General features: G+C 39.2%; 2 protein-coding genes across 2 annotated transcripts; both read right to left on the reverse strand.

Annotated features, from left to right (window-relative positions):
* Nucleotides 1-852: 852 nt before the first annotated feature.
* ARL4A (ARF like GTPase 4A) lies at nt 853-1,455 on the reverse strand (the record flags this gene model as incomplete). Its single annotated transcript, XM_079538664.1, has 1 exon — nt 853-1,455. The coding sequence occupies one exon, from the start codon at nt 1,453-1,455 to the stop codon at nt 853-855; it is 603 nt and encodes a 200-aa protein (XP_079394790.1).
* Nucleotides 1,456-16,080: 14,625 nt separating this feature from the next.
* On the reverse strand, nt 16,081-59,628 carry SCIN (scinderin; the record flags this gene model as incomplete). The annotated part of the gene is made up of 16 exons (XM_079538186.1): nt 16,081-16,214; nt 17,140-17,200; nt 18,517-18,594; nt 20,141-20,262; nt 20,719-20,896; nt 21,367-21,537; nt 24,251-24,341; nt 24,540-24,661; nt 25,857-26,072; nt 26,310-26,398; nt 28,137-28,269; nt 29,512-29,604; nt 42,750-42,899; nt 55,050-55,211; nt 56,231-56,385; nt 59,430-59,628. The coding sequence occupies 16 exons, from the start codon at nt 59,626-59,628 to the stop codon at nt 16,081-16,083; spliced, it is 2,154 nt and encodes a 717-aa protein (XP_079394312.1).
* Between the last annotated feature and the right edge of the window lie 12,461 nt (nt 59,629-72,089).

Here is a 72,089-nt window from a genome sequence, read left to right on the forward strand (position 1 = left end):
ACTGCAATTAATTTACTTTTAATTGGATAGATCGAGGACGTAATACTTATCATTCAAAAATAAATTACTAATTTTGAGTATTAGCTTAAGTCTGATTTAATGTATAAGGATGAATAGCTACCTCTAAAAAATAAAAAACCTTATATATGAAAAACATGCTGTATATTGGGAAATCACTTTTCCATGCTCCAACGTGCTGTTTACATTTTTTAACTTGTCAAAAAAGTCTCTTCTATCAGTTGAAAAACCCACAGCACTTAAGCTTCAAGTATTTGAACTGAACATGAGTCAATTTCAAAAAGTGCCAAATTAAAAAAAAAACACCCTACACATGTAGCCAAGCTTCCATAGAAATCCCCAAACAAGATAAAAAACAGCCTCTTGAAATAATGGGTTACTAGCATCATACATGTTTTTAAAGCTGTATAATGTTCACCTAAATACTCCACTTGTGAGCATTAGAAGTTCAAAAACACAGAACACCTTCAATGCAAATTGCTTGCAGAGGCACCCTCAAACGTAGGAGTACAACACTAAGCAGAAAACCTTCGTCATATTTGGCTATTTAGATATCCATGTCACATATACCCACCCATCCATCCATTTCCTGATAGTATTACATCATCTATTCGGGCTTCTGAAATAATGCAGAGCCATAAACTCAGAAGAGACTATTTAAAAAAAATAAAAGTTCCATGAGCACACTGCCTTCCAGAAGGCAAGGTTGTGCAACTGATTGTTTAATGTAACTAAGCTTAACGGCATCCAAACAAGCAGGCCTGGGTTTGGAAGCTGTCTTATGTCAAATTTTGACCACGTAACTACCCTAAAATAGAAAGGTCAAAACAGAACTCATCTCTTCTTTTTCTGCTGCCTCAACATTTTCCTTCGCTTAATTATCATATCGTATAGCTTTTCCAGTCCTTCTTTGAGTCCATCTCCAATGATTGCACAGGTTGGTTGCAAATGCCAGGGAGTCGAAGAACTCAGCTCGCTCATCGCTAACATCTTCTCGATTTCAGAAAGAGAGAGAGAGTTTCTCAAGTCCTGCTTGTTAGCGACTATAAGGACAGGCACTCCTTGATTTTCAGATATCCGCGTGATTTTGTGAAGTTCCGTTTTGGCTTCCTCCATTCTCTCGACGTCTACAGAGTCCACCACAAACACAATACCATCGGTACACCTCGTGTACGACTTCCATAGCGGCCGCAGCTTCTCCTGGCCGCCCACATCCCAGAAGTGGAACGTGACCGTTTTCGAGTTGCCCAGCGTCACTTTGATTTTCTCCGTATTAAATCCTTTCGTGGGGACGGTGTTGACGAACTCATTGAACTGCAGCCTGTACAGCACGGTCGTCTTCCCAGCAGAATCCAGCCCCAAGATCACGATATGGAAGCACTGGAAAGAAGGCAGGCTGGACAGGATCGGCGTCTGATCCGAGAGTCCATTCCCCATCGCCGGGCGGCGAGGTGACAGCGCGCTGCCGCTGCCACTACCACGGGCGGGGTCCAACGGCCGCGCTCGGCTCCGATCCTGCGGCGACAAACGCAGCGTTACCCCCGCCTGACCCGGCCTAGAGCTGCCGCTGCCACCGCCCCAACCGCGGGCAGCGAGACCGTAACCGCTCCCCGCCCAGCCCGGCCTTACGGGCTCTGCAGCCCCGCAACGCTGCGGTGGCCGCTACCGACACTGCGGCGCGGCGGGCATCCGCATTCCCTACCGCATGCCGCCACTACCGCCGCCACCGCCCCCAGCCCAGCCCTGCCCCTCCGGCCTACCGCTCGGCCCCGTCCCTCAGCGCAGCAAGGCTAAAGCCGCCAGCGCCTCCATGCCGCGCACCTCCGTGCCGCCAACGCCGCTGCCGCCGCCACTACGACTCCCAAACCTCTGGCAGCAGAGCAGCGCCCAGCCCGCGCCTAGCCCCGCTCGCCCCGCCCCGTGCCCCTCATTGGTCTCTTAGTGCGGCGGGGGCGGGGATAAAAGCGTGCTCCGCCTCGCCTATTGGCTGGCGGCTCCGGCCACTCATCGGGGACCCCGTTCCGGCACCCTCAGCCCACGAACAGGGAGGTGAAGCGCTGCGGGCCTTGGCGGTCGCTCTGTACCCTCCACCCACAGTGCGCGGGCGGTGGCAGCGATCTCGCCGTTTCTCTTGCGCCGCATAAGCTCATGGGTTGCGGCTGCTGTCACTCAAGCCGGCGCCCCGCCCTAAGCAGCTGAGAAGCGGCTCGGTGGCGCCTCACAGTGCGCGGTCCGCTCCTCGCACCGGAGCTCACCTAGCGCCGCCCGGGGGGAAACCCGTTAGCAAGGCTCGGCCCGGCAGCCGTAAGGCGTCCTCGGGGTGTGGGTGGGCGGGCGGGCGTGCAGCTCCGCTCTGCTCGCCTGGCCTTTGCGTCACCCCGCCCTGCCGCCGGCCACTCCCGTGGCATCGCGCGCCCCCCGTCGCCTAGCAACGTGCTGCACGCGCAGCCCCGCCACCCCACTTCCCCCCAGCGGAGAGCCTCGTGGGGCTCCCCACGTGACCCATCGCCCCGCCCCCCCTGAGGGCCGCCGCCATGTTGAGGCCGGGCTTTCCTGGCGGCGCGTGTGGATGGGAGCTGCGTCAGAGCGTGGGGAGAGTGTGCCCTGCGCTTCCGGGTTCGTTGATGTAGCTGCTGAGGAGGAGGACTGTTAAGGATGTTCTGGCAATTCCGTATTTCTCTGCTGAAAACATTGCGGTTTACATTTTAAATCGCGACTGTGATGTGTAAAAGAGCGAAGTTGTACAGCGGGGCGTGGTATAGCATCAGAAATGCCACAGCGTGCTGCAGACACGTGGATCAATGTTATTAACGAGCTAAAACACCCGTTAGAATCCTGTTTAAAATAGCAACATTTTCACGTACTGTTTAAAATAGCACATGGAGCTCAGGCAGAAAAGCATCAGTAGAACCCGGCCTTGGTTATTTCATGGACAGTGCTCAGTGATTTGAAAGAGCTGGAAGCCAGGTGAAAACACCTTGTTAAGGAATATTACCACAAACAATGGATTTAGTCATAAAACCTGACCATCTGAAATAAATCGAATTGACCTTTATTTCCTCTTATAAAATTGTTTGCTTATTTTTATTTAATCAACCTGAAGATATTATAGCCTTTGAAACCTCAAACCACTTCCACGTAGCATTATAATAACCATTTGTAATGAATCCCACAAGGAAAACATGGGCTATCTACTACCTTTATTAGAGATATTCCAATTTTTAACATGAAATCCAATAATGCTGCCTTTATCTATTGTTGAAAAAGTTAATACATAAGAACATATTTCAGTGCCCTGGAAAATGGAGTGATGCAGAACCAATGATTTTCTACAGCATGGCATATCTGATATCTTAAAAGATTATATATATATATATATATTTTTTTTTTTTTTTTGGAAGAAGAATTTTATGATATCAGGGCAATAATTAAATGAGATTAGAGAGGAATGACCATCTATAGCAAACTGAGCATATCTATGTTTATAAGTATGTACATGAAAATGATCCGCCGTCTAAAAATTGATTGGAGAAGTCAATTGTTCTGTTTCTCTTCCCCTACATTTAATTTATTTTATTCACCTGTTATAACTTGCTGTAAACTGAATTATGAACTCTTTGGAGCAGGTACTATTCTTCATTGTGAGTCTTCTTAGTGTTTAGTGCCTTGATCTTAATTAATGCCTGTAGGCATTACTGCAAAACAGCTATTAAATTGCAATCCAAGTTGATCAGCTCCTCCTATACACTTCATGCTTCTTTAGAAGTCAAACGTGCAGACTGGGCAGGTGTTCCAGGTGCTATGGAGTAATGGTAGCTAAATTAATGGGAGGGTAAGAAAGCTGACACCTTTGATAATTGAAGGTGATGGTGAAGCAAGGCTTTGATTATGCTGTAGAAACTTAGACTGAAGAAAGTGTATGGCAAGAAGTACACTTACTACCTTTTCTAGTATGTAGTTGAATGGGGTCTCTTATTTAAACAAGTGACCATAATTGCAAAGTACATTTATGAGTAAAACATGAACAGGAAAAGTATTAAGCTATATGAAGCCTGTCGTACAAAAGAACAAATTACCCTGATTTTGTGTTGGGATATTTCACATACTGATCCTTAACTTTTCACTTCATATCTACTGTGTGTACTATGAGTTTTGTTCTGACTCGTTAAGAGAATGATGTTACTGCCAGGTACAGCTGGCTACTTATGGCTGGCATTTGGTAATGGGATCCCAACACCTCTGCCTTGTGACACATCAATAGTCACAAAGAATGAATTCTCAATGTGTGAAAGCCAAGCAATGTGTATAAAATAAAATCGACTGTGTTTCAGTGTAATGATATGACACACCTACATGAGAGTGCAAAATAACATTTTAAAAGTGTAGCTTAGTTATATATGTTCAAAAATTGAACCTATTTCTCTTCTGTTATGCCCTAAATCTAAGATTATCAATTAAAATGTACTGTTCTGAGGTGACTTGCTTTGTTTCTAAGAGATCTGGTTCCCGCTTAAAATATTATAGCAGTTTTATCATAGGTTTTGAAAATAAACAGTAACAATGAAATTGCTGACATTGGAAAACATGAAGTTCTGCTCTTAAGAGTCTCTTAAAGTGACATACAAAATGTTTTGCACAAAGAAGTCTTTTATCATCTTTCCTACATCTGCTGAATTATTTTATTACTTGCAAGCTGCATGAATTATTTTGCTTTGATGATTAAAAAGTAGCTGGTGGTAGAAAATCTAATTTATTTCTTCACAATAAATAACGAAGCTTAGAGCAGCAGGAGATGGAATTGCTGTGTGTTACAGTTTAAGTTACAACTCTGATTAGACCAATTAATTAAACCTATTCTCATTTCATACATACCTTCACATGAAGTCTAACATTTGCGCTTTGCAGCTTTCATATTCACAGATAAACATCATGCCATATAGCTGGCTAGCAAAGAGAATGCCTTGCTCTTTGATTCTGATTCCGAGTTGCGTCTTGAATGCTGCTTAGGTGTGTTAGATGAAAAAAAATACGCACAAAAACACAACAGTACTAACTCTTTTCTTACTCCTAGAGAGAAGGTGATATGTCTCAGAGTGACTGATGCTATAATCTCCAGCTTCTGCGTTATGTGCAATTCAGTGATTTCACCCTCACTGTACTGATTTTTCATTTACTGGGAGCAAATAACTGAAGGTTAAACGTTGATCCTGTGTTTATAAACACAAAGGTTATAATCACAGTATTTAAACCCAGGCATACAGCTAGTTAGGGGGGCAGTTGAAGGAGGAGAAAAAAACATTGTTTTTGCAGGTACCCCCAGTTTTCAGTCTCCATACCCCTACCTCACTAAAAGGCAGCCACCTCTAAAAAAGAAATTAAAAAAAAATAGTTCTTACCTTAACCCCTAGGATTGTGAGGTAAGACCACGAGAGACCAATCTACGTGTGATAGTATATACAAGCATTACGGCCTTGGCTTGCACATTTTCTTCAGTGGCCTCATATTGATAGGACTGCGCGTATATTTACCACAATAACAAACATTTCACCTGCTACTCCCCCACATCCACCATATTTGTGCCACCATTTCATGTTTCCTGGAACTACTGACTTGAGGCAGACAAGCTCTTGCTGGCAGCCAGGGCTACTGAATGCTGCCATTCAAAAATGTCATCAGTTATGGCACTGCTTCCAAGAGATTTATCTTTTCCCCAGTGTTCTCCTCCCCACAAAAACTGTGTGCTCTTTAGAGCTTTATTTTTGTATGCTAGAGTTACTCTATTTAAAATCCTATCAAGTTGAGACATCACTATATGCTACTATTTCCTCACAATGCTTTCTTTGAAGAAGGTTGCACAGTTTTTAAGCATATCATTTTTCCTTAATATAATACAAGCAGTTTGCAAGCAGATTAAAAGTACTACAGTTTCAAATGGTAATATCTGCTTTACTGTGTTCCTGCCTAACTAAACTGAATACATGAAGATAGTTTCCAAATTCCATAGTAAAGGAGATGCCTGGAGTAAATCAGATACTGCTGTTTGCTCTGTTAGTGCTAGCACAGAGCAACAACGAAGAAAACTAAACAGAAAACTGCAGTTACTTTTTTCTTCTCCAGAGAACTTTCTAAATATTTAGTATTAAACTTTTAAAAGGGTGGTGAAGTTTGCTGGATTTATAAAAGATGGGATAAACAGATTCTTAGTAGAGAATGAAAGATTCATTCTTCTATGAATTTGTGTTTCAGTTGGTTAATTGTAGTGGAGGAAGGATGGAAGTTGTGGCTGAGGCTTTTCAAGACTGATAATGGTAAAGGGTTTTGCTCCTCTGGATTCACTAGCTTAATGTATGGTGTAAGCACAGGGCACACGTAGTTGCTAACCATGAATTTTCACAAGATTTGCAGAAATTGTATTGTCTTTATGGCATCAGTGTCTCTGTTAAGACGTAGTTTAATACTTATAATAAATTATGAGGAGCTGGACATACAAATATGCACTTGCTGTGTTATGAAAGGTTGTTTCCACCGGGAGTCAAGCAAAAAAGGAATATAGCATCTCATCATTTGAGCATGTACAACTAAGTGGTAGTTTGTAGGATGAAACAATAATTTAAACCACTTATTCCATAATAATCCATTCACTTGCTATGGTCACTTTTTTAAAATACGAGTTTTGTGTTTCTGTACTGCACATATCCAAAAGGAAACTCAAAGATTGGAATCCAGTATACAGGCTCCATTGTAAAAACAAACAAGCTGTTCATCTGTAGTAACTTTGTACCAGTTAATGGAAATATTTTGTGGAAGATATGTCTAAAGTCTCAGGAGGGCTTTGAAAAATCTGCTCTGTCTGCCTCAGTGTGTAACGTTATATGTAATGTAGTGATAATGTTGCAGCTTCTTGAGCTAGATATTCAGAGGCAACAACTAATATAAATTGCTACTGAGACAATGAATAAGTGCACCAAAAATTTATTTCATGATCTCCAATTATTCATAGAATCATAGAATGGCTTGAGTTGGAAGGGACCTCAAGGATCATCAAGTTCCAACTCCTGCCGCAGGCAGGGCTGCTAAGCTCCATCTCTAATACTAGACCAGTTATTGTATGATTTACCAGTTCTCCTAATAATAGGAGCTTACTAGTGCTCCTGATAAGTACTGGTTATCTACAGAAAAAACATATAGGGAATCTAGCTACTCTCTGGCATTCTAAAAGCATCTCTTTCTTAGGTCAGTCAAAAAAATACCTACTGCCTCTGTAGGTCTGTACAAGAGGGTACAGTCCCTCTTGTTTTAATTTGTCAAAGGAGGCAACAATATATTATGAATTTCAGTCATAACTGTTTACAGGTGTAGCTGTAATTTATTTTATAACATAATTAATAGATTAAAAACGTTCCTGAAGATAAACAGCATAAGATCTGCTTTAACAGGTAGTGGTGTAAGCCATAGATGCTCAATGGACTGTATCAGTTTTCTGTGAGCAGTCTGCTAGGCTCATCTTCACCAGCACTTGCTTCATTTCCCTCCAGCACTGTCTTTGTGCAGCATTTGTACAAGAGTTTTCAGAAAATACATCACTAGGCAGACCTGTGTCTCTCTTAATCAGTAGAGAACAGAAGAAGAGCATAGAGGGAAATACTTAGTTGGGGCCAGTGAAACATCTCTATACATTTGCACACACAGTGGTATGTATTACAGTTCACTGCTTTCAGGGACTAGTGTTTCATTTGCAGATTTACTGGGGACTAAGAGTTCTGAGCCAAGGCCTCCTTTCCTTGTCCCTCTTCCAACCCAACTGCATTCCAAGGTATAATTAACACACACAGGCCATGATGTAGTAGCAGCAACTCTACAGCTTTTATAGGTATATGGCAGTTGCATCCAGTCTCTGAACAAATTTGGATTTTAACCAATATTTTGGATTGTATTTTATATCAGAACAGTGTTAAAAATCAGCTTTACAAGAGGGAAGAGAGTGCAAATACCCCCTTTGCTTTGATTGCTAGCATTAAAATCATACTTCAGTTAGCAGAACGTGAACCACAGGTAAGCATTCTAGATGGGATATTTCTCAAGCTGAAGAAAGTATTTTGGCTGCAGGTGATAAGAACTGCAACCAAAGGAGTTCTTTCCCCAGGGTCCTTGACAGTTTCACCAGCTAGCCGAAACTGTTGTACAAAGGTTTCAATCTCTTACAGCGGGACACAGTGGGTGTCTGATACTTCAGGAAGTACAGGATATTTGTTGCAGTTTCTAAGATTTCAGCGAAAAATGTAGTTACTGTTCTCAATAGCGATACTGAGAGTTCTAGTGAGAAAGCAGAGCCTATTATTGTGTGCTGTAGAAAAATAGTCCTTATCCTGGGGTGTTCACAAGCTTGTGATCACTTAGGTGAAAAAAAAAAGTAAAAGAAAACAAACAAAAAAGAAGAAGAAACAAACAAAGAAAAAGGAGGATTAAAGAGCAGGGAAGACAAACACTGTGTGGGTGGGGAGCTGTAAGTTCAGCTCATTGCTCATCTGTACTTTAGAATTTCAAGTCTTATCAGGTTAGCATTTCTTTTTACATTAACAGTAAATCTGTCAATCAAATGCAGGATTGGGCCTACTGTTTGCTGAAGTTTACAACCTAAATTAATTGAAAATTGATTTGAAAACCAATCATAGGTGTGCTGGGCAGAAAACTTTCCTTCATTCTCAAAGGTTTCAGTTTTTGGATCGAAGCAACAGTAAACTCACTTTGAAGACCTTATAAAAGCTGTCTCTACAAAGCCATTTTTGCTTTCATCTTAGAATATGATTCAAACAGACCACATTATACATTACAGCTTCATAATATTGAGAAAGACCAGATGTCTTTCAGAGAATTTGCCACCTTACAGTTGTTGCCACCAGAGTTATAAAATCTACTTATGTAGAAAACTGCCAAAATATTTTTATGCCTTATGTTGACATCATAGCTTTTTATTTGGAATCTAGGCTTCGCCTATTCTGGTTCTCATGGCCATGCCACACTGCTTAACAGGGTTTAAACAAAGTAAGGAAGGCAGGTATATCAACTCAGGGAAAAACAGACTGTTTAGCTGAAATTTTAATCCTGCCACACTAAGTGGAGATAGTGGATGAAGAGAATAGTACAAGAGCAGGTAATTCAGATTTATGAAAGGGTAAACCCCATGATTGCCATCGTGTCTTTGGAGGTTTTCCTCTGCACCTTCTGCCAAGATGGGGCACAGAAGGAAGATTAGGAAGAGGTCAGATAGAAATTATGGAAACAGAAGAAGCATCAGGATGCTGTAAAGATTTGTATAGATATGTTTTTAATTAGTTATTCCATTTGAGACCTCTCTACTCTTAAACTATATAAGGAACATAAATAAAACCTCTCTACATAAGGAAAAGAATAAGCACAAACATATCATAAGGAGAAAAGAAGGAACAGAATTTACGGAGTTCTTCATGCTTGGAATTCTTTGGCTTTCTGATAAAGCGATACATGATGCATGCAGCACGTGAATTTATACAAGCCCAATTGGAATCTTCAACAAAAGTATGAGAGGGCATTAAAGAGTAGAGTACCAATGGTTGCAACCCTTCTCCCATTTTAACAGTGGAACACCTCTGAAACTGTGGAGCTGTTTTTAAAAACTATGTTATTCTTAGAGGTCCCACCTATTAAGTCTCGCTTCAGAACCCAGCCCTTTTGCTTAGGGTTGCTGACACCTGCTTGGCATTTCATTTCAGTACAAATCCACATAAACTTTTTTTTTTTTGGAGCAGCACTGCAGTTCAGATCATTGTTTGGCTGGGGACAGATTGAAAACCCAGCACTCTAACACAGTTACACCTCCTACGTCTTTCAGACCTGTGAAAATTCATAGTTGAGATAAAACTGAGAACCATTTGTAATTACTGTGTACTCCCTAGTTCCAAGCTTTTGTTGTTACAGAATCACGGAATTCTCCCTTTTATGTGAAATAAAGCAGCTAGCAGATACTTCAATGGTGGAGATACCACTGAAATGCAAAAACAAAGCCTGAAAATGAACAAGATACTCAGCAGTCATCTTAATCCTTCCATCTATAGTCAGTAGACACTTTTTGGTGCTCTCAGTTTTCATATATGTAGCAGCAAACAGAAGCCCTCGACGCTCAGTCTATAAGTTGGAGCCATGTCACCAGACGTCTGCTCCCCAGTATAATTCAGCATTAAGAGAGGAAAGAAGTAAATTATTAACAGCCAGTCTTGGAGCAGCCCAAAAGATACCACTTGCCAGAAACAACGTTAGCTGCGCTACAGAGAGGCCTTTTGGCTTTACCAGCAGCATCAGAAAAGTTTAAGGACATGGAAGAACAGAAAAATTGACATACTAAAAGCAAATGTTCTTACTTCCCCTGTCAAAGTAAAGAGGAGCCTGAGGATTTTGCTGTTCCTTTGTAAACACAGCTGAGCCTCATCCCCTCACGCTCACCTTTCCCAAAACAGCTGCTTCTGTTCTGGGGAGGAATTCATTTGGACCTAAACAGATGCACCTGCAGTTATGACTTATAGGGTGCTCTGACAAGGCAACATGAACTGTGTTGCTGGAGTTTTTGTTTGTGTTGGTTTATATCAAAAAGTCTTTATTCCTCAACTGAACTTGTTCCAGCCTTCTCCCTGCTGCCCCAGAGTTCTCTTAACAAACCTGCCTAGCAGCATAGAGAATTCCCCAGGAAGGGGCTGACATCTTGCATTGTCTGTTTTTGCTCTGAGCAGGTCTGTGCTGCTTGACAGTAATAACCCAGCAGCTGTCTGGATTATGATCAGTACATACAGGGTGACAGCACTGAGAAGTGACTCTGTTAGGTCAGGCATTGTGCAAACACATGATAAAAGACAGCGCAGTTTAAATAAACAGTGGAAGGATGGAAGAAATCCTCCTATAATAGGTAGAGAGGGAAAGCACAGAAATTGAGTGATTTATTTCAGGTTACACAGGGATTTACAGGAAATACAGATTATGAGAGTCCTTGTCTGCTGTTTTACATGTGCAAAAATTTTCTACCACCTTTCTTCACACAGTCTTGGTAAAAGTCACTTGAAGTTTTGAGTACATTAAAAGCTCATGGTCATGCCCTTCTACTAAGCTGAACAACTGATTTAAGAAAAAGCGTTAAGAAAGTTGGTTACATGCCTTGCAGCCTATGTTAAGATCTCATTATCCCTGAGCCAGCAGTAGAGCAGCACACTGGGCAGGGCAACACTTGGAGGAAGGAGAGTAATCACAGGATGAGTAATGGACGTTGCAGTGCCCCAGCACCTCCTTAGGGATGCTCCCATCTCATCCTGGGTTGGGGCAATTCCATGGCTTCTCTATGAGCAAACATCTGCCAGGTTGAAGTTAGGAAAAATTTCTTGTCAGAAAGAATGGTTAAGCATTGGAACAGGCTGCCTGGGAAGGTGATGAATCCACTTTCCCTGAAGGTGTTCAAGAAGAGTGTAGATGTGGCTTTGAGGACCGTAGTCTAGAGTGGTCACAGGCATGGGTTTATGGTTGAACAAGATGATCCCAACTTTATCTGCTCTTATTCAGTGCATCCAGAAGCACAGTGAGATCCACAGCAGCTTAGACATGGCAACATTAGTACGTGTTGACTCATCTCTACAACATTTCTAATTGCTCTACAACTACCTGAAAGGCAGTTATGGTGTGGTGGAGGATGGCCTCTTCTCCGAGGTAACTGTGGTGGAACAAGAGGAGATGGCCTTAAATTGTGCCAGGGGAGGTTTAGTTTGGACATTTGGAAGATTTTCTTTTCAGAAACAGTGGTTAGGCATCAGAACAGACTGCCCAGGGAAGTGGTAGAGTCCTGGAGGTGTTTGAGGAAAGGACAGATGTAGTTCTTAAGAACATGGTTCAGTGGGCATGGTGGTGATGGATTGACTGTTGGAAGAAGTGATCTTAGAGTTTTTTTCCAACCTTAATGATTTTATGATCATAAGGCGTTACCTATTGTTGACTGGAAACATAGGATTTTCAGTGCCCATCTATTGTTCTTGCTGACAAGGCAGTCACTAGCACTCTTCTCTTCCCCTATCACAATGACTAATCTCTGATGAAGACCAGTAGAATAGAAGCTGGCTGATGTGGGAAGGACAGCCATCTTTGGCACCAGCAAAGATGGCCCTGTTCAGCTGGTGAAATGGAGAAGTCTGGCATTTCTGAATCTCCTCTGTGAAAATCTAAGCCTAGAGGGAAATTACAGTCCTAGCAATGATCTATTTCACTCAAGCCTGTTGCTGGTTCTGCTGTAGGAAGGAAATCAGATGAACGAAGCAGGGTCAACCACTAGGTAAATTATGGTAAAAGTCATCTGATTGCATTCAGCCTTGATGTTAAATATTTCCAACTCCGCTGAAATCCAGTAAAGAACATCAAATAAAACTGTTTGTCTAGAACTGGTCAAGAGATTGTGTTAGAATATATCAAAGCACTATTGTAGCTAAAGCAAACGTGCCTGTCTCTTGGCATTGCTATGGGATACCTTCACAGTGTCCCAGTGCCTGGCACATTCCCAGAGAAACATGGCACACTCCTTTCCTAGTCCTGCATGCCTCCACCCAGGTTCTGAAACATTTGCTTGTTTAACAAACAAATGATCTGTAGTGAAACCAAACAGTAAAAAGCAGTGTTTTCACTTGATGCTTTTGTTTCATTTACAGGCAGGCCACATGAATTATGGTGGCAAAATGTTTAAGTTTATTGATCTGAGTATCTTCACAGCACTCTGTCTTAAGGAGAGCACATACAGGGTAGAAATGTGGATGTATTTAGGATAAGATCAGTTCCCCTTAAAACAGCTCATCTGGAATGAATGAGTTTACTAGTACTGAGGAGAAAAAATAAAAGCTTATGTTTTCTATTTGGTAGGAGCAGACTTTTTTGTTGTTGTTGTTGTTTTGTTTTTTACAGGCTTGAATGTCAACAGGATGAGGGCCAGAGTAGTCATCAATTAATTTGGTGTTATAGCAGGCCTCCTAATTCCCTTTGGCCTGCTCTTCTTCCTCTTGAACATTGGACGCTTTAATTGTTGTGAGTGTGGTTTATTGATCTTAAACAGAAGTTAGTGTTAATAGTCAGAGGAGGTCAGAGTATCCTTAGAGCAGTCTAGAGAGGATGTAATGAGACATGAAGGACTTATGGATTGTAATGGATTAAAGATCTGGTTGCACTTCCATTAAATCAAAGTTCCTTTGATTTTAGCAGTAAAATTCTTAGCCAGAATAAGGGAAAGGTATATTATTTTTTTAGATAAAACTACACTCTGTAAAAAAGAAAAAGCTATTGTTTGTAAAGTCAGCGTGTTAAGAGTGTGATCTACCTCTGTTTTTTATTTGTTTTATATTATTTCTGCAATTAAACTGTATTAACATCAAAATGATGCTGTATTGTTGACCAATAGTACACGTGACTACTTGCTGTTTGGAAACATAATGAAACAGTAACTAACTCAGGGTCTAAATTTGCTATGTGAAATAGGCTGAAAATACTGATACTCTTTGATAATAATTCAAAACTCAGCTTATTCTTGAATTAACTTCACTGCATATATTGTGCATTTTTTTCTATTCTGAAATAAATATGTGTATTGGATATGTGTATCCCTAAAGGTAACGTGCTTAACTACTTTCTTGAAAATAGCTTAATCTTCACTACTTCCCAGCAGTCACAGTTCTGTCTTCAGAGAGAAAAGAAACTTATCTTTGTATGTACTGCACGCGCTGATGTATATGAAAAATAAACATTCTCACTCCCAAGTAAAACCAAAAACAACGTTAAGAGCAGCTCTCATGCTCAAAGCACAATTGCAAACATTGTTCAGTTATGAGCTCTCGATGTTCTTCTCAACATCAGCAATCAATGTGCCAGCACAATGCATGGAAGACCAAAATGCCTGGGCCAGGAGACCACAAAAGCTTCTCTGTCTTGTGCATGGAAGCTGAAAACAGGCTTTCACAGTGCTGCAGCACATGCTGACAGCCTGTGTACAGTTTAGAGCTGCCAGCAATCTGGCAGATGTTGATGTACAATGAGAGCAAATTTTGTTTAATCCTTGGTTAAGGAGCTACCATAACTGTTAATTTTCAAAAATAATTGCATGCATGTGTCAAAGACGTGAGATAATCACAGACTGCTCAGTGGCTGTATGAAGTGTGCTAGCTGAGTCACTGAAAGGTCTTTGTGCTCTTTCCAGGAGGAGAAGGACATCTCTTCTGTGCTTATAAATAAAATGCAAGACCTATCCTATTTCCTCTCACCAAAAAGTAATCATTCCTGCAGTCAATCATTTTTGCAAGCAGGGAATTGTAAAGCCTAACAATTAATAACAGTGGGTGTAGTTCTTTTTTTAAAAGATGAAACAATATGTTTCTAAGTGCCCTGTTCCCAAATTCTCACAGTTATTGGGACGAATTAGATCTTTGTTGGGTAAAACAGCTTCAGAGTAACAAACAAAACCCCTGACTCAGCCTCTCACTGGATTGTCTACTTAAAGAGGAAAGTATCTACTGTTCTTTAAGAAGGTTTTCTAGACGTCAGTGGGTGCACTGAGCAATAATGTCAGAGATAAGAAAATCAATTTTGCATATAACATACTTTTTCATAATTTTATTTTAAATGAAATGACATCCAGATACAGCCCAGTTTTTTAAGAAAGGATTTAAATGAATGTTTAAGGCTGAAAAAACTCCCTGAATTAATTGATTTAGCTTCTCTTTATTTTTTGCCAATGTTGTTATTAGCTCAGACAAAATTCACTCTTTTGCATTTCTCAGATTCAAAATCACAATCATTTTTTAAAAAAGTAAAAAATAACTAAAATGTTCACTTTCCAAACAATCTTATGAGATCAACAAAAGTGTTGAAAAGCCTTCATTAAAAAGCCACATTGACTTGATTTACTGCTCTACAAATTGTTTAAAACAAGCATTCTAGGATAAATGCTTAAAACAGCGATATAGATTTGAAGCAGGATTTTTCCTAATGCCCCTAAGGAGACTTTTCTGGCAAAACTACAACTTAAAAAAACATACTTTGAAAATGTACTCTTAAATTCACCAGAATACAAAAAAGAAATCCCAAATGATTGGCTGAGAGAAAATTATAATGTGGTGCTTCCTCATACTCCAAATTCCCAGGAACGCTGCTGAAACAAGGAGTTTCCATGCTGATATTTGACTGAGACCTGTTTAGAAAATGAGTTGGGAACACATCCTATAACTGACAACGTGAACAAACTCCATGGCACGAAAGCCAAAGGGACTGCTAAGTAAGGCAACCAAGGCAAAGTATGGCTTAAGTGCAGTCTGGTTAAGTCAGAGTAAGTATTTTTGAAGCTGTTACTTATGCTTCCACTAAAAAATAGCTCTCTAAAATGTCCATGAGAGCTTCAGTTAAAAAGATCTGGAGCTGGAGATGCTTTGCATAGAGAAACCTAAAGAAATATATTAAAATGAGTTAGAATCTAAAAAAAAAAATCCACCGCAAAACACCTTCATATTCTTACGAGTGCATATCATAAGCTCCAATTATAATATCTAAACCAAGGATAGTAAACAAACGTGTTAAGAACAGCTTTGTCAAAATACTCATCTCTTGTTTGCCCCTTGCAAGACAAAGCTGTGGATCAGGCAGCGTCTGAAATTCTACACCGGCCAAATAATGCACAACATTATGCTGACCTTACACTAAAGGAGTTTCTTTGGCATTGGTTTGAATTGTTAAGGGAAGGCATAATTTGGCCTATCTTTGCACAGTAAAAGAAACTGGTCCACTTCTGTGAAGAATTCATAGGTTATATATTTCCTACATGAAAAGTCCCTCCCACCTCACCTGACACTTATCATTTATCCTATCCAGCACTGAGAGCTGCTACGTTATTCATATAAATATATCGAAGCTCAGGAAAGGCTAACAACATTTGCATCGTGTTGTTGCATAAGCTTATGCTTGAAAATACTAGAAAATAGTTGTGCACTGATAATTCTTTGGCTTGAAGCTGAAGATCTCTTGGGTAAATCAGTTTTTCCATTTGTTGGAGTCCCAAGCCAGGAACCAGCCTGTGAAGGTTGGGGGCTCGTGCCCCTGCTTCACAATAACGATGGGGGTCCCCTTATCTCTGCCAGAAGGATCTGTTTCAATATAACGTTTGGCTAAAAACAGGGGGAAATGAAACATGTAAAATATTAGTTAATTCTTTTGGCATAAAAAATACATTGAAAGCTCAAGAGAAAGAACCCAGAGCTATTACAATAAGGTATTCCATTCATTATTTCAAAGGCAATGAAATGGTCAAGTAATTGCTGATTTCTCCCAGTTGCCAGTGAAAGAATTTTCCACAAGAGTCAAACAGTGATTATTACTCTAGTCAGTCCACTGCCATACAACCGTGTTTTGGTTTTTGATCAGGAGAATACATTTACTGGTGCTTTGCAAATTCACAAGCTTTAGTCCCATTTTTGCCATGTAAAAGCTTCAAATCTGCATTCAGTACAGATCCCCTGACGTCTCAGTGTAACATCAGTACCTAATGGAAATGCAACAAGGCAACCTTAGCTGCTTTGAGGAAATGCCTGTAAGCATTTTTAGCAGGAATTCCATCAGGAAGGCTCAGGTATAAGAAATCACACCAAAGATGACAGAGGATTTTTCAAGGAGGTGCATTCCAGGTAAATTGTCTTGATTTGTCCTGCAGTAGGAATTTCCTCCTGCAAGGGTAGCAATACAGACAGCTGGGGATTTGTTGGCATTCCTTTGACTATACATTGTATGGTTTTGGTCAGTAATACCTCATTTTATTTTCAGTGCAGTTTCTTTTCATTGACCTCTCCTATATTCACTTTAAAAAGCTCTGATTAATTTTTCTCTCCATAAATTTACGGATAAGAAAGATATATGAGTTTTAAATTACATTTAAAGGAGAAAATAATCTTACCCAGGGTTAAATTCTAATAAGCCCAGTAACTCTTTTAAACAATACTGTAAACACAGCTACATTTCTTCTTCAATATCTTTTCATTTGTTTAAGCACTACTGATGCTACTTCCCTCACAATTCTGCCAAATTGATTTGATTTACCAGATTTAACGGATTCCTGTCGTTCTGTTTCATTAGCATCTTTCCCAATCCAGACAAAAACCTGCAAACAGAGGAGAGAAAGCTTTTGTGTTTTTATTAGGATTTTATGTGCAGTAGGCAAAACACAAAACAGTTGATTCCACTAGGAGAAATAATATATTCTATGAAAGTACTGCAGAGATACACAGGTCTCATAAACCAAAATTAATGTGTGGTTTTTTTCCCTTGCTAGAGAATGTAGATCTATACTCAACAATTTCACCACTCTCTTGACGCTGGAATGCCAGACTTGATGCACTTAGATGAAAGGAACTCTAATTACATTTTCCATGATCATCTTTTCCAAGTTTGCAAGGAGATTGCTCTTTGGGTACAGGTGAAAGTGCTGAACAGGAGCAGTGTGGATCAGGCTCTGTATATGCATCAACACTGGTGCCCTGAGACAGATGCTACTCAGAGTATTGAATACTTCACTGAATAACCCCACTTCCGGAGCCCCAGTCTGCAATCTCCACTTTTTTCTTCTTTTTTTTCTTTTCTTTCTTTCTGCTGGGATCCTTTTGGAAATCAGCTTCTTTTCCCAGATCTTTTCCATTCATATCTGAGTCAGTATATCCCAACACCTTCCCACCCAGCTCTTAATACTGCCTTCCTCTCTGCTCCTTCTTGTATGGGCCTTGCACATTCCTTTGCATTTCCTAAAATTTCAGCCTTTTTCCCTTGAAAGTTAGGCTAAAGAAGACAGGTAAAGCATGATGTTCTCCCCATTTGCCTCCAAGGTGCAGAGAAAGAATAGAGAGAATGTGAGACACAGATGTGCTTTCCACACTCACAGTAAGTTTGCCTGCCATGTAAAAATCTCTCAATATTTTCAGTTTTCTGTGAATCCAGCAAAATAATGGTGATTATTTCTTCACCCTCAACTCAGATTTTCTGAAGAAATCTATATAAAGGTCTGGTGTTTGTCCCCTTCTCTAAAAAGATTTTTTTTCATAGGTGATGCTGCTACATTGATTTTGTGGCTTTTTTTTTTTTTTTTGCAATAACCTTCTTTCTTAAAATTAAGAAATCTTAGGGATGAAGTCAAGAACATTTTCAAGAGCCTCAATCCTGGAGCTTATACTCTTGCAGCCTCCATTGGTTTTAATGGGAAGTGTCTGCTGTGGTGTGACATTACGCTTAGAAATTCAATCCCGTATATTCACACTAGAACATCATAGAACTCAGAAAATACAACTCCCAGTGATACAATTCAAAGAAAATAAAACCTCTTTCATTCTCAGAAATATGATCTTTCCTCCCATCTTACATGCAAAGTTGTTAAGAATAAATTCTTGTTACCACAAAAAAACAACAGTGGTAAAACACGCAGCTTACCTGCTCCCAAGCATCTAGTAACATGACATCATCTTCAGCCAAATCATCCTGAGTGAATTCTCCTGGGACCTCCTCAATCTAAAAAGGACACTCTGGTGGGTATTTTTTGCTTTTGCCTTAATGACTTCTCCAGTTTTGGACAGACCACAGAAATTTTTTAAAGGATAATAGGAATTGTGACCATTGTGAATTAGGACTGAAGTTTGCCAGAAGGAGAAGACAGGGAGATTTCCATAGTGTGACATGTACCAAACTAACTAAACCAATTTTACAGCTGATGTATTCAAGCAGCTTACATTCATTTATAAAGAAACTATTCTGATTTGCATTGGGTAAGATCAGTGGTGAAATACACATGCAAGCATGCTTTCCAGTCACTTGAAAATGAGACATGATAGTTAACTAAGCCATTAAGGATTAGCCCCCAGAGGAAATGCAGACTGCTTGCTTCTTCCAGGGATTTACAGGCAGACAAGAAAGTAGTTTAATTTTCATCTGTGTGAGCAGGAGAGCTAATAATGTAGCTAATAGATAGCCTGTTAATTGTAGAGGTCTATCAAGCATTTGGCTATGCTTGGTCGTGCAGGAGTACTAGAGGGATTGGAATCAGAATTGCAAAAGTCAATCCTTTTTTCTCTCTACCATAATATGATGGCCAGAAGCTTTGAGTGATCTGACCCCCTTCTTGTGGTGAGCTTTATTAATGGTGAGTCAGGTACTGAGGAAATGAAATGGGAGATATGGAATTTCATAGATTTGCAGGGGATTTAAAACAGAAAACCAAGCTAGTGCATAGCTGCCAGCTGGATATTATAGTGAGACTGGTTATCCTATTGTATTTCACAAGAGTATTTTAGAAGCTTGCTAGAACAATATGCTTTACTATTGTTACAAGATTTTAAAGTCCGTATTAAAGGATCCTATTTCTAGTATCTCTCTCGGTATGAATGAGATTTCTCTTAAGGAAGTTGCAGAGATGGTAGCCAACTATTTTGCCTATCTAAAAATTAGTTTATCTTTTCTGAACAGTAACACCTTCCCAGAATATGGTAAGTAATTAAGCCTATGCCATACGCTTAATATCCAGCACACAGTTCTGGATATTTCTGCTAAGGAAATATGTCCTCCTACTTTCCTGAGCAGAGGCCAGTACCTTAGAGGTAATTACATGTCCTGAATCTCTACAGAAAATTTCAGGCTAATAAGGTTTTCTGGCAAAGGTTTAGGATGTTTCTTTTCCTCACCCCCACTGTCAGACACATAAAGGGAAAGGCACTGACCTGCACTTTCTCAGAGAAATGATAGCAGACTGGCAATGCTCTGCAAGAACGCAGTGCTTTTGACTAGGTAAACGCCTCATCTTTTTGCATCTGCAAGCCTCTAGTCCGCAGCTAGAGCAGGCTATGCAGACATCTCCAGTATCAATTCTTCTGTCTCTTCTATTCTCTGCACTTGAAATGATTCAAAGCATCAAGCCTCAACTTTCTAGCTCTTGTTAAGCACTACTAACTACACAAAGAAAAGCCAGGTCCCCAAATTAATTGAATACCCGTTGGTTCCCAAGATAAAACATGCCAGAAATTATACTATTAAAGAAAGAGGAAAGTATCCATTATACACTTACAATAAATCTGCCAGTTTTATTAGAACAACCATACAGACGAGGAGGATGATCTTCAGCCTTTGTCAAAAGCTGTGATGAAGTCTGATATTTTTTTTTACCTCCAAGTGCTTTCCAGAATTCCTCTGAAATACACAATGCATAATTTATATAGCAGTGGATTTAACATTTAATGGTTTTGCTTGGTACTATTTCAAGAATCCCTGAACAGCATTTTATTTGCTGCCTCAAAGATGAGTGCATTTTCTTACAATTCTTCCTCCAGTTTGTCAGCATAACAATAAAGGTCTCACTTGCAGATTTACACAGAGCAATGTCTTGCTCCCCTCCTGGTCACCAAGGGCTAAGAAAGGATCACACTGCTCTGCAGCACCAGCTGCTGTCCTACAGACTTCCAGGGCATTGCACTACTTGTGCATCAGCCAATTTCAGATCGATTTCCATTGTAAAATGTTGAGTTAGATTTTCAAAGGGAGAGAGCGAGCACATGGTTCTGCTTACAAAATATGTAATTGTGAAAAATATTTATGCTGTATTTCCATACAGTACTGTATATCCACAGCTGCCCATTAGAAACCAACCTGGTTCCTGGCCTTCATTAATCTTAGCAGTCTGGCACTTAAGAATACTGGCAATGTATTGAGCTCCTTGTTCCTCTTCTTTGTTTGCTCCTTTTCCCACCCAGGTGTAACCAGTATTGTTTGGAAGTTTCAGAACAAAGGCATCATTGGAATTCAGTGACATTGCATCAACATCAACCTAGAACATCAAGAAAAAAATTGTTTCACTCTTCCCATTTTCAAATAACACAGGTCACTATTTTGAATGCTTTATAAAACATGCATACAGATGTTATTCAGCTATGCTTTGTTAATTTGAACTTTTCCTGGATTTACACTGACATAAATTAGAGATGAACTTCACTTGAAACTAGGATCTGACTTGAAGGACAAATCTTAGGTACTAGGAAGGACTGTCTCATTAAGGTTGCTGATTTCTTGTCGGTTCTTTGTCAGTTGATTGCTCACTACACATTTTCATACACTTTCCTCTGCAACAAGCAGATTGGTTGTAGCCAGTTATACTTTATTCGCTTTGATTTTTGAGATAGGTTGGTCACACAGAGCAGTGTTTTTTAGAGTTGTGTTCATACCAGATGTGATTATTCAACAGAGATAGTAAGAGCAGCTCATGGCAGCTATACCATATTATTTAGCAGGTGACTTTACCTCAGCAATCCTTGTAATGGACATTAGGTTCCTGCGGATTTGGAAGAGCCGTGTGGGTGGAGCAGGTTTCTGACCTTCCTTCTTGGACGTCCCATTCTTGTAGACAATAAGTGGTTTATTTTTGAAGAGGCTCAGTAAATGGGGAGGCTCTTTGCCTTGACTGACTCGAATCTGTACATACATAACAAAATTCAATAAAAGAAAGAAGAGGACATGGGTAATTATTTTTAGCCTTTATTGAATAGCATAGAGGATGTTAGCTAATAAAACCAGGAGTGTCAGCAAGTGCAGGAACTGGCAAACAGAAGATGTAAGAATATAGGTCCAGACACATTAGAGTGTTTGTGACATTTGTTGTTAATCACGTTAACACAGAGATAGGATTTAAACCTCTAAAATATTGTCTCACTGATTAAAATGTCTACTATCTACTGTAATAAGAAAACTGCTTTTTTTCTAAAAGAACTGTCATTTCATGGAGTTTTGCATGTCACTTAATTCCACTAACACAATAACTTGAAATTTTAGGGGCTGTGTATTTAAACACAAGAAGACAGTTGTTCTTCCTGATTGGTTTTTTATGTGTGCATTTATCTGTAGTACGATAAAAAAGATGAGCATAAATCCATCTTGTGTGAATAACATGGATGACCGAAGGGAACTTCCATTACAGATACAGAAGAAATTGTTACCATCTCAAAGAACACTGAGCTATGAAGAACTGCTATTTTTACAGATTAATGTACTGTATAAGTTACTCGTATACTTTCTGTTCATTCTTCCTTTATGAGAGTATCGTCTGTCTTTTCCCACCTAAGGAAACAAAAGCTGCAACAGCTAAAGACTATATTGTATATGGATTTTTTATGCAAGTTCCCCTTGCTTTATACAAGGAAAAGTGACTTACATCTTGCATGAAATGAAGGCAAAAGGAAGAATGGCAGGATAGAAAAGCTGAGGGGGGCAGGGGGAAGAAAAGCAAATAAATGGAAAGCTGCCTGTTAGGAAGGCAGCGAAAGGCAGCTGCACACAGAGGAACCATGCCTGTCTTTTGGTCATACTGGCTCTGCTTCCTATGCAAAACACCCAGGGGACATGGCAGTACCAGGCTGAGGATACTGCTGTACTCAGCCAGAGGCAGGGGAGCTCAGTATAAGCGTGCTGCAGAGCTCTGGTACAAGGTACAAGGCCCCGAGCTATGCCTGGTCAAGCTGGAAGCAGCAGAGAGCCAAGGAAAAGCTGCTGCAGGCCAGCAGATTGTGCTGGGCTGCCAAGGAAGCACTTCCAGCTGCTGCACTGCTGGACAGACTGAGAACATTACCTGACTGGGACACCTAACATGTATGCTTGTGGATGTCAAGCTGCAAAACTGTGGCAGGATTTTACAAATGACAAACAGCAAGAACGAACAAATGAAAAAACAAAAACAACACAGAAGAAATGCACTGAGGGAAACATTCCAGCAAAACAAATGGTCTCATGGCGTTTTAATACTAATTTGTACTGTAGTGCCATCTAGTGAGCAGAAATAATACACTTCAAACCTTTCCGATAATGCTTTTACACATTAAGTACAGGTGATATATTTTAGGTAAACGAGTATATGCATACAAATCCATACATATACATATACGTATGTATTTATAAGCATATACATGCCTACCTAGAATATATTACCTGTACTTAAGATAGAATCATAGAATCATAGATGGCCTGTGTTGAAAAGGACCACAATGATCATCTGGTTTCAACCCCCCTGCTCTGTGCGGTGTCGCCGGCCACCAGACCAGGCTGCCCAGAGCCACATCCAGCCTGGCCTTGAATGCCTCCAGGGATGGGGAAACCACAACCTCCTTGGGCAACCTGTTCCAGTGCGTCACCACCCTCTGGGTGAAAAACTTCCTTCTAGTATCTAACCTAAACCTCTTAAACACACAGCTCGAATAAAACAGCCTCTTAATCATATTATTGCAGTTATTTAATTGTAATGTTATTATTCCTGCAGTACTGATCGTAGGTATGAGATAAAACTGTATGGTGCCAAGCTGTGTCCAAAAACAGAACATATGTTAGGAATACTTCAAGGAATAATTAACTGGAAGTATTTTAAACTTTCCTGAGTATACTTTCAGTAATAAATCATAACTGATTAATAGGCAGAAGTATAATCTACCTTTTCAGTTTAGTGTACATTGGTGGGTGGGGGAAACCCTAACATTGGTAACTAAAGGATGGGAAATGAATAATTACCTTCTAGTGCCTAGAAAATCCCTGCCTGTCCCTAGCCATCTTCCTGCTTGAGCACTTCTGTGAAAATAAGGGGCTTTCCACAGCTCCTCCTACCCAATGTTGGTTAATGCCCAATACAAGTAAGAAATGTATTTGAAAACAAATATGAGGATAAAACAGTATTAGTTGTATGAAGAAAATAAAAGGGAAAAGCTGGAAAAACAATTTTTAACTGAGTTCAAGTAACTGGCAGCTTGGTTTTATCAGTACAAACGGGTCAGTGACAAAAAGACTGTGTGAATACAAACTCTTGTTATTTCAACTAAGGAGATACATCTATCTTCTGCAACTAAGCTAAGTGCTATGAAAAAAGATCAGTATGGCAACATGCACAATTTCTTGCAGAGTGAACTGTGAGGTATTTACAGTGCTTCATGGCTAATCATTGTACCATTAAGCTGTGATAAAACACAAGTAATTTCAGGCAGTTTATGCACTGAATGGAAGTTAAATATCTTGATAGATGACAAATACACAGAAGGGATCACCATTAGCAGTTGATATTCCCTGTCTTCAAACACTATCTCCTCCTTTCAGTTCTTGTTTCTGCATCCATATTGTATTCTCTGTTCAAGGTCATCCCAAAGACACTAACCTGCACAGCCTGATCGTTCAATGACCTGTCTAGCTGAACAGTTAGAAATGCAGAAGCAGTCAGTTCATCTTTTGTAGCATGGGCTCCTTGCCTGAGGAAGACATTGTAAAAAAAAAAAAACAATGATTGAGCCTGATTTCAAAATGGTCTAGAGATTATACTGCATGTCCAAGATATAGTAAATAACCCTGCATTTACATGTGACTCTCTACTCTTCTCAACAGGATACAAAGTCAGCATAAAATAATATCCACATACAGGAGGTCTGTGCAAAGCTGTCAACACATACCATGTGTAGATGATCTGCCCTTTAGGATAAGTGTAAAGGATGATGTAACAGTCACCACCATAGAACTGTCCATATGTCTCAGGTTGCACAGGAACTCTGCCACTGCTTTCCACTCTCCAGATCTGGGGAAACACAGAAATCACTGCAAAATGCTAAACTTCATCTTCAGTCTCTTCAAGAGGCAATTTGTCCTATCATACCTTAAGCAGTTTTTCTTCTATTCTCAAATGTTATAGTATATGACCAAGAAAGACTGTATGAAAGATATGTTTGCACCCTACATCCAGAGAATGAATGAATAATGATCAACAAGCCATGCAGTACACTCTTCTTTGTCTTGATGCTTTAATGTCATTTCATAATGCTATATTTGAACTTACTTTCTTAACGTCTTAAGATGATAGTGTAACAAGAATGTCACAACATTATGGCTCCCAGTAGAACTATAATAGTGTTTGGGAGAGGTATTCAAGATACAGTTTTGCAGATTTCTTGTATTTGATTCACTCCAGCGCAACTCAGTTAACAGCTGCCCTTCATAAACATGTAGTTGAAATTATAAATAAAAAGTGCTCCAGGTCTAAGCTGCTGTGGCTGAAATCCATGGACCATTCCAAGTATGACGTCAGAAATGCAAAAATAAGATAATAACACTGTGGACATTTATTCCTCCTCTTACTTTCAGGATCCCAACATTCAGACCTGTATCCAACAAGGTGCGTTGGTGCAGTACCAAGCTAGCCCTGTGTAGTCCAAATATATTCCCTGGATTATACAAAAGACTAATCCAAAGAGATTTCAATGGGATATGGATAGATTTGAAAAGACTCTAAAGTCATCATATTCTTTCAAAATTCAGGCTACCCGAAACACTCACTAGGGACAAAGAAGCAGACAGGACAGGTACAACAAGACATATGTAGATAAATGGATTAAATTTCTGACTCCAAAGGCAAGTTTTCCCATTCCAGATTTCAAGATGATGTGGGATAGAAGCATTCCTTTAGTTATAAGGATCGTATTTAAAGTATTTCCTGTATAACTATTTTATAAAAGGGGAGATATTTCTGCTTTTTGATTTCTTCTGATGACTGCTACATCTTTCATGAGCATAAAAATAACATTACATGCCAGCATACTGCTGACAAAGAGATTCACTTTCCACTTCAAGTCTATTTGTAGGAATAACCATTAATGTAATTGTACTCAACATAATATCTTACATAGCAAAACATACAGTAGCAGTTTAACCTATTACAAGTAACAGAGAAACTGGGTAGGCGGAAATTGGAATAGGTGTAACCACACAAAAAGTACCTGTACTTTCCCTGAGCCATCATCTATCATGTTATGCTGTGCAGCCATTTGTGGAGACTCGTGTAACTTGGTAGCATCAAATTCAATCTGCTCAATTTTAGCCACTCTCTCTGTGACATATACTTTGCCAAAGCCATCGCTTTGATCTTTATCCTTCCAGTCTTTGAAAAATTGTTTGAAAATTGGCGTTTCACCTCCTTCTGGAAGCACTTGAATCTGAAATGAAACAGGAAACATGAGAGGGAATGAAAACAAGGCTGACATGGTTACTGAAATGAAAACTCTTCTGAATTATCTGTCAATAAAACATTGCCCTTATGGACTTATATGCCCTTAAAAAAAATACTTCTTTTTTTTTTTTTTTTTTTTTTTTTTTTCTGATTTAAAAACAAAGCCTTTAACAGAGTTCATTATCTCTTGGTATCATCTCATAAACTCATAAACAGATCACACCTGTGTGTTGGCAGGATAATTCATCTGCTGTATAAATGCTTCAGCATTCTTCATGGCAGCCTTTCTTTCCTGTGGGTTAGCATCTTTGCCTGGTTTAAAGATAAGAACAACAATCCATGAGAAAAGGCAGTGAGCTCACCGACTTTGTCAAAACAAGATGCCCTTGAGCCAGATTCTCTTCAACATTGCTTATGCCTCCATCTTGACCAAACACGAAAAATGAGATCCACACAACGTTGAACAGCCAAAACAGTACCTTAATGGTTTTGAAAAAAAGAAACGTTATTCCTTTTGCTTTGTGTGTTTTGGTTGGAAAAAAAAGAAAGAAAGAAAGAAAAAGGCTACTCAAAATTTCTGCTAGGTTTGAGGTATACATCCAGTAAGAACACTCGGGGTATTTTCTGTGTGTGTGTGAATCCTTGTCTTCTGTGCTGCAGTGTGTTAACTGAAGCTGCTCTCTAGAACTGCCTTCCCCTCATTAGGCACCACCACAATTCTACTACTTCCAAGTAAATGAAACTCCCTTTCAATCTGGCTGTGCTGTGCAATTTACCACCACTTTTCCCCACCCATTCCTCCTTCCTCTACCCTGTTCAGTATTAGACATCTCTGAAAGCCTCAGTGGGATGATTTTTTTTGTATCAGTTCTGCATTCCAGCAGTCAACGACTATGCTTTAAAGACTTCTTAGTCTACCAAGATGCTCTGATAAGCTATTCATTGTATTCAGTTTTGAATGAGACTATTAGCAAAGTAATTCACACTCCTCAGCTTAGTGGGCTGAAGATTTCCAGCAGCAATGATAACTGCAGCCTCTCAGTGCAAGGGTGAGACTTGCAGATTAATGTTTTTTTTCTGACACATTATCATTATCAGTGGTAGCAAAGTGAGGATACACAAAGGAACAAGTAGGTCCACGTTCACAAGACCTACATTGGATATAATTGAGGGAAAACCAGGAGTCAGGCTCAGGACTCTGAGCACAATCCCCCCATATGTTATTTTTTATAGGTTACATCCCTGAATGCAAATAACTACTCAAGCAGGATGCTTACAATACTTCCTAATACTTCCTGGATTCAGAAGTTTGACAACTGCATTGATTAATTATTTGCTATTTCACATGGCAGAAAGAAATGCAAATGTCACAGAAGAATTAATATATTGCCTCAGACAAAAAAAAAAAAAAGGGGGGGGTGGGGGGGAGGAGATACTCAATGTTAAATGCAATAGCATCACCATAGCATTCCAAGTACAGTGTCCAGACCTAATTCTCTTTTTTTTTTTTTTTTTTTCCTCTCTGGGAAAATGATCCATTAAAATGACTGCAGACAGTCCTAGCACCATTGATAATAACACAGAGAAATATTCAGGAGAAAAAACAACAAGCAAGTTTTCAGTTGGTCCCTGGAAGATGGAGGTTGTAATTATTATTCACCTTTCAGTTTCACATCTCCACCAATAAAGGTATGAAAATATAATACCTACTTGTTATCAAACCTTCAAAGCCCAATTTTTCCTAGAAGATGGATATTTGATGGCAATACACAAAATCTGCAGGATTCTTTATGTTTGCTTTGTAATTGCTACTTAGATAAACATTTAAGCATTAAGCTTACAGATGTCTTAAAAATAGACAGGATCTTTAAACAAGACACATTCTTAAAGCCTTTACTGACATGAGCAATCCTTGTCCATTGACCATGCCAAGGCAGAACCATGACCATACTGTGTCCAGTCAGTATAAAGTTTTGGCTATTCAGTGGATGCTGTATTGATCCCTCAGAACTGTGTTTCTTCTGCCTTTTCAACAGAAGGGTCCTCTTACCTTTCCACACAAAGATCTTCCTTGCAGCACCATTGTCCAGGATGAAGCACTCCTCTGACAAAAGCATAGCCATGGAGAAGGGGTTTTCCTCTGCTACCACTGACAACTTCATGGATCCACTTGCATCTGACACCTAAGGAAGCAATAATTGCAACTTCACATGAACTCTGGTTTTGGTCATCAAACTAATTTCCATTCTCCAAATTACAATAAAAATTAGTTACTATTCCTATGTCTGAAATTTTTATCCTGCTGGAAAGTAAGGACAATGACTTTTTTAGATTTGTTTAATGTTAAATCCAGCAGAGGGAGATACAGTGTTAATTTTAGTGATCTCTCAGTTTTTAAAAGCAAATAATTTTCTCTTACACTTTGGGTTCAAATGTGTATACAGTGAACATCTCACAGTTATAAACATATGCTTATATCAACCTATCCTATGAATTAGTGTCATCTTCTGCTACTACATCACCCTCACTGAAGCCAAAGCTACACTTACATGCTAAACAAGAACAACTGAAATTACAGAACAATTGAAATTTTGTAGTCTTCAGGAAGAAATAACTTTTTTTTTTTTCTTGTTATTTTTAAGAGAATAAGAGATTAAGAGATCTTGTTATTTTTAAGAGAATAAAAGTCTTTTCTAGATTTCATTAAAAACACCCCCTTTTCCAAATAGTTTCTCACTTCTCAAGAAGGCAACATGAAGGAAAGTTAAGAGACATGAAAGGAAAGAAAAAGAGAAAATCAATAATTTATTGTTTCAGTTCTGCAGCTTCCTGCAATGAAATGGAATGTCCATATATTTTCATTTCAAAACAGGCTTCTTTTGTCAGAAATGATCAAATACCAAAACTTGGCTCTGCTTTGACACTGGTAATGAAGAATTTTTCTGATATTGGCACAGTCCCAATCAGTGTTAATCCATGGGAAGTGAGAAAAGAGAAAAGGAACATTGAAAAGAAAAGAGTTCCGCATTCAAATTTCCTTGGATTTTAATTAGAAAAATAAAACTGCCTATCTCTCAAACTCTGTTAAGGATAAATCACACGCAACTATAAAAACTATCACTTTTGAAACCAAGAAGACAGGAAACATTTTGATTTCAGATTTAAGTCAGCTAATTGTTCTTTGACCTATGATTAATGGGTCTCAGGCCATGCTTAATTTATTTTCTGGTAAACAGGGCTGTAATCAATATTTTTTCCTCATTTCAGCTGGGCTATCTTGATACTGTGTGAGAATCTTGGCCACTGGCTGCAAATCACCCAAGACAACTGTGGTTCTTTAGGTGAAACCAGAACTCCATGTACTAAGGCTCTGTGTGCATGATAACTGCGGAGTGTGCCTAACCCCCCAGAATAAAGCTACTTACCATATAGAGTTTAGCACTCCTCCGATTTGCAATATCAGCCATCTCATCGTCATCATCACTACATTCTGGAAGCTCTGGCTTGTCCCCTAAGACCTGTATAAGAGAATAATAAAATCAGACAGAGTATAGGTTCTACAGTATAAATACACAAATACTTCCATGTGTTGTTCCAGTAATTAATTAGTTGGCATCATCTTTACCCTCGATCTGATTTAAATCTAAACTCATGGATGACTTCTTACAATTTTTGGGATGGCTTCATTTGTGAAATGTTTGAGAATAAAATTAAAGCAAAATGAAAAATATGAACTAAAGTTATCTTCAAAAATATTTCAACTGTTTATCAAATATCAGATTACGAGTTCAAAAATCTTTAAAATTACAGGTTGCATGGGAAAAAAATTAGCAAGGATCTCGGAAAAAAATCATGGGGTGAGAAAAATATATTCTTGTTCTACCATTAGATGATCAGTTTTAACACTGTGGTAGTTTTATGTCATTGTGGTGTTGCACCAATGACAACATTATAGCAACCATTACTAGAACAAATTCACAGAGGTTCAGCAAGAATATCCAGATCCAAATATTGTGCATAGAATTGTATGAATTTTGATGTAGTTACATCTCAGAGTGAAGATGATAATGATAGTTAATTAGGTCGCGAGTACAAGTGATGTTACAGCCTTTCTATTGACATAGCAGATTTGCATATAACATGGAGTTGCATGCAAAAACATTCTAAATATTTAATAACAAGAAAGCCTGACAAAGCATATAGCCACAAGGAATATGAAAAAAAACAAGTGTAGCACAAGTGTTTTACAGAAATTTGCCATCTGTGGAATCTTCTAACCTAGCAAAGCTTGTAAAATACATGGCCTTATTAAGTGTGATTGCTCCAGTTTAATCTAAAATAATTTACTTGTAGTTCAAAAAGTTGTTCCCTCAAAGTATAAGAAAGGCATCTCTAGGAGCTCTTCAGTAGCTAGTTCAGCTTTCCCTGAATATGCACTACGTGGCTGCAGGTTATTCATGTGAGGCCAAGTGGGGCCAGACTGTCATAGCAGTGGCACCAACTGGTGAACGACCACCTAAAGGAGAATGGGCAGACATGGCATACTGTCACAAGTTTTCTGAAAATGCTTCCCCTCCTAGGTTTGAACACTAACAGCAGCCTACACTCAAGTTGAAGAGCACCAAGAATAACCCTGCCTTTGTAATGCAAAAGGCAGAAAATGCCCAAACAGGCATGCTTCTTTGCCTGAGCACATACTAAACGGGTTTAAGGATTTTATAAGATTTGACTTTCAGTGACTATTAAATGGGTGAAAGACTCCTATTAATAAAACTTCCAGAAGTCCATACTTGCTATTTTTTCTGCTTAATTAGCTACTTCCAGTAAAAACAGAAATCCCATTCACACTCAACTTGTGGTTTCTGACAGTTATAGTCAGCACTTTCCCTTGCCATGCATATGGAATACTCACTGCACCACAGTTATTATGCTTTGTTGTAAGCTTCTTAAATTAATATAAAATCTACCAGTCTTACAATTTGTGCATGCACAGGAGTCTTTGACAGCTATGCAAGAGCCACTCTGAATATTTTTTAAAACTGGGTCAGGAAGCACTGATGCTGCTTCTGAAAGCACCGTGACAGAAGCAGCCCACAGCATGAGCTAAGCACTCTGCTCTAGCAGCAGCTAAATCAAGTAAGTTCTAGAATTTAAAAATTCATTTCTAAAAATGGCTCCAACACAGTTCAGATTGCTGGCCTCACCTACTGGTGTCCAAAGATGTGCATCTTTTTCTTTCTAAACTAGAATTACTACCAGACCCTCTAAATCTTTTCAGTTCATCAGTACTGGCATGATGAGAGGGACAACTATCTCAGTGGAAATTCTGTTTCTGCAATAGCAGCTTGTACAACAGCTTCTCTGGCCGAAGCTAGCCCCATGCTACAGCACAGGCAATCAGAAAGGAGTATCACTGAAAGATCTGTTCTGTGATTCTCCTGCAGAGGAGCACAGGAACAAACAGAAAAGGGTGTCCTCTTTTCTTGTATTTGAAGTCACAGTTATTCATAGATCCTAGCATTTTTTTACCATTGCTAAGATGGATGGGCCATGATTTGCTTCTCCCAGCAGGTACAGAGATCTGCTGGTACAGAGGACTGTGCAGCCTGCATTGACACTGGAATAAGCCTTCAGCTGAACCCCTGTTGGAATACTGTGTGCCCATATCAGAAACAGGAGATGAGACAAAGGTGAAATAACCTGAGGCAGACGAGGACACCAGTCATGGTGTGAAACAGACACAATCTGTCTGTGAAACAATACAGTCTGAAATACAAAGTCAGCACACTGGGGACAACTTATGTCATTCCCAACATGCACCAATTTCAGATGCTTTATTCTATAGACTGTCAGAGGACACAAACAACAGAAGGAAAAACAACATGTCTAAACAGAAAGCAATTTATGCTAAAAAAAAAAGTTTTGTCCCAAAGACATTCCTCCTCAGTTAAGTTGATTTTCTTCCTTCTAATGGAAATGTCTGCAGTATGGCTGAGTCCATGTATACTCACATATCTGCCTGGATGTGGAGACAACTGATAAATGTTACCAATAAAACTACGAAGAGCTTATTGAGTTATTAGGTGGTACTCTAGAACGGGGTCATGTAACTACAGAAGGATATGGCTGGCTGAGGTGCAGCACCAGGTGCTTCACCTTTATGGAGCCACCCCTCATGTGATGCATCATAAATAAAAGAGAACATGCCAGCTGAGGCAGAGTCAAAGGCTTCTGAAACCATTCAGCATGGTTCCCTGATAAAATGAAACTAAATCAACAGTTTAAAGGATACTGAACCTTATGGTCCTTATCTACATACACTGTTAGTTTCACACACTGTGTCAGCAACACCGAATTTTACTCACACAGTTATCCCTGTGCAGACAGCCCACAGAGTCACGTCTCAGGAGCCAGTGTGCTGACAGCCTGGAGCTGGTTCTCTTGGGCTGCTCACAGATTTGGGGCTCTAACATGCAGATGTGTAGATCAAATGTACAGATCTCAAAGCAGCAGTGCTCTCTTGGGGACACAAGATGGCTCAGCCGCATTCACTCCTGGGCTTTCCAACCATCTTATCAGCACCAAACCACAACTTTCAAAATACACAGATGCACACAAAGACTTTGTAACCATTTCTTTAATTTTATTATTGTTATTATTATTTAGTATTTCTACATAATAGAAATAATCTAAGGCATAACTGGGGCTTGAAAGCATAGTTGTGTCATAGCTGCCTCCTTCTCTGGGCTTGGGATCTTTAAAATCTTGCTTGATTTTAGAACCACAGAGACTCCTCATATCCCTCCACCTGATCTGCCAGTGACATATTAGACTGTCAAACCCTTCCTCACCTTTTGCTGCTTCATCCCAGAGCAATACCCATTCTCTCCCCATCACTGCTTCCTGCAGTTTTAGCAGTATCCTGGAGAAAAGCACTTGGGCATATTACAGGTACTCTCATGCTACATTTTAAATCTGCCAGGGGAGCTGAGGATGGAATAAAATAGAAACTCAATCTGCATTATTTTTAAAAACTTTTTTTTTCACATTGTTTTGTAAGTTTTGTTAAACTTTTTTGTAGACAATGGTAGGTTAGTGCAAGAATATCTCAGGGGAGACCAAGAAAACAACAGTTCCTTTTCAACTGCCCAACTTCATTCTTATCTTCCAGTCATTGCACTGTAGTCTATCCTGCCTGCAAAACTATAATCCCATTATATCTCCTTGTGTGCACATCTCCTCTGCACAAATCTGTACCCTCTCAACGAAGTATAGAATACAGCGCCAGAGTTTCTTCTGACAATGGAAATTCCACTCTCTTACCCTCAGAAAGGATAGAAGGAATCACAGACAAAAGTTATAACCTGTAAGAATGAGACAAGGTAATTTTAAATAAACACACCAAAAGAAGGAATTTAGTAAACACAGTCTTCACAACTGGAGAAGGTGACACTGATTAAATGGGAGCAGGAAGTTTAAAAGAGCTCAGTGAGGCTGAAAATCCAACGAGTAAAACAATGCTCAAAGAACAAGTCATGTGAAGGTTAATTAAGAGAGCAAACCAGTTTCATACAGTTTAACCTGTGTACACGAGCGCTCTGTTTGTGTTTCATTTCACTGCACAATTTGGATTAGGTTCCTGGGTCTGAAACTGAACTATTTGTTGTGGCTGTGATCCCAAGCTTGGGTCTCAAACAAATTCAAATTCCCCTCTTTAAGCGCTAAGAGCAGTAGAAAGAAAAGCAAGTGAGACATTTACAGAGCTTAAGGCTCCTTTCAGAAAGCATCAGGCTTAGTAGCTCGTCAATTACTTTCTTACGTGCTCTGACAGAAGTAAATACATCTGCTACTACCAGCTCTAGGTACACATGTACTGGTCACAGAGAATAAATCTTTCATGCAGAATGATGGCTCTGAACTAAAGGCACAGCGTGAACTCAATGGCAGATAAGAAAGTGGGTTTTTATATTTACTTTCAAAACAAAAGAAGAATATTACAAGGAATGCCTCTCTGAAATAAATACCATCTCAAGTATCTACTCCAATAAGCAATAAGAGAAAAAATTCCAGCTGAAAGAGGAAGACATAAAGTGGCCGACCCTTGAGTTGGATGTACAGATGTGTATCCAGGGGGACCTTTGGGCAAAGGTGGTTTTAGGGCTTCACTGCTAACATTACTGGCCACAGTTCATCTCTATCACATTGGCTTATGTTTGTCATGCCAGCAAATGATGACTGCAATAGATATCTGCTCCAGACAAAAACTACTTTTGACATTGGTCAGTTATGAATATGCTTTTTTCACTGTTTTTTTTTTGTTAGTTTGTTTTTGTTTTAATATTGTAACCCAGAGCTCTTTCAATCTATTTGAGCAAACATAATCTTTCAAAAAATTATACTTCAATCAAACTAAAGAAGAACAAAACATCTTTCGCTTAACTGCTCCCAGATAAGTCAGCAGAATTTCTGCCTGAAATTGCCACTCACCAGCAATTGCAGCAACAACAGATGTCATTACATGCTCACCCTGAGCAGAGGGCCTCCCACCAGCCCCAACAAAGATTGAGAGTAAGATGAAAATGCTGTAAGGTGCTGACAACCACCAAGGATGCTTTCTGTTAGCACACAGTTCTGGCATTTTGATCATTTGTTTGGTTTTACCCTGTAATTTATCAAAAGCACTTCATGGTATTAAGGTTTAAACCTGATTTGTATGCATTCAGAATGTTGCATAATAGCAAAACACATCAGTTGCTCGTGGCACTTTTGATGCAGAAATTATGGCCTACATTTTTTTCCAGTTTCTGTTTTCTCAGGAATTTCAAATGCAAAATGTAATTTTATTCATAGCTCTGTGTTTAACTCGTAAAAATAGGGCATTAGGCTTTGGCAGCTTATCATGTAGTATTTGCAATTTTGCATATCTCTAATCATTTGAATACGAAGTCTTGACTTCATGTGATAATGCTGTTCTAACATCAATTTTCTACTCTGTGAAACAGCCACAAAATAACACGTTCACAAGAACTCACTGAGATCAGTCTGGAGAGAATCATGTTTGGCTCAGAGATAAAGCAAACTGTCCTCTGTCCCACTGGGCCTTCGAGATTGGGAGTTCCTACCATGAGCTGGGGAAACTCTTGCAGCTGTCATCTTCAAACACCCAGCTTTTTGGATGTCTCCAAGATAAACAGTGATCCCACCCATGACAGAGAAACTGGGAGGGCAAATGAGGGTGGATAGTGGTAAGACAAGGGGGAATGGTTTTAAACTGAGACAGGGGAAGTTTAGGTTGGATATTAGGTGAAAGTTTTTCACACAGAGAGTGGTGACACACTGTAACAGGTTGCCCAAGGAGGCTGTGGATGCCCCATCCCTGCAGGCATTCAAGGCCAGGCTGGATGTGGCTCTGGGCAGCCTGGTCTGGTGGTTGGTGACCCTGCACATAGCGGGGGATTGAAACTAGATTGTCACTGTGGTCTTTTTCAACCCTTTTTCTATGATTCTATCCACACTACATTAATAACAAATATGGAAACTCTTTGTTACCATCACTGAACACTGAAAATTAAGCTGTTCAGCCACCCACCTACCCACAGCATAATTATAAACACAGTAAGTAATTACCCCTGCATCTTTTTTCCATTTATACCAATCCTTTCTATATTTTTTTTTAACTTTTTTTTTGTTAAAGCCTCCTCAAATACCAGCAAAGGCATTACAACTGAGACCCACAGAGACCCTCACACATCCTTGACTTAAGAGATGCCAGATTTAGCTGCTTTCTTGGAACATTGAAGTCTTTGGAGCTTTGCAGACCTGAATTGTAAGCCTTCAGTCTTAAAGCTCTGTGTGCTGCACAAGTTACTGTATGCTTGTGTACTAGAAAATAGCTAATGGAAATAAATCAGTAACTAATGCTAACGGAAAGCCTCAGGCACATAAGGCACTGCTTACATTCAGCTTTTTTGTTCTCTAAGCACACACTTGCAATCTTTTGCAATGCCACCATGCAGGCTGGTTTCCAGGCTGCGACAGGCCAGGCTGAACTGGAGGTTGAAAATTGGAGTCTGGCAACTTCCCTAAGGAGCTTGAAGCAGCAGAATAGGGAGAAAGGTGCAGGCAACAGCTAGCATCCCTGCTGGAAAACGAGGACTCCCTGGAGAGGCAGAGCAGATGAAAGGATCAAGAGTGATACACAGCATCACAGTGAGCAGTGGGAGCTATAGCAAAGCGTTTCAGCACTCAGAACTCAAGACAAAAAATGGAAAAAGCTGCCCAGAGCACTGATATGTTTTTCCAGTACCCAACTTGCTGAATTCACAAAGAGCATTTCCAGTTCCATACAGCCCAATAGCTCAACTGTGCCAGGGGAATGTCTTGGAATGACAATGAGACTTCTGCACCTGAGAGAGAGCACAAACTCTGATCCTAATTTTTAAGAAAGCAAATCAGAGTGCGTTGATAGAGTTTTGCTAATGCTTCCTACTGACACTTAAAATAAATTAAATATGTGTCAGAACACAAAAACAGAAAGCTAGAATATTTCTATCCCTAGATAGATGTACCGAAGATACAGCCTACTCAACTCCGGAAACCATTTACCCTGATGGTTTAGGTGCCCTCCACTCACTGATTTCCAAGTTCCTACACTTCAAATTTTGTGTGATGTAGCCAAAGTGTTAAATGAAGGGGGTATTACTTCCTGCTCTTCAAGTCAGATATTCTATACCTGATTACTGAAATATTCAAATCTCTCATGTGATTTGACCTGTCTTCTGTTCTTACAGTTACAACCAGGTGGCATCAAAGTCATAAGCAGTAATGTGAGCAAAAGACCTTTCCCTAAAAACCAGCTTTGCAGTAAAAGCAGTAACTACGTTCACCTATATCTACAGTGTTACACATTGGTTATAGTAGAAATACTAAACAGGTCCCTGCAAGAAAGAAAAGAAAAAAAGGAAAAAAAAAATTCTTCTCAGGTGCCTATTTCTTGGGTACATGCTGGATTTCAGGAACAAATATCTCTGAGATTTTTATGCAGTAAAGAAATTTTCAGTTCTTCCCCATGAAATCTCCAGATGCTATAAAGTGCATGAAAGTAACTGCTAAAAACTCTTTCCTTTGGTCTTGTCTTCTTAATTATGCTCATTTAATGACTGAAAATTATAGCATTTCTTCATCAGTAGATTTCTTAATAGCCTAGCACACAAAAGAAAAAAGCTGTTACAAACTCCATTAGTATTCTAACATGTAATTATAAAATTGTAATTGACTAACATGGCAACCCTGCAAGTGCTATAGCTGCAGAAAAAAAAAACAAATATGAGAAATTTTCCCACCTACAAGAATGTAAATGAGATAAGCTATAATTAAATTGCAAGTACTTGCAGCAATTCATGCTGGTTCTAGTTATTCACTGAAATACTTGTATAGAGGCATCTTTTCTAGCATAAGAAATCAGTTTTTCAACAATTTATTATTGAAGCAGTTCATAAAGAATTTAGCTCATGCCATGCAGTGCAATACTCTTGAACATTTTCTGAAGTTACCAATGCAGGCAGTGAAATTTGCATTCAGAGGCATGATTACAAACCTGACTTTCAGAGGTACATGCCACCTGCAGCTCCCATTTAGTTCCCTTTAATCACCTGCCTTCAGACAGCCAAGATTGAAAACTGCAGCTTGAAAATCATGATTGGTAACTCACAACACTCCTGAAGAGTCCTCCTGGCCAGCCTCTGCCCTTCAGGGCAAACCCCTGCTGATTTAGGCCTGGGGAAAACACTGGGCCAAGCAATGACCTGGAAATTTGCTAAGCAATTCTGAAGTCAAGTCAGTGGAAGATCCAAGCCATGTGCAGTCTGAGTGCAGGTTGCACAACAGAGTCCTGCCAGGGCAAATTTTAGGCAAATTAAAAAACTCCTGGCAAAAAACAGGAGTGCCCTTAATGAAGGAGAGATGCTCTGCCACGTGAACATAAACTATGTCATTGCTTCTGGCTCCCCGCAGGACAAGGGTTTTGAACTTTAAATTCACATCCACAGTCCTCACAAATTTAATATAACAGTGTAAAAATTAAGCTTCCATTTTTCAGATGGGAAAGGAGGAGCCTTGAAAGTTACACATGCATGTGTGCTAACTTTCCCTGGAATATTTTGAGTTCATATCCTCTCCATCAGCATTCAAGAGATGAAGACCCGAATTCTATCTTTGCAGACATGTGCGTATACTCCAACCACTTCATGAGGAAGTGCATTCATCTTTCCGAGATGTGAACTTGACTCAAATTTGTCTCTGGGTCTGAGTAACATTGCTGTTGCTGTTTTCCGTCCATCAGCTTTCCTAAGCCTTTATATTGGTGTTAAAATTTAGTTATTGTCTCTCTTCTCTGTGCATCTCACTGTCCAGCCAATTCTTTGTACTTGTGCACAGAATTCCCTGAAAAAACTGTGAACATTTTTTCTCTTTCTTTTTTTTTTTTTTAACATTCAATTCATAGCATACAGCCTGTCAGTAAAACCACACAGAAGCTATAAGCAATTAAATGCTTATATGATACCTAGCAAACACCTGCTGTCTGTTTTATAGAGAAGTCATAACCTTTCTTCTTCCTCTTGTGCTACCCTCACCCCCACAGCTCCTCCACTCCTCTGTTTACAAAACAAATATAATAAAGAACAAGGGAACAAGAAGAAATGCAAGTGTTAGGCGAGCAGCTGTAGCAGTGCTTGTTTTTACAGTGTTGTGACTGCAGAGCCTGCTCTTGCTGTCTTCCAGGAAAAGAACAGGCATCTGATAAGGGGAGCTCATTGCTCCCTGCTCCTTGCAACAATCCTGCTCCTATGTAACAATCATCATTCACAGTACCATTAATGTTCTAAAAGACCTCTAAGATCATCTAATCCAATCATCCACCTACCACCAGTACTGCCACTAAACCATGTCCCTAAGTGCCACATCTACACATTTCTTGTACCTGCAGGAATGGTGGATCCACCACCTCCCTGGGCAGACTGTGCCAGTGCCCAACCACTCTTTCAGGTAGGTTTTTCCTAATAGAATCCAACTGGAACCTCCCCTGGCACAACTTAAGGCCATTCCTTCTCATCCTATCATTATTGAACACAATAGCATTCAGGAATTCTGAGCAGTAAGCATTTCTTAGGAGCTTTAAAGAAAAGAAGGAGAAGTAGGTTGTGTTATCAGAAAGGACAAAGAGGATCCTCTGTGGCTCAAAAACATTTAAACTAGGTGAATATTTACAGAAATATTTTATGAAAATTGAGTTTACATGCATCTGATGTAAGGCCCATAGAACTCTAACAAAAAGAAGCACAGGACGACCACAAATAATAAAAACACAGAAGTCATTCTTTTCTTTTCTTTTTTTTTCTTTCTTTTTTTTTTTTTTAAGGCAAAATTTCATTTTCTTGTGGGTTTAGACCCCAGCAGTGAAGCTTCTCACGTTTCACTGTTTCAGCCATTACAAAAATAAAATAAAAACCAAAAGTGTCAGCAATAAAAACTGCAACAATTCCACAGTTTTAAAGAAATTCTTTGTAGGAAAATAATAAAACAGCCCAAAGGATCAGACAGCTTTGACCATGTAGGAAACAAGAACCATCCTCAAAGTGTGAGATCACAGAATCATTAATGTTGGAAAGATTGCTCCAATTGTCTAGCACAACCCCCAACCCATGCCTGTGTCCACTGTAGACTATTTTCCTCAGTGCCATATCTCCATGGTTCTTGAATACCTCAAGGGATGGTGACTCTACCACCTCCCTGGGCAGCCTGTTTCAATACTTCACTACTCTTTCTGAGAATAATTTTTTCCTAAATCCAACCTGAACCTCCCCTGGCCTAACTTGATATCACCTCTCCCTCCTATCACTGTTACTTGGGAGCAGAGACTGACCACCACCTCGCTTCAACCTCCTTTCATGAACAGATGGTTAAGTAGAAGTTGCAGGATCAATGCACAGTTTAGTGAAAACTCAGTTTATCCTATCCTTTAATTGGCTCTTATACCCTACAGATTACTCTGCTCTGCCACACAGAGACTGTTACTGTTGCTTGAGATGCCTGGGGAGAGCAGCTATATAGCTAGAACACTGTCAATCTAAAAATATTTCAGGTGTGCAATATTTCACATTACACTAAAATATGAAAGCAAACATGTTAAGACTTTCTCTTCAACTCCATCTTAGCATATCAGATCAAGCTGTTGATGAGAAATGTGTGGAGGACTGCATGTCTTCCATCTTTCTCTTGGGTGACTTGGAACAGAATGCTGCTCCTTGCATTACTGCAAGCAGCATCAGCTTGTTGGCCCACTACAAAACTTTCTGACATTTCTGATTTCTTCTTTCACCTGCTTGCTATTGCTCTGAAAGCACAGGCACAGTTCGCACTTCACTTGCCATACACAGACAATAACTTTACTGAAGAAAGGAAATAGAGTACCTCAGTCATTCACTCATCCCACTCACCACATGCTGAGTTATGGGAAATAGTTTGAAAAAGTAAATGGGAAATTATTTTTTTTAAATCTAGCTCTCTCAATTAGTCCTCTCTACAGAACTAAAGCTGGCATTTCAAAAACAATTAGAAAACTGTTTGTCCCCAACACAGGTACCTGTTATTGTGGCCACACTCAGTTATCTCAGTGATCTGTTGGTACACAAATGCAGTGCTATGAAATCCCTGCTTTTTAATGCAAGCAGTCAGGACAAGCCTTGGTCTCAAAGCAGGGCCCAAGGCAACTTCTGACTGGGCTAGAAACTGAGGATTTGGTCCCAAATTAGCTTTAAAGTAATATATTTAGTGTTCTTTTTGGTTTAAAGAAAAAAAGAAGTGGAGTTAGCTCTAACTCTAACGTGGTCACATTACAGTGACCAAACTGACTCATGATTGCCAAGACCTATTTTTAGATTAGTCCCATGCAGGTGAAAAATTTCCTGTAACACAATTTGAGCATTCAGGCCTAAAGCCCAGCAGAATGAGCAACTATTCAGCTGTTTACACGTAAGAATCAGTGCACAGAGTTGGCAGTCAGTGGATTTCACTATGGGCAGCTGCAGCTGCGGGGAGCAGTCACAGTTACTGAGCAGGAGCAGCAGCAGTTTCTCCACTTTAGCCACTTGATTTTTCAAATAACCAAGGCAGCCAAGCCTTCTCCCAAAAGGAGAAGTTGAAGTTTCTTCATACATTGTTGACCAAGCAGTGAAATGATTTATTCTCATACACTAACAACATGTGACAAGATTAAAACGCAACCTTGGCATTTTTCCTGCTCTTACTCTCAAGGCTCTACAAAACAAGTTGCACACAGTTGGCAAGCAGGTACCAGGGTGGGGCCAGCATGACCTGGCCACACACATCCTTACTGGGTGTTGGCAGCAGCCCTCAGCCACCCATGTCCTTGCTGGAGCTAACATTGTGTCTGCAGTTGAATGTGAGCCAGATAAAAGGTGCAAAGTGCAGCTGTTTTGATCCACACTCCCAACTCATCATAAGCCTATTAGAAATCCCATGCAAGGCCTCCAGCAGCAACCTCATGATGGGCTGGGTCAGAGGGAATGTGCTTGATAGCATTTTCCTGCAGTGCCACCCAGCCCAGGCAGGCTGCAAACTGAGCACACATTGCAAATAAGGAGCAGGACTTTTGTTCTAATCATCAGTCTGTGCTCTTTTCATCATTGTTACTAAAGTAAAATATATACTACTCACTTTACTGCTTAAACCAATATTAATCACATTCCATGAGCCAAAACTGAGTATGTACACCATCACAAATAAAGGTATACCAGCAAGAACCATTCAGCATTACCTCCTGAAGTTAATCTGAAATGTGAGATAATATTCTACTGGAACATTTTCCATTTTACTGAAGGACTGCTTTATGACCCTGTTTACCTTTTCCTTCTTGTCAGAGAATGAATTAAAAAGCTTAACTTAGCACTCAAATGTCAAGTTACAATGCTGTTATTACCATGCAAGAGGAACAGCTCACCAGCACTTGCTAATGTTTTCCAAAATCTGAAAATTCCATAAATTGTTTTTTTTAATTTTTTTATTTTGTTCTTCTCCACCTTACTTTGATCATCTCTGTTAAGGTATCTGAATTCTGTTTTTTAGATATATGGTCAAACTTTAGTCTAAACATGAGGAGGAGACTCCCTAGACTTATTAGAGACCAGGTACATAACAGTTTATAGTGGAAATGGTGATGCCACACAGTGTGCTTGACCCTATGAAGCTTCACGCAATTTGCTACGTTTTGACATTCTGGAAATAGAACTTCCATCTGCTGCTTGACCCTGATGCTGCTTTTTCCTCACACAGAGCAGACAGTTTGGTTCAGGCATGAGCTCTGCTGTTAGTTCTGTTACCCTATGGATAATTCTAAAAAGCAAACATTTAGTTCTCAGAAGAATATTTTTAGTTAATGATCTCTTATTCCTCTGCCTGATATCTTACTACTACTGGGGTAAGGTAGCAAGAAGTCATCTAAACTGGTGTACTGCAGCTTAACTCTCTCCGAGCTCCTGGACTCCTTGCAGAACCCAATTTTGAACCCAATCCTGTTAAGCTCCTGAAGTATAACAGCACTCTTATTCACAGCTGTGTCAGTAACTGCATATATACAATACAATACCGTTATGAGTTCATCTGGTTCACTTCCTTCTTCCACCGTAATTAATCTGGACCTCCCATTTCGTTCATTGTCCCGAATGCCAATAGCAACTTGAGTGGCCTTCAGGCGCTCATATTTGTTGCACGAAGAGCCACACCACTGATAGATCTCCTAAAATAATTCAAAGCATGTATATGTTAGCAAGGTTTCAACACAGCAAAATCATGAAATCAGTATTTTATTAATAATTATCTGACTGCAGCTAACCAGCAGAATATCAGTGAAGTTATATTTTTCAGCAGATCTTTAACATTTCTAAGTCATGTAGATATCTGCAATAAGCAAGATATTTATATAATGTAAGTCAGTATCTACATTTTAGAATATCATTCAATCTCACAATAGTCAGTTTTGATTTGTCCAAGTTTTGCCCGAAATAGAGATATATCTTCAACTATCCAAAGAACCCCAAAACACCTAAATTTGCTGCTGTAAAGTGTTTTTATTTTACAACAGCAATTCCTCTTCTATGTCATTTTAACAGTGGCAGCTCGTGTCTCTGGCAAGAAACAAAATCATTTTAAAATCTCGGAAAATTCATTGTATCTGCACCTCAAAAGTAAAGTTGTATATTTCTAATCTTTTTTTTTTTTTTTTTTTTTTTTTGTGACCTTTTACTGTACAATACTTGTAATGTACTCAACTCAATTTGTCACTCATTGCATCAAAACTCCAGCTCAAGTGCAAATCAATGTCACAGGCATTTTCAATAAGGCTTCCTCCCTTGGAGATTTGTCCTTGGGGTACAGCTGATGCAGTGCTCATAAAAGTTTATTAACCTTGGATAAATATGAGCTCTTCCTACTGTAGTTATCACAATTGACGTTATAGACAACTTACAGAGATTTACAGATTAGAAATACATAGTTCTTTTTTTTTGTGATTATTACTGTAATCAAGTTACTTAAAACAAGATGGATGTATACCTTCCTGCCTTAGGAACTGACTATAGCACAGACAAAAGTCACATCTGTAAGAGATGTCTGCATGCAAAAAATGCAGCAGCTAGGAACAAACTACACAGAGCAATCACCCAATTGGGATTGCCACCTTTAAAGGGAACTCCTCAAACACCACAGCAGTGGGTCTTCACTTTTCAGAGAAAACACTCTGAAGGTAGCAGCTCCCTCCTAAATATCTTATGGGCTTTCAAGCCCTTCATCTCATCTGGCTGAACAGGTAGTGAGTAGGTAGGCCCACCACATAGCACGGAAAGTGTAATTTGTTCAGAACCGAGCATGTCTACTGAGGCACCTCTCAGGAAGGAGGGCCACCAGAAGCAGCCTAAGACAAGTCATCAAACCCAGCCACACTGCAGACAGAGGAGCCTCAGTTCTGGCATGTCCCGTGCTTCATCCTAAATACAAAGTGTTTCAGGATACAGAATTTAAATTTCAGCCTTGATGAAAACTGCTAAGACGCAGAATATAAATTGCACGTCCCCTAGAGGCTGAGCTGGGAGAAGATAGGCAAAATATATGAATCAGCTCAGCTGGCTGAGTTTTTTTCCTCCATCCTTTTGGAAGAAAGTCATTTGATTCTTCTTGCCATGATTCAAATAGTCCAATAGCAACAATAAAGGTAAACATTTGTCTTCAGCATTAAAAAGGGTGAACTGGTTTGTGTTCAACTGCACTGAAAATAATAAGGAATAACTTACAGATGTTTAAGTTTTATTATATACATACAATTCTATAAAACTTACATTTTAAATGAAAATCAAATTCATAAAAGCTTTTTGAGATTTTTTTTCCCTATTATCACTATTTACTTGTATTAATTTAATACTATTATCATCATTTAATAGTACTTCCTATTATCATTACATAACAGTACTCGAAAAGGTGGTTTGAAATGAGTGGGAGAATAAGTACTGTTACTCAGCAGTAGCAGATACAAACTTCTAGAAGACAGCTAACAATGATGCCACTTGTACACAAAATAGCACTAGTAACTTCTGATAATTACTTTCCAAAACCAGCTTGGAAATGCTCCTAAATAAATAAATAAATAAATAAATAAATAAATAAATAAATAAATAAAAACAACACCTGACTGATCTCACAGCCAAATTCCCTTCCCTTCCTTTAGGAAGCTTCTCTCAGCAGTGATGCCTTAAGGTTACATCAGGATTACATGGATTCCCAGAACTACATTGCTTTCAACTTGCAGATGTTACACAGTTAAAGCAATAGGGTTTTCACCCCGGATTTATCAATCTTCTGATTATAGGTTCAAGACAAAATAAAAAAAGTTCCAAATTCTGGTTTAAATAACTATCACACTTAAGTGTCCAGAATCTGAGACCCATTCTTGGCTTCAGGTCTGAAACCTATCTTAAATCTGATTATGACATTTCCACAAAAGAATATCTGTGCAGATTCAAGGAAACAGAATTCTAAGTTGTTAATAAAAGACTGTCTTGGTTATATGTAAAAAGACAAAAGTTTCAACTCAAACAGATTTTTTAATATCATTCTTATAGCAATACACTGCCTCAGCCATCCTCTCCCAAGTTCTGGAAGACTTCTCAAAACACAGACTTTTAGCTTCGGAGAATTTCATTATTCAAACTTAATTACTTCTTATCTTGGCCTACCTCCTAATTGAGCATATTTGAATTATGAGAAAATAAGAGCCATGAGTGATGTAACAGGAATTCTTTATTTCTTACACCCTAAGAAATAAGGAAGATGATGACACAGAGAAGTTGGGCAAATATTGCCTTATCTCAGTGTGTATGCTGAAATTCACAGAGATCACTCATTCATAAAGGTTAAAAGTTCAACAGCCTTCTCTTGGTCTTTTGGTAACCAGCCATGCAACCTCAGAAAAACATTCTCATCTACAAAATGAATATTTACTAACTACACAGGATATTGCGTGACTTAAATTGTCACTGCAAATTAAGAAGACCTTTACATCTCAGACAATAAATACACCTTTTCCTTTCTTAGCATCTCTTAAAGGTCCCCTTGCACAGCATGTCCTGGCTAACCCCCACTCACAGTATGCTCTCCCCTTTGCCTTCAATAAGCAACTAAACTGAGTTCTCTAAACCAACAGCTCTATGCTTCAGATCAGCTGGAGGAAGGAGAAAGACCTTCAAAAGCTACAACAGAGGATTTGGGTTGTTTTTTTGTTGTTGTTGTTTTTTTACTTGCAAACCTTATTATTTTATTGCTACATGAGAAAACACACACACACACACAAAAATTAATCTCATTAACCTGAGCTAATTTTAAGGCCCAACTTGCAGACTACAGGTTAAAAGTACTCAGTATTTTCTCAGTTTGAATAATGTTGAATAATCAAACTTCTCTTTGCAAAAGACAATAAAATTTATGCACTTTAATTTTCAAAATAAAGTTGTTTCATTTTCTGGGATTTGGAAGGGGAATGGTAATTTTTAAACTATGGAAACAGTCTCACAAAATAATGTGGCCTAAATATTTATCCTTAACTAAAATAAGTATGAAATTTTATCAGATAAAACCTCAAGAAACTTCATGTAGTAAATTTTCTCCTGCAGCATAAAAAACTTGGATCAACAAGCAGCATCTGAAAACATCCTAGACCAGGAGTTCACAAATAGTATATCCATCCCTAAAGCTCCACCTTCCTTCATTATTAAAAAATAACAGTTTAAAGGTTTAAAATGCTAGAGAAGGGAGAGTCTGAAAGTTTTATGCATTTGAGAATAAAGATAGCATTCTCTCCTAATACTGACATCTAAACTTTGGGTACTGAGCATGTAATTTAATAGGAAGAAGTGAGAAGCTTGAAGTCATAAAAGTGTCCTAAAGACCATAACATTTTACTATAATAACCACAAGTACTAAACAAGTGTGTAACTGCCAGTGCTACAAGCCCCTTGATATTTTGATTTAGTTACCTCTGATTTCAAAGTAAAATCATTTTCTCAATCATTTTAATTTATATCTCATTTTCTGGGCTCATGATAGAAGTTCGGGGGGATACTTACACATTTGTCTTCTTGATACAGTTTATTCATTTCTGTCTCTAGTTAGATTGTGGTTTTAACTATTTATTCTAAGAGGGGAGGAAAACAAGTTTAAAAGCTATAATAACTTCTTGACAAGGCTAATATTTATATTTTCCTACATCCAACATGCCACTGAGCTTTTGGCTTGTATTATGTTATTATTCATACATTTATTTTTAGGTATAGATATAAGCATGGCCTTTAGGGTAGATCTTATAGGTAACCCTATAGGCATGGTATTTGCCTTTAACTCACTCAGTGCTTTCACAATTTCTTAGCTGTACTATACCTTCCCTATTTTTAGCATTGTTTTGCTAACCTTATTTTGAATTGGTAGGCTGACAGAAATTGTTTCCAATATAACGAAAATAGACACCAAGAGTTCACTTGGGGAAAAAAAAAAAAAAAGGAACTTCATTCATTCATCAGTAATTCCTGTGCCAAGCCCAGTTTATTTTCAGAAGGTTACAGTAGCAGCATTTTTTTTCTTCTTTTTAATCTCTTTAACAAAGTTTAAAAGAAATGCTGTGGAAGAGACCTATTCTATTACTTGATATTGATGACTGATATCAATATCCTCATGGGATTGCAGTATAACAGTTACTGAGGAAAATGTTGCCATGAATAATCACAGTGACCACTCCATAGCTCCTGAGAGAGATCAGGAAAGCAAAACAGGTTTGTGCCAGGGGCTCTGCAGTCACTGCTAGGTCCCGTCACATCTACAAGATTTGTAGGAGGGCAGTTGGGTTTCCTAATTATGAAGTAGCAACAGGAATCAGGAGTCAAGGGTTTTACTCCTGACAGTTGCTGGGCTGCACAGTGACCTTAAGAAAATCATGAGATTTAGATATACACATTAAAAGAGTACATTAAAAGAGTGACCCCAGTTCTGTACAGAAACATGCTGCAGGATGATTATTTTTGGGTCAAGTAACTGAGTAACAGTGCTTTGGCACTTTTCCCTGTATGGAGTGGGACTGTGAAAGCGCAACTCCTGCCCCACTGCTCCAGCTCCAAATGGGATATAGAGCTAAAAGAGGAAAAATAGAAACTTACTTATTTCAGAGGTAACGTAAAAACAAGCTTTCCCTTCTAATACACAGCCACCTCTGTATTTGACTGGTAGCCAGCTTAGTTTGGCACAAGGGAAAAACACGCCTTTTTTATGAATTTTGACCAGGAGAAGAAAGCAAAAGCCAAAAAGCTTATATTGGTGAAAAATTCACTTTTATTCTGGCTATAAACACTTCCTGAACATACACATTCCGATCCCATATCTTCTCTTAAGTACCTAGTAATATAGTCTAGTACAACTACCTCATAGTCCATAGCATACTCCTGATTTGCATTCTCCTACAGGAATGGACATTAAACAGCTAAGCTAAGGAGCTTTCAGAAGTAATTTAAAACAAATTCAAAGCTTCAATTTTGATAGAAAAATATTTAAAATATCAAGTCTCACTGATCTTAAAATAGTTAAAAATATAAGTTTTAAAGAAAGACTTGGAGCCAAGTATTGTCAGACAATGCGTCTCCATTCTTCGTTGGCAGGCCCTGATGTAAAGTAAACCTGTTCATCTTCACTCACATCTACACTAAAACATGCTCCCATAATGCAATTATACCTCACTTAAGAAAATAAATCAATAAATAACACTCGTAGTTTAAGAGTCAGCTAAATCTATGGAGTGGATACTGCTTTGTCTGCATGACATAGCTTATTCTGACTTGAATTTCATCAGTCAGGATGTTCCTGTAAACCAGGATATTAAGTACAGAGACATAACTATGAAGCAGAGGGGCTTAGCGTAAGAAAAAACATTTCATTCAAATATGCTTACTCATGTAGAATATGATACTATGTTATCTTTACACCCACAACCCCTAAAATGACTAAAGGCAAGAAAAGAAGGCTTGTAAAATTGTTATTCCCTGAATTCCTTTTTTCTCTGAGGCTTAACTTCTTCTTTTTATACATTCGATCAGACCAGAGCCTGGGCAAATAATCACATCACAAAGGTACTGCAGTGGTTCAGTAGAAGGAAGTCTGTGTAGAAGAAAGTCTGATGAGGCCTGTAAAGAAGGAGGTCAGCAGGAGATGAGCTGTGGCGAGAGAGTGACCAAAGGAGGTGACACTCCTATTGGAAAAAGAATATTGCTATATTGAGTGTGGCTAGAGATAGGTTGGACACAAAAATATTGGCAAAGTTTCAATACATATCTTATTATGCTTGTATAGTTGCATCAAAATAATTGGCTTGCACTCATCTGAGGCTCCATTCATCCTCTTCACATACAGTAATAAACAGCTGCTCTGATACAGCAAGCATTAATGATAGTTGAAGCAGTCCTTTGTTAAGTCTTGGTCTCTTAAAGTTCGTAGATTGAATGGAAAGATATCAGTACAAAATGGGAACCTGCAAACAATCTTGGGAAACCGAGAGACCTAATGCAATAGTGTGGAGGTTTTGTTTTGCTTTAAAACCATAAACATGTGCCAAACCAAGAAAACAAGTTCAAATTGTGGGAAAAATAACCGAGCAGTAAAACTGAGAATCGACTACAAACAGCACTTCTTCACTAACATTTTTCAGGAATGGTCAGATACATCAAGAAGAAGGTTTAGATTGAACCAGGCTAATGTAGGCTTCTGGAAATTTTTTCTCAGTTTTTAAATTATTCAATATATTTTCCTGTCTTGGCTGTTAAATTCACTAGACTGAAATTGTTTTTTTTCCCCTTGCCTGATAGACACTGAATCTGCCTTTCATTTGTTAAAACAGTGATACAGCAAAACCTCTGAAAGCTGTGGAGTTTTGATTACCCAAAATACACTCTGAATTCATTCAGTCAGAATGCAGCATAGGCCACCAGAAGCCTAGCCCTAGTAGGGTTACAACAGCATCTTTGTAATCGATCTAGGAGTCTCCCACTTGATTCAACTGGAACAAACTATCAGGGTAAAAATAAGTACCACAGGCATACTTACACTATATTTTCCTTCACGCTTGTTTTAACATCGTGTTCTGGGAATATCTGTTGCTACGTCACACTGCAAAAAGACTGAGTGAAAGGAGTACATTCATTCTGAATAACAGTGTCTCAAGCAGCAAGGCGTCTCAATTTCCTACAGCAACAGGAAGAAAATTAACTGAATTCTTGTGAGTCCCCTCAACTTGAAGGTGTTAGAAGTTCTCTCAGTCTTAGTGATGTCTCTGTTTCAGTTTTCTGTGTACAAGTTGAGGAGGAAAGGGGAAAGAAAAAAGCTTTCCAACCCCTGAAAAGTTAGGGGAACTACAAACCCTGAATACTCCAGCTGAAAAGAAGAAAAGGCTGAAGTATTTATTTTTTCTCCCGATGAACTTCCAGAACTCTGAAGGTTAAAGTACTAAAACTATAAAAATAATTGCCTCATATTTACAGAAAAATATGACATGACTCAATACTAACATACACTGTGCATAGTTACAGCCACATTTGTAACCTGTTAATAAGTCCATGATGTTAATAAAGCACTAAAGTTGTTTACTTCTTCAACCTCTGCTACTTGTTTAACAGCCTCCTGCTACGACACAAGCATTGTTTTCTCAGCTGGGTGAAAATGGGAAAGAGGTTAGTTGTAGGAGAAACTATGAATGAAAAACATGGAAAAAAAGGACATGACTAGTTGAATGTGACAGTGCCAGGAAAAGCAACTAGAGAGAAACCTATAGAACTCCCACATGCAAGAATCTGCTCTTCCAGTCCTGTTTATTCCCAAACAGTGACTTTGTTATAAAGCAATACATATGCTGATTTTGAACTGCTTTCTTTAAGGGGAGAGAAAAGTCACCTAGAAGAGACAATATAGGCTAGAAGGAAGGAGATTACAGAAGCAAAACTCAAACTGTTAAAGTTGCAATGTGATGCTGAATCATACCCTGCTGTCATAACACTATAAGCATGTGTTCTGCTTTATAACAATTAAAAAAAAAAATAATTTTGTTCTTGTAAATTTGTTTTAATATATATACAAAGTTCAGTTTTTATGAAAAGCAATTGCAATATAGAAGTGATCCTGCTAGATGCGTTCCTTCGAGCACCTTTATAGAAGACACTTGACATACCAATTATGTCAGGAAGTCATGTGAGACCATCCAAACAGATACATGACAACTTTACTCACTGTATTGTGATGTATTTGACATCATAATTTTTAACATAATTTTCATTTCTGATTCACAGAGCCCTTGAAAAGCAGTGTGCATTGACTGCTGTAAGGTATAACAAAGTGTAGTCACACACATTTCAAATTAGTAACCTCTTGGCTGTTACAAGTCAATACATAAGCACTACCATAGTAATAGGAAAGATGGACAACAGTACAGTTTACTTGCAGCATTTACTTGACTTTTGGTATAGATATCATCTAGCCTTCTACATTCTTTCCTTTGGGAAGATGGGTAACATTTTATTAGCAGAACTCTCATTGTGCTGCTGAAACTTTCCAACGTAGATCAGGCCCAGCCTCAGTACTGCTTGGTATTCACCACCTCACCAGCACATTTTTTAACAACCATCTCTGCATTTTTTTTTCCAAGAAGCCAAGTGGCATGCAGCCCTCTCCCTGCAGACACTTAGCTCACTGTACTGCTGCCAGTGAGAAGCAAGTGTTACACTCCAAAAGCTCTGTTTGAACTTAGGGAGTGTTTTTGCTGGTCATTAGTGACATAACTTTAAAAAGCTTTTTTCTAGTTGAGCTTCTAAAATTGAAGTGATAAACTGGAAAAAAAAACCCTCCACCACCAACAACCCAACCACTTCCGTGTTTTATTGTATGCTACTCACATTGCTTCTGCTGCATTTTGCTAACTGCTCTCTCCCTCACTGACCAGATGTTTCAGCTCTTCCCATACCATCAGTGCCCCTCAACATTCATACTTTGTACATCACCACTATGCACCAGTGTACACATGGTAAACATCACAATACTGAGGAGTTTCCTGTCCACTTTAAAAGTGTCTTCACACTGTCATGCTGCTTAAAGAATCACTTGCCTTGGTGATGAAGGGATAAAAAAATGTGCCTAATGAAAGCAGCTGAGAGGTAGGCAAGCTGTGCCAGGTGTAAAGAGGGACAGCACAGAACATAACCAGTTAAGACCATTAGGAATCACCAACTGTCCTTCTGCTTCTCAAGCAGGGCATAGTGAACTGCAGAGCACTCTCTGGCCAGAAACTGGATGGGTAATGCGGCAGAACACCATGGCTTCTGTGAGGCCTATGGAACAACTGTGCCTGGACAGGATGCACTAAGAAGCATAAGCCAACAGGGTAAGGGGCATTCTACTCCAGGCTTGTACAAAGCCTTCTTGCAGCTGCCTTGTACTTTTCCTGCCTGAGCTGCTGCTGGAACAGGATAACTTCCCAGGTTCAGCATGGAGGTGGCATGGGCATTCCTTGTAGAAGAAAGTCAGAGTCTGACACCTCAGGCATGCTCCTGGATCACTCACTGCACAGAGGAATCAGTGTGGTGGTCACATAGCTCATGTAAGAAAGCTTCCAGAAGACTGTTTGAACAGAAGGGCTATACCCACTGGCTACTGACTTTCCTCCTGTCAAAGACAGAGTTTCTCTGACATCTGAAGCTATTTCCTTCTCCAGCCTTGGAAGTTCAAAGCAGGCAAGGTAAGACCTGGGCAGGATATTTTAAGTACTACAAGCACAATCTAGTAAGCAACACAGCTTCTCATATTAACCATCACAAACTGAACTGTGATCTCATATCTAGCTATCTGGAAATGCACACAAATACTTTCAACTCAAAGAATTATCATCAGAAGGAAGACTTAGTGGTCAGTTACAGTTTTATTTGTGATTGTTATTAACTTAACTTTCCCTTACCTGTTCAAATGACAGGTTCAAAAATAGCATACTAGTTGAGCTCAGCTGGAAAACTGAGGTGACTTATATTAAATAAGTAGCTTGACATAGTGCAACAAAAAATGTATTGCATGAGTAGTTTTGCAGTACCACAGAGATCATCCTTCTAGTTAGCTGTGAGATTGGAAGAAGTACATCTTGGAAGCTCCTTTTATTTGACAGGCTTGTAAGAGCACTGACAATAAGCTCATTATGCAGTTACTACCCATTAATGTCAGACAGTGATCCAGTAGTGCCCTGAAATAAGTCCCAAGACTCAAGAACGACCTTATCAATGATTCATTTTATTTCTATTAAGTAATCTGAGCCAAAAAAATATATATATATATATATTTTTTAAAGGACTCCTACATTAAATTAAGAGCTCCTTTAAAAGAATCACCCATTTGCAAAGGACTTTTAGTAGTGGAAAATTTCAACCTGAAATACAATTACTTCAGCCTGAAATATAGTTCTTAGAAAAAAAAAAAAATTCAGCGGAAATCTTGGGCAAGTTTTGTATCACATCTATTTCTCAACAGGCACTTCAGGTAGACTTGCTTCTTCATTTTATAGTACATCAGATGTTGCCTTTTCACTTCTCAAGAAAGGTCTGGTTTACAAAGTAATTGATAATTAAATTGCTGCAAGTAGGTGTCAAAATACTTTTTATTTTTTTATCCATCCAAGAAAACCAATCCTTACACCACCACTGGCTCAGCAAGGCTAAGCATTGTTATTGGCCATGTGATTCAACTGGCTCTCCATAGCTCAGTAAAGATCTAAATGTTTGCACATCTAATCTTTCTTCCTAAAATGGCATAGGATTACATAGCTGCTTAACATGTCTTATCAGTCAGGAAATCAGAAGCCAAAGTGATGTTATACTAAGAAACCAGAAAAGGCTCACAATGCATGTTCGTGTTAAAAAAACAAGAATCTGAAGTGTTACATTTAAATTGCCCAGTGACAGCACTCTCCTCTCAATACATCTCACCAAGCTATATATCTAACACCCACAGTACATCCATATAACCACAGTACATTTCAGCATCACTGTCATGTCTGCAGTGTGTCTTTAGCAATTGCTTTAGGTGAACGAGGCATCTCCAGCACAGTAAGGGCCAAGAGAAGTCAGACTGGAGCACGCCCACCTTCATTAGGTGTTTGTGGAAGGGTAACTCCAAACTACAAAACTCAAGCCTGAGAGCCTGATTGCAAAAGCAGGCATTTCCTACTGATGGTTAGTTCTAAATTGCCCATCTCCCATGGGTTAGCCCTGAAAAGGAATAGGTAATTTAGCTCTTCTTTGCCTCCTTAATATAAAGTGACATTCAGAGACAATATTTTGGATATTGATCACTTGGCTGTTTTAGATGCTCAGACCACACCATCACAGGAGGAAGTGCTTAGCAGCATTCAGATAACACAGCAAGCAGTATGATTAGAATGTAACAGATAATCAATACGGCTAAGTGATAACAATATCTTCGTTCATCACAACAGTGGGGAGCTTTCAGAGCAAAAAGTAGAACTTGTAACATGAGTTAAGAAGAGATTTTTTTCTCAGTGCATTAAGTAACTTCTCAAACCTTGCTGATGCCACTGACCACTTCCTTGTGAAGCGTTAAAGCTAAGACCAATTGCAGTTGCACAAGCACATGAAAAAAAAATTATCTACAAGGTAGCATTTTGTATATGTCAGTATATCAGACATGAGAATAGCTTCAAACTGATAACTAGTATCTAAAAAGTGTGAACTACCTGTGGCATCAGAAAATTAACATGAGTTTTAAAGTGACAGTACAATCCCTTAGGTCATCTGAAGCAAGCAGAATTATCTTCCCTTACCTGTCTATACATTCCTGCACTCAGCTTCCCTAACTGCCTTTAGAAAGTCCTACAGGAGTGCTTATACCTGAGTAGAGATTCTGAGAAGCAATCTCATGAAAAACTAGATTTACAACACATTTTATTACTAGCTTGTTTTGATAACATATCTTGCAGCTATTTCTTAAATTGTCAAAATCAAAATAAAAAAAAAAAAAAAAAAAAAAAAAAAAAAAAAAAAAAAAAAAGGAAGTACTCTTAAGGGAAAAGTCCAATTTGCCTTAGCACTGTAAGGACTCACTATGAACAGCTTATGCTTAAAACATGAATAAAAATACCCTCAATGCCTCAAGTGGGAAATAACTATTTCTTGAGCACTCTGTGTATACTTCAGAAACCATTCAAAGCAGTTTTGAGCTTTGAAAGCATTGCGACAACAAAAATTACATCCTACAGCAGCATCTTTTCTCCCCTGAAATGTACATCTACTTTTCAGTGCAAGTTGCTTTGGAAAAGACTTACATTTCCAAGGTCAATAATGAAACAATCTCCTTTGTTGAAGCTGGCCCAAGTCAAGGGGACTTCTGTGGCTCTCACAACTCTCCGGCCCTTGATATGGAGAAGCCTCTGGGCTCTCAGATCATTAGTAACAACGTGATTAAATCCAGAGGCAACACCACCTGCCTGAGTAAAAACACAAAGCACCAAGCTTTACTTCATTTCTTTGAACTTACCTTTTTGCTGCAGCTGAGAAGCAAGCAGGAAAGAGTTCATGCAGTAAGCCAGAACTGCAAACATATTAACAGTGCTGACCACTGACCAGACAGACGTGGGGAACACTTCTGTTGCTGAACTGTCAGGTCTTAATCTGAGGGAGCAGATGTCACCCTGCTTCAAAGGTGTTTCATAAGTGTGCAGAAAAGGAAAGAACAGGATTCACCACCTTCTCCTATATAACTAGAAGATGTTGTAATCCTAACCACCTTGCCAAGGAAAAAGTTAGTAGTCTATCACATAACTGAAGGAAAACAAAGGAATGTGCAGTCCTGCATAGTTTTCTCAACTTCTTTAAATCTCAGCAGTCCCAGTGCTTTGAGAGTCTGGATATGCATAAAGGGAGAGGGTAATTGAATAGCAGATCTACAATTTTCTAAGCTGCAAATATTCCTTCAGGAGATAAGCTAGCCACCAAACTAGGGGGAAGCAAGACCAAATTACTGATTTAAAAATCCATAAACTAAGTTAAAGGCTAACTTTTTAGACAGAAATGAGGTCTGGGTCTGCTCTACTGTTCATGTTTTTTGCTACTTACACACAGTAGGATCTTCATTTGAAGAAAATGATTCAGATTACAGAACAGAAGTGGTTTCTGTAAGATCTGCTGTCTCTTAAACAGTGTCCCATGAGCTCCCTTAGACACAAGAGTATGCAACTTCATGATCAGTTGATTGGGGATTATGGAAAGCATGCCTGGGAGTGGTCTGCACTTAACAGAAGGAGCACTGATAAAGCAGCTGGCACTCTATGCAAATACAGGGACTCAACAGCTCAGAGTAGGTAGATCTAAAACTACTAAGCATTAAAGAAACAATTTTTAATGTTTCAATAACAAATATTTCATATTATCTGGATGAAATAACATTAAAACATTCTAAAAAAAAAAAAAAAAAAAAAAAGTGACAATGTGACAGGTGGCTCTTTACCTTGTATTTAATTCCTCCTTTGAAATAGCTCACAAACTCATTAGATTCATATCCTTGAATTTCTCTGCTCTGTACAGGCTTTCCTCCTAAGTAGTCATCCAGTTGAACAGTGAAAATAGCTGCAGCTGTACTTTCATCCTGGGTACATTCTTTCCCTGGAATAAGATAAAGTATTATGTCTATAAAAAACCAATATAATTTAGAACCCTGTTGTAGAAATTGTGACATTCTGCCTCCAGTAGGTTGTTGAAAGAAAGCACTGCACATTACCTTGACCACCAAACGCAAGGTCACTCACAATTTATTTGCTGCTTGAAGATCTATCTTTAAAAGGACAGAAAAAAAGCCAAAATTATTTGCACTCTCTCTCTTTAAAAAAGAGTATAATTTAAGTGAATATAAGTGAGAGAAGTAATAATTTTTGGACTTTAATCGCAAACACCAGGTCTTCCTAAGCAAAATGCTGTGAAGAGATGTTAGTTAAGTCAAATTATATACCTGATATTTTCTTTCCTAAAATAAACCCTTTTACTGCAACACTGGTCACTCACATACAAAATCCCCTTATTAAAACAGATTGTGCACTTGAGCTGAGTAGGAAGTTTAAACATTAGAAAGTAAATGAAAGAGGGATCTGTGATTCTTTAAGACTCTGATCTCAGGCAACAGCCAGATATTTGATGAAGAGGTTCTGTAACTTCTGTTCTCTTTGCATGTCTATTTTCTAACTGACTGCTGTTTAATTCCAGACTCCAAAATTTACATTTCTCTAGGGCATATGCCTCTGTCCCCCATGGTCCTAAAAAGAAGGCTCTATAACCATATGAATTCAAGAGAAAACATTTCCCCCATTCAGTACAGGAATTGAGACACCTGGGAGGCCGAGAACATTTTTTGGTTCCCAGCCTGAGTGCATGTTACAGCTGCAGCATTCAGGTTTAATTTTCAAGCAAAGCATAAAATTTGGTCCAGGTCCAGTGAATTTGTGCAGTTGAGCAATTGTAGTCCTACCAGTTTAATTTATTGCTATTATTATGAGATAAAGTGCAAGTTTTCTCTGAAAATATAAAACAAGAAATGCAGAAGTGTCTCAGCCTACATCCATATTTATGACAGCACTGTTTAAACCAAGAGATCTCCCATTGGCTGACAAGTTTATGATTGTCTTTTATTATGGACATATCTATTCTACTGTTGTATATAATTGTAAATGAGTGTGAACAGCTATGCATTTACTGAGTTCTTTAACAACAACGTTTTTAGTAACAGTTACCAGGGTGACACAAGTAAGATACAGAAATGTACAGGAATTCTCTCCATCTCAGCCTGTTACTGACTGCTTGTACTGTTCACGGATTGCTTATGAGAAGACATCAGAAAGACGCTCTGACATCTTCTTTACCCACAAGTTATAAAACATTTGCTCATAAGGAAGAAGTCTTGTGAGAATCATAAGGAAGAAGTGGTAAGAATCATTCAAAACTACTAAAGTAACCCAGACTCCTGCCCCAGACGTGACTACCCTTACTTGTGCACCTAATACAAAGCACTGCAGGGCAGATCAGAGCTAACAGCTTGCAGCAGCATTTGGTATCTCCACCCACTACTGGAGTGTCCCATGAGAAGGAAGGAATTTCCCAGCAGTTTGCCACACTACTGCCAAGCTGCCAGCTGTATAGGGATGTGTGCCTAGATTGCCCAAAGCTATTTACAACACCTATCAGAATGATATATGCAGTGTGTACAACCAAAGGTCTTCAGCCAACTCATAATTACTGCAAGTATCAGTCACTGTTTCGGCTTCATATCCAGTGGCAGTCCTTGCAGCTTGCCCTGGCACAGGTCTAATAAACCTGAACTCCCAAGTTAAAGTACTTCTAACTTTGTTAGCAATGGCACAACAAGCCAAACCTTGCTTCTGACTAACAGCACTGTTGACATAGACTCGTCTGCCAGAAACTCATTCACACTGCCATCTCTGATCATACTCTTGCCAGAGCCTGATCTATCCAGAGCACCAACTGGATAACCAATAACAAATGCAAAGCTGAACAAGCCTCAAACATTTATGCAGAAACAATCCCAGCAGATAAAGCACAATGAGACCCACAGGGACTCAGATATGGCAGTACTAATATACATTGACTCATCTCTGCAACACTACTTGTTGCTCCCTAAAACTACCTAAAAGGAAGTTGTAGCCAGGTGAGGATGAGCCTCTTCTCTCATGTAACTAGCAAGAGGACAAGAGGGAATGGCCTCAAGTGGCACCAGGGAAGGTTCAAGTCGAATATTAGCAAGAATTTCTTCCCAGAAGGAATGGTCAGGTATTGGAACAGGCTGTCCAGGGAAGTGGTGGAGTCACTGTTCCTGGAGTTGTTCAAGGAAAGGGTAGACATAGTACTTAGGGACATGGTGCAGTGGGCATGGTGGTGATGGGCTGACTGTTGGACTAGATGATCCTAATTAGAGGTCTTTTCCAATCTTAATAATTTTATGACCTCTACATGCATCCAGAGATGGCCCACACACGAACCTTACAATAACGGCAAAAGAAACTGACCTCAGGCCGTGGTCAGGCGATGACTAACAAGGAAGTCCAATTAACCTTCAGCAGACGAGGAAGAGACCTAAAACACATCCTCTTTTAGTCTACCCACATGACAGGTATCTGTTTCACAGTTAGCTTTTTCTTGGCTGCTTTGGGAGGGGTTCTACAAGGCAATCAGCAATGTTAAAGAGAACTGGTTTTACAGAAAGCTCGGTGACTTCACTTCCAATCTCTAGCATTAGAAAGCAAGATCAGCCTGGCTGGAAAAGGCAGCATGGAGACACCAAACTATGCAGCAATACCATAAGGAGAAGGCTAAGTTGAAGTTTTGGCAGAAACAAAGATAAGAAACTTCTTCATCCTGGTGGAGGCAGGATTTCATTCTTGGTGAGACACAGCTAAGACTTGAATTTGATCCTTCACCACTTTTCCAAACCCATACCACAAAGCACTCAAACACACACCTCCCCATCACACTCAGCGTTCTCACCCCCAGTGCCCCTTGGCAGGCACAGCATCACCTATACCCCATATTCCTGCTTCAGCCCGGATGCTCCAGAAGCAGCCCGGGCACGCTCCGTGCAGGGAGGCGGTACCCCTACCCCGCCCCGTTCCGTTCCCCCGGAACGAGCCAGTAGTTCTGCCTACCGAGCCAGTAGTGCAGGCGGTAGGCGAAGGCGGCTCCGCGGCGCACGGTGTGCAGCACCACGTAGGCGTCTCCGACGAAGAAGTCCCCGTGACGGCTGGCAGGTACCGGCACCAGCTCCAGCCGCTCCACGCGCCATACCTGCAGCCCGCTTTCCTTCCCGGCGCCCTCGAAGGCCGGCGGGGGCCGCTCAGGAGCCATAGCTCTGCCGGAGCTGGGTGAGCACTGCTCGTCCCCGCCGCATTTAAAGCGCCGGGGCCGCCCCCAGGCGGAGCGCAACGCTGTGGCCCGGCCCTCCCTCCTCCGTAGGCAACCGGCGCCGTTCCGGTTCATGTGGCTGTGTTGCGGAGGTAGAGTTGAAAGGACCCGCAAGGACTATCGAGTCCAACTCCTGGCTCTGCACAGGAGCGCTTAAATCCAAACCGTACGTCTGAGAGCCTTGTCCACACGCTCCTTGAAATCCGGCAGCTTGAGACCACGAGCACTGCACTGGAGAGACTGTTCCAGGGCCAGACCACCATCTGCAGAACCAAAGTCTCCGTTGCTACAAAGGGATAATTTTTCTCCATTCTAAATGTAGAATTCAGTTTTATTTTGTGTGTCCAGTATTGCCAAGAAGTTTGTTGTAAGAGAAAATACTGGTATCTGTTTGAAGATTCCAGGTGAATCCCAGAGGTTGTGTCTCCCTTTCTGGTGTTTCTCCACATAGTACAACAACAGTCCAAAAGGGTCAAGCCTATTTCCTACTTGTCTGTCTGTCTTATAAATTGCTACCATGATGGCAGATCATTATAGCATGAAAATTATAGCAATTGCTGCTTTCATCTGATATAGATAGGGGATAGCTCAATTTGGATGAGATACAGATAAAGTTCACGCTGTCATGGAATCACAGAATATCCCAAGTTGGAAGGGACCGACAAGCATTATCAAATCCAAATCATGCCAGTATACCAGAATATGTATTCCAGTGCAGGCTAGTGTTTAGGTGCAGAATTTTATCCGGCTAGCTGAATTCTCAAGCTCAGGAGTTCTTGTTTTGGCAAGTTATTAGAACAGGGCAGGTATTTACCTGTAGGCAGGTTGGAGCTAACACAGTAATCAAGATCAGGCACTGCTAAATGCAGTGAGGCAGCTGGACACCGGCACCAAGTTAAAAGCAGCATTAAGAAAAACAGTAAGAAATCCTTTTTAACCATTTTCCCTGCCTCCTTTTCATACTGTCTGATGTACGGTTTAGCTATTGAGGGAAGATGCTGTTATACATTGTGCCTAGTACCATCTCCCATTTTGGTGAGCATCCTTCCATCAGCTTGTCAGACAGCTGTACTTTATCCCCACTGTCATGAAAAGAAACCTCAGATACTCTGCTTTGTTCAAGATCCAGCTGAGCACAGCACAGCTCACTGCCAAGTATTTAACCTTCATTCTGCTAGGGCTTTGGATCTGGTGGTGCTGAGCCTGTCTGATAAAGCACTGCATGTCCAAAATGAAATACTTTTCTCCAGATCACTTGCTTTGTGAAGAAGAGAAAATAAAGAATCTAACAGGTTTGGTTTCAACACATTATCAGATCTTTCAAAACATTCATGACTGATTTCTCAGACTCACCCTTCCCCTTATCTCAGTTCTTTTGACTTATACTCTCACAAACACTACTATTAATTCAATGCATTTATTATTTCTTCTGAATCTGGCAATTTGTACTTTGGAAATGTGCTGAGTTCGCCCAAATGTGAGCTCAGAACAGCCTAGCACTATGCAGCCTCATGTCTTCAGCCTATCCTGCTTGTCTTTTGCAAAGTAAGGTATGTCGTGCACTGATTGCAGCCAACTCTCATTAACATCTCCTTGTCTCTATCATTTTCTCAGCTGTAACCCTGTTGCTGCCATTAGATGCACATCGATGCTATTTGTTTAGCCCTGGCAATGCTCAGTGTCATGCACCAATGGACAAAGGTTAAAGACCCAAGAATATTTTAATTACTTAGTCTTGGAGCGAAGTCTGTCTCACTACTCACACACAAAGGGTTTCAGCATTGATGGCAGAGTTTTCTCGAGTTTGTTTGCCTTACCAGGATTATGGGCTCTGTAATGACTGCTAACAAAATAATCTCGGGTTGTTTGTATTGTAAGTGCAAAGATGTTTGTTTATACAGCTCAATATTGCTTTTCTTGAAACTCACTTCTGTTATGTAAGTCTGTAATTTTATGAAAGCTTTGCTGTCTTTTGTCTTGATACATTTCCATCAATTTTTGTAGCAAAACTAAGCAGAGACACTGTTAATATTGCACCAATTTTCTCAACATTTGAAATATTCAAAAGCTTTCCAACATGCAATTAGTCAAAAATGATATTTTGGGGAAAAAGAATTGAGATTTATCCTAGAATTCATTTTTTCAAAAGTAATATTTTAAAATTACTTTTAATATGTTTTGTCTGAAAAACAGCATTATTTTTCTGACATGGAAGTCACAGGTCAAATTATGATTACTACACTCATTAGAAATTGCATTGTAAAGGAATTTCAGAATTCTTTAGACATCATGAAGATTTCTGTTCTAATTTCCTAAAGAATGTATTTTGCTGATGAACTATGTCTTAGCCAAAAGGATGGCAAAGGCACAGGGCTGTTCTAGCATTGGAGTAATAGGGAGAAATACTCAGGGGTGTTTCAGGTTGGATATTAGAAAAATTGCCCTCAGAAAGAGTGGTGAGGCATTGGAAGAGGCTGCCTAAGGAAGTGGTGGAGTCACTGTCCCTAGAGATGTTCAAGAAAAGGGTTTATGTGGCACTGAGGGACATAGAGAACGTGGTGATGGGTTGACAATTGGACTAGATGATCCTAGCAGTTTTTTCTAAGCTTAATGATTTTATGATTCTTTGAAATACTTTTGCTTCCTATACAGTCTTCCTCAGAGGGAAGATGGATGTAGCAATTAACTGTTAATTGACTAGGAGCAGTCATGGAGAAAGTAGCACATATTTCTATCTCGTTGATTGCACCATTTGAGGTATGGCCATCTGTAAATGCCTCTTTTTTAAACGTCCAGAGTGCAACATCCTAATACATCACAAAGGAGTATCAGGAGGTTTTCCTCCTCCTCGAGCAATTAAAATATCAGAGATTCAAAACTGTTTTGAGCTTACAGCTTTGGTATGACTACAGAGAATCTGAGGTCTTATGAAAAACTTTGTAATTTATTCATTACTTGTGCCTTGAGTTACTGTTGTCATACATGCAGGATGTGGGCATGGGTGCGTACAGGTGAAAATATGTAAAATATGTACCAAGTTCTCATTTTTATGGCTATCAGGATTTCAAAAAAGCATGCATTACTTCCAGATGATGGGAGGCAAAAGGGCTCCCAGAAGTTGAGCTCAAGTATATTTCCCAGCAGGATTATCTTTCAGTATGGACAGCTTAAGTTTATGTCCTTCTACAGCTCAGATGCCCTGCACTGAATCACAGTTAAAGGAAATAACAGTGGAAGAAGCAAAGAGGAATTCACAGAATCATAGAATCATTTGAATAGGAAGGGACATTTAAAGGTCATCTAGTCCAACTCCTCTGCAATGAACGGGGATATCTATAGATAGATCAGGTTGCTCAAGGTCCAGCCTGACCTTGAACCTGTTCAGAAATAGGGCATCCATCACTTCTCTGGGCAACCTGTTCCTCTGTTTCACTATTCTTGCTGTAAAAACACTTTTCTTATATCCAGTTCCAAGGAGAGAATATTTTAAAATGTCACGATTATTTTCTTCTGCAAAGCTGATATCCTCTTCACCACATATGCTAAATACTCTCCTGAACTCTGTGACCTCTCCTAAACAATAGGATTACATGGGTTTATTTTGTCATTTGGTTTCATGTTACAAAGTTTGGTGTACACAAAATGTGTGTGTCAAAAGTGCATTATTGTCCAAGCCAACACTGAGGTCAGCCCCTGTTTTCATCTGTCCTGATCCTAAGTTACAACTCAATCAAGTTATTTCAGTTTTACCTGAAATGCAAACATTCCAGTTCACAGATATGATCTATGTTTTTATTTCCAATGTACTTTAAAAAAAATCACTGAAATTGTGTAAGTGGAGTATGTACGAAACTGTAACTGGAAGGAGAACTGGACCATGCAGCTTTAAAAACCAAGTTATCAAAACCAGACTGTAGAATTATGTTTCCTGTTGCTAATTCTTTCCATTCTCTCATCAGTCCCTCAGAAGCCCCATTTCAATAGGAGAAGCTTTAACAAAGCCATGATATTCTAAAGCAAGATTGAAAGCTGGCTTTCCTCCTAACTGGCAAAGCTCTAGTCATGAGGCTACCAGATGAGAGGCATGCAGAATCCCAGCCAGTCTCCTCACATAAAAATAACAAATCCCCCTTTCCCTTAGGAGTGGAATTCAGTTGCTGCATATCCAGAGCTTTAAGGCATATATCTAAAGCAGAGAGAGGCCAAGATCACAGCTACATCGTGTGTTCCACTTGGCAACTGGTTGGTTTTCATCTGCAACATGCTCTGCTCAAGTGAGCACTCTCTCACTCACTACAGCAGTGTCTGAGCTTCCTGCACAGGCAGCATGAGATCCTTCAGTGGCACACACTATGCTCAGCTGTGCAGATAAGGTCTGCTGCTGTACATTGAGAGAAGAGCTCTGATACTTCAAATTTACTTTTCATCAGTGGTGATGTCATAAATGGCATGCCAGGGAAAAAAAATGGATGTTGGCTTCACTCAAAGAATTTGGGAAAAAAGTTTTGATATTGGGCTGCAGAGAAGTGAAATGTTCATTACTAGGTATTTTATAGTTCTATCTCCATTATTCCCCTGAAATATTAAATAAGCAGCATAACAGTTTGATCAAGAAATTCTGATTATATACTTGTCCCTAAGTCACAAGGTATTTTATCTCAGGAAGTGAGCGACAAGCAATTGAAGCCCTCCTGTCTCCTATCTTCCAAGAGACAGAAGGTCTCCTTTATGTTTGTGTGAACTGGCATTTCATTGCATGGTCATAAGAGTAGACAAGATTTAGAAAAACGTTTTTAGATTCATCATTTTACTTTCTTTGGCTGTCTAGACAGATCAGTCTGCCCACATTTCCTTCTTACTTGCTCTACCAAGTAATAAAACTACAGACACGTCTCAGTATATTTCACCAATACAATCCTATTTCCCTTTAGTTGTTTCAATATATTTAGATATAGTGGTCCCAAGTTTGAAGGGGAAAAACTCCAGCTCTTTGAGAAGATGAAGATTCAAGTTTGCAAAGAATCAGTGCTTTTTGATTGGAAATGGAAAAAGGAGAGGCCACTCTCTATTAAGAAGGCTTCATAGATATTAGGGCTATAATTATATTTCCCCGAAGGTTTAAGACTAAGCTTTATATCAGGTACATAAATGACTTTAAACCAGTTGATAACATTGAGCATTGCTTTGAAAACTCTTTCTCTGTCTTTTATCAGTTTCAAAAGTATTACTGGCATTTGACTGACCAATGCTTTGTGAAAAAAAATTCCCCATGAAAAATGATTTCCATTCATGTCATTTACACAGTGCACAAAAGGTTGTAGTGTCACGTGGCAGATGCCAGTGAAAGATCACGTCTCATCTGTGTCAGATTGTGGACTTTTTTTACACTACAAAACACAGGCGTGGCATCACTTTGCATTCCAGGGAATGAAAAGCAGAAGGGATATAAATCCCCTGATTTCTTTGTTTCTTGTGTAAAATTCAAATTTCAGCCTAAAAGGACTATGTCTGAGTTAGTTACAGAGTTTTGCTGAGTAGACTGACATCCTATAGTATCAAAGAGTAGAATTAATCCACTTCCTATTTGACAATAATGTCATTTTTGTCTCGTATATAATTCCAGAATAACCTTCTGAATCTCAAAATGTTTTAAGTGAAGCTCCCTATTCTTATGCTGCAGATTTATTTTTGAATTCTTGGAAAAGATGGACAAGCAACCTGCCACAGTTCCGTTTAACATCACGGCAATAATTAAAGCTAAATGCATCTAAGTAAAACTGAGGAAGAAAATCTTTAGGAAATCAACAATAATTTCAAGAAAGCACAATTATCTTCTAGACCTATCAATTAATTATTCAACATCTATTAAGCTCATAGATCTACTCTCCAACAAGACAGACTTAAAACTGTTGGAGGGCTTATCTGAAGGTCTGGATAGAGTAAGCTAAAGGCTAAAATGGTTTCATATTATCCACTTTAGACTTAAGAATTTCGTTGCCATTGTCAGCTATAATGAATTATCCAAGTTTAATTATACAAGCACTAAGCAAGCACTACCATCACTAACAAGAGTCCCATGATAATCTCTTTAAATGAATACTCTCAGCATTTCTTCATTTTTAAAGAGGACAGGAAATAACCCTTCATCACCTATCCTAAATAGAGCAGCTTATACAATCACTGAAATTTATTGGGGAGCTGCCCATTGAGTTTAGTATATGCAAAAGCAAAGCAGTCTGAAGGAGACCAGAAACACCCATCAATTTCAGTTTCTACCTCAGTCACCTAATTTATAAAACTCAGTCTTTCCTTTTTCTTTGAAGTACTGAAAGTATACTAATTCTCTGAAAAGCTGCTGAGATCTGGATTATGCTGGAGACAGCTTCTAAAATAGTCACCCTTCAGTAGTGCATGTTCAAGATGAGCTCTTGGTGTTGCTCAAGAAGTCTACAGAAGAATCTATTTTAAATCAAAGCTTGCGACTGATTCCTGTTTCAATAGTCTGAGACGCACTTACTGGAAAAGGACTCAACCTCTATTTTCATGCATAGAAAGCTTGGTGGTGCTTCAACATCAAGAGTCATACTGTAAATGTAACATTTATTTCAAAGCCAATTTCTTAAATCCAAGCAACAAGAAAGGTCATGAAGCAACACAGTTTTTTCCATGCATCAGGAAGGTTTTTTTGATAAGAAGGTCTGAAGAACACATTTCATATCAGCTACAGCCTGAACAACAAATCAGGCAACCCCCTCAGCACTAGACTCCAAGGTAAAAATCAATTTTTCTTAACATCTGGTTTTAAGGAACTACTTTTCTAGCAAAGGTATGTCTTCTGGGATCAGATGCATTATCTTGGCAGGCCATGTTCTCCTGACTCTTATTCTAACACACCTGTTTCCTAGCAATGAGCAGATACCAGATAAATAAAGCATGAAGTAGAATAATAGGATTGATGTGAGGTAGTGAAGTGCACAGATTATTTATCTGTCCTCAATCCTAGCTACCATTAAGCATAGTTCCCCAAAATAGAAACTCTGACCTGGAAAACAAACAAACAAACAAAAAACAACTAATTAATCCAATATTTACCTACCCCACGTTGTTTTTTTGTTGTTGTTGTTTTTTCCTCGTTGCTAATAATATATAGACTTCCCCTTCCAGAACAACCCAGAATTTTAACAGCTACAAAGCACTTTATTTTCTCCTCCAAACCAGTAGTTGAGGTACCTCTTCCCCTGGGTCTTCTGTTTATCCTGCTAGTGGAAATCCATCCCACCATCCTGGTGCAATGCCCTGAGGTTTCTGTGCTCTCCTGTCCAGCATCTCCAAGCTCTGTTCCACAGCTTTCTTGACTCAATCTGCATGGAAATAAAACAAATGTTATTTCTACCCCGGCTATTCCTTTTCTTTTGTAGACATGAATTCTGGGAGCCCTTTTCTGAAATTTCCACTTTCCACAAAAGATCCCCACAGGAGACTGAGGGATGTTCTCTCTTAGGGGACCTATGATAATCAGTGTGGTGCCAAAAAATAAAAGAATAAATAGATAAAGAAGATCAATACTGTCAATAAACACATTTGATAATCTTCTGTCCTTTAATAACACATCAACACAGCACTATACATGTTGCTACGTGCTTGAAATTCTAGATCTGCAATTCACTTAAGGCTTTGTCCAGCTTTACCTGGATTCAAGACAAATGTTTTGCTCACTCAGTACAATGTAGCCAACATTATGTGACTACATAGCTCTTGTACGTCTGGCCTTGTGTTTCACATAGGGTGTACCAGCCAGCTTTTAGAGATGTGATCAGACAGGAATGAGCACATTGATAGAGTATTTTAAAATACACTAGCCCACAATATTGCCTTTCCTTCAATGCCTTTTCTAGAAGGCCAGATTTTTTTTTTTTTTTTTTTTTTTTTAAATTGGTAAAACAAAAATCCCTTAGGTATTCTTCGGCTTTCTCTGGCTACAGTTTTTTCACTGGTAACACTGTTTGTTCTTCATTTTGAAAGGCAATTAACTTTCGAAAGAAACAATTATCTTCTCAGGAGAACACATACAGGAATGCATCTATTTATGGCCATTCTTCTGACTTTCCAGTGTCTGCCATGTCTTCTCTCGTTCACCTCTTGAAATGAACATTCAAGGAATGTTAGCACTACTTACATACTATCTTTCACAACTACATAGGAAGCAAATGAAAATAAGCTGTAGCTTTTTTTTTTTTTTTTTTTTTTTCCAAAGTAAAATATAATAGGTAAAAATAGACAGCTAAGAAAAATGGTACAGATAAGTTTAATTTCAGTGCAGCCTACATGACAGACACTTCCTTGCTTTATTTTCCAACCAAGAAAAAGCCTCTGTGATGGGAAAGTAGAATGCAATGTTTATAAATATTTTTGTTTTAAACAGTGGCAGAACAGGCCTTGTGTATATCACGCCATGCCTGCTGGTTTGTAACTTCAGGAAATCACATGGTAGTAAAACTGAAGAGTCTTTTTATTAAAAGAACAATTTACAGGCATCCTGCAGCAGCAGCAGCCTTTCCGGCTGAAGGCATCCCACTGCTTCTTCCAAGGCCTTCTTCCCGAGGATTTCAACTCCCATCTCCCAGCCACCCACTTTACCTACTGCACTTCACAATAATATGTGCAAAATTCAATCAGAACACTCTCAGCACTTCCTGAGCTATTTGCTATAGGTGGCAAAATAGAAGACATTGGTCTTATGCAAATAACAAGTCATCCCAGAACATTTTTCATTTAGGTCTCTCTCATTCAGTTACTATTCCACATCTTTCCTGTGTGGTTTTTAATGCAGAGTTAGTATCTTTTTTTAAAAGAAGTTCCTTATTTACAGGATATTATAATTTCCTTCCTTATATAAAATAAATAGTATATGTCTGTATAGTGCTAGGTAACTGTAATTGTGTTACTTAGGTAATAAAATCATTCCACTGTTATCAGCACAGCATGATAAGGTATAATGCTCAAAGAAAAGTTTTACGGAGCATAGAAACACCTGGCAGAAAAATATTATTTATGCTTTTTTCCAGTAATGCTGATTTCAATTTTGGTCAGTACAAGACTTCTTACTGCAAAAAATCCACTATGTTTACCAGATTTTGTAAATCAGATCTCAAAAAGTTCTTAATAAATTAATAATAATTACTTAAACTAAGATTGTCATTTCATTGTTGTTCAAGTTGTTTGTTTCATGTCTTTATTTATTTATTTATTTTGAAGTTATTTTCTTCAACAGGAAAGGCATAAACTTTGGTATTTCAAAGGCTCAGTTTTGACAAGGCTGTTGATTCTTAAAATGTGACCACTAATACCTGCCTACAGTTCATTTACTATCTATGTACTCTGTGTATGTGCTCAGTTTTTTGAATGTATGCCTTTATGATGAAGGGAAGATAAATGGAACAGTCACATAGTTGAATTTGGGTATACTTCATGGCAAAAAAAAAAAAAAAAAAGTTAAAGAAAAGTTTAAAGATCTTTGTTTAGAATTAGGAGCCCTGCGGATAATTCAAACACTGGTTTTAATAACCGTGGTAATAATTCACATGAGTAGGATCTCAATTCCAGAAACCAAGGGACACAAGGTTAAATGCAGCCCCAGAGTAGCCTTAAAGGTAACACTGAATTTGAAGTATATTACTGGGGAGAGAACAGCGTCCTGAACAGAGACATTGGAAATCTTCCTGCCCATTTATAGATTTTATGCTAGAGTTTTGGTAAACAGATACTTGTCATTACTCACATGCTGTGCTAAGAGGTGTCCATGCTGCAGTCGACTGTGTGCCTAAATGACCAACAAAGCTGCAATGCTTACAGTGCATTTACACTCCCTAATGAGAAGAAGAAAGTAAAAAGAATTAAGAGATTTTGCTTCAACTGCCGAGAACAACTTCTAAGCCAGCCTTAGATACAAAAACCACGCTCTTTCTTTGAGCTTTAAGAACTTCGTGAAGAATGTCAGAGGAGATGGAGATCAGCCTGAACAGTAAATATCTCAGGCTGTCTTTATGCTCTGAAGTCACTCAAGTGTGCAGCAGAAGGATAGAAAGATGCTAAGTGGGGGCAGCACGGAGAGTGCCTCTTCCCTCTGCTTCTACAAACCATTGCAGTGGGCAGTGGCCTCAGAGACCCAGCAAGAGGCAAAACTAATTCTTAAATCTTAATGCTACACATCAGCATCACCAGCTCCAGACCAAGCCAGCACATTGTTCTGGTAAGCCTGGAAGTGCAGTGGAGCTGCCTGAAATCACGCACAGCTGACTGGAGGCATTATTCCTTCCACAGTTGAAGTGCTGGGAGTGAATACTGAGTGTTAAACCCATGCAGTTTTTGAGAAAATGGAAAATTTACAGTGTTTTTAACAGGAGTTGTTGCCTTCTTCTTGTTTATATATATTACATATATTAAATGGATAAAATATGTTTAATAATTATATCAAAGTACTTGAACAAACTGAGACAGCATTTTCAAGGAACCTTAGGTCCACAGCTCTCAGTTTTGATCCTTGGAATATCTATTATAGTGCATTTGGCAGTAAACTGCATTAGCCAGGCATAGATTTATTGCAAGTACCTTAGTTTCCTTAATAGCTTTTGTATCCAGAGGCTCCAACAACCTGCACCCTCCACACTTATGAACAGCCCTGTGAATTTTCCTGGCTTCCATAATGAAAGACAGCAGTTGCACAAGCCAGGAAATACCCATCTGTAACTTGCATCTGCCTCACTCCCCACTGCCAGTAAGAGAAGGGCTGACTCTATCTTTAAGAACAAAGATAGACTGCTGTTATCTATCTACATTTTTTAAAATGTACAGAGCTTAAGGGCAAGCTAAGTTCCCTTTTCCTCAGGAGCCTGGAAATGCCTCTGCATCTAAGAAACAAAGTTTACTTGCGAGAGTTTGACTGAAACTGACTTCTCCCTTGCACTTCCCAGGAAATTTGTTGAACTGCTCTGTGCGTCCCTTTTCCCATTCATAAAAATACAATGTTAACAGTATTCCTTTGAAGGAATGCAACGTGCACTACTTCATTATGCTGTCTCCCCTGTTACTATCAGGAAGCTCAGCTAATACCTGCTATCATTACCTATAATTAGCATTGATGCAATGCTATTGTATCATGTCTACCAACAAGAGATCCAGGTCCTACCCTCTGAAATTTTCTAGAAATTGAATTTGTACTAAATCTTTCATGCACCATGCATGATAGTGCAGAGAAAGCACCATCTGCTAGAACAGGTTTGTCTGGCATTCAGAAAATAGGGAACTTCAAAGGCAGGGAAATTTCCCAGGGACTTTATTCTTTCAAAACCCAAGTTTGGGGAACTTCAAATCTGAAACTAAATCAGTATTTGAAAATAAAATGCAGTTCCTCCCTGACAAGAAGGAAGATGTGTTTAACAAAGAACATATCTTTTTAAATATTAACATCCTAAAAAAAATTCGTCTCCACTAAGGAGACTAAGCATCTGGCAAATTCTGGAAAAATGCTGAACTCCACAACACAGACAGCAATGAGATCATTGCTTAAGGATTTTTCTCTACTATCCCAAGATTTTTACAATGGTGTATAAATCACTGTCTTTTGGAGAAAGACAAAACAATCCAATCTACAATTTTCTATACTAAATCACTATCAGAAGTGTATTTTCTCTGCAGCTCACTTACTAAATCAGTTGTCTAAACCTAGAGATTTGAATCCAAATCTGGATCTGGGTATGTCTCCAGACCCCTCCGCAATGCAAACTGTGACTTAAAAGTTCAGCATCCCTACACACTCTTTCAGAAAGGAATTGAAATTACCTGACTGTGTTGAGCTTCAGCACTCAATCCAGACTCAACACTCAATCAGAGCCAAGATCGAAACAAATCTTTCTACTGAAAGATGAGGAAGCACAAGAGGGTTATTTTTGACACAGTCTGTCAATCACCAGCTTACAGATAGAGACAGCAGGCAGTTTCCAAAGCAAGCTCATGGTGGTACTCAGGCTCTCCAGTTCTCAAGAGTATGACGGGCTGTGTCATTTTGTTTTACCTCCAAATGACTGAGTGACTGGAGACAGAAAAGAATTAATCAATTAGAAGAATCAGTAAGTAATTTTTACCAATGTATATAGACAGATATAAAAAGCAATTTTATGAGTTAGTAACACTGCCCTCCATGATATTTGAAGTATTAGAGCTTAAGGAAAGAAATCAAATACTCTCTGATAAACCTAAATTGTATTTCATGTGTTTCTGTTCCATGCTGGTATTTGCAAAAACAAACCAAAAAAACCCCCACCCTCAAATATTTCACTAACCTATTTGAAAGTCATTCATGAAGGGAGCTCTCTGTGTCAATTTTTGTGGTGCTTGAAGGACATAGA

This window comes from Tetrao urogallus (assembly GCF_951394365.1).
Source record: "Tetrao urogallus genome assembly, chromosome: 7".
In the NCBI taxonomy this organism is placed as follows: Eukaryota; Metazoa; Chordata; class Aves; order Galliformes; family Phasianidae; genus Tetrao; species Tetrao urogallus.